The 72089-nt window shown below is 35.7% G+C and overlaps 4 protein-coding genes across 5 annotated transcripts in view; 3 read left to right on the plus strand and 1 right to left on the minus strand.

Annotated features, from left to right (window-relative positions):
- The first annotated feature begins 5510 nt into the window (after window positions 1–5510).
- On the plus strand, window positions 5511–8240 carry LOC120271973 (ferredoxin--NADP reductase, root isozyme, chloroplastic-like). 2 transcript variants are annotated; one of them, XM_039278667.1, is made up of 6 exons: window positions 5511–5577; window positions 5727–5802; window positions 5956–6291; window positions 6380–6533; window positions 7087–7426; window positions 7871–8240. In XM_039278667.1, the coding sequence occupies exons 1-6, from the start codon at window positions 5567–5569 to the stop codon at window positions 8097–8099; spliced, it is 1146 nt and encodes a 381-aa protein (XP_039134601.1). In that variant the 5' UTR covers window positions 5511–5566; the 3' UTR covers window positions 8100–8240. The 2 variants fall into 2 exon arrangements, with proteins under 2 accessions (XP_039134601.1, XP_039134602.1); XM_039278668.1 differs by having other exon boundaries at window positions 5520–5602.
- Window positions 8241–37424: 29184 nt separating this feature from the next.
- Window positions 37425–40167, plus strand: LOC120272594 (ferredoxin--NADP reductase, root isozyme, chloroplastic-like). Its single transcript, XM_039279461.1, has 6 exons — window positions 37425–37484; window positions 37603–37678; window positions 37830–38156; window positions 38235–38388; window positions 39430–39673; window positions 39741–40167. The coding sequence occupies exons 1-6, from the start codon at window positions 37474–37476 to the stop codon at window positions 39970–39972; spliced, it is 1044 nt and encodes a 347-aa protein (XP_039135395.1). The 5' UTR covers window positions 37425–37473; the 3' UTR covers window positions 39973–40167.
- A 1661-nt stretch (window positions 40168–41828) lies between these two features.
- Window positions 41829–48143, minus strand: LOC120271731 (secreted RxLR effector protein 161-like). The gene is made up of 2 exons (XM_039278409.1): window positions 47729–48143; window positions 41829–41953 (listed from the first exon to the last, which is right to left on the minus strand). Exons 1-2 carry the CDS (start codon window positions 48141–48143, stop codon window positions 41829–41831), a joined length of 540 nt encoding a protein of 179 aa, XP_039134343.1.
- Window positions 48144–70374: 22231 nt separating this feature from the next.
- Window positions 70375–72089, plus strand: part of LOC120271732 (ferredoxin--NADP reductase, embryo isozyme, chloroplastic-like) — an 8267-nt gene continuing 6552 nt past the window's right edge. Inside the window, exons 1-3 of the mRNA XM_039278410.1 lie at window positions 70375–70438; window positions 70549–70759; window positions 70846–71038. Of these exons, the coding sequence (XP_039134344.1) occupies window positions 70428–70438; window positions 70549–70759; window positions 70846–71038 (415 nt within the window). The 5' untranslated portion in view covers window positions 70375–70427. The remainder of the gene's footprint in view (window positions 70439–70548; window positions 70760–70845; window positions 71039–72089) is intronic.

A 72089-nucleotide genomic window follows, 5' to 3' on the forward strand; every position in this document is an offset into this window, starting at 1 on the left:
TTCATCTTCAGTGCCCACGCCGAGTAATTCCTCTTCGTGAGCAACAAATACTGGAGGGTCACCGTCCCGTCTCTTGTTGGAGCCTTCAATGCTGTCGTACCGACGGTTGTTTCACTTTTTGATGATGAACCTGACAGGATCTTTGGTATCTACTCCAAACCTTGCTTTGGTACCAAATGTTAGGAAAATCAGAGAAAAACACACACAGAACACTCAAAGAAGATGAGATAATTTTGACGCGGTCAACCAAAACTCCCCACCTTTCTATCTTTTATATTGATAATAATAAATGAATTCAAACTACATTTCTTCTCCACCAAGAAACTAAACAAATTCAAATTAAGAAGCTTATCTAAACATAATTCTAAATGCAAATGCAATTTTTGAAATACCAAGGGTTATAACTGCAAACATAAATGCATAAATACAATAATATCTAAATATAAAATATAAATAACATAGGGTCATATATGCACTAATAAGATTAATTCTATCAGAGACGTGGTTGAAATTTCAAGTTTGAAAATACGTACTTTGAAATTTTATATTTATTTACAAGACTTTGTTTTAAATTTGTAGGGTGCAAAAGGGTTTATTGCCCAGCCTCACTGTGAAAAGTGGGTGAAAGACATTTAATTTTCTCAAATTTGAATTTCACTAACCACAACAATGATAACAATGATAACAGTTCTTCAAATGTGGTTTTATGCTTGCAATTTGCACCATATATTTTTGGGTGAGGGCACATTGACTAGATGATTGATTTTTGGCCTTGTGAACGTTTCTTTTACTAACAACACTTGCCGCATTTTAAAAAAAAAAAAATTTAAGACAATCTAAATATTATTAACTTGAACAATAAACTCTATTCATTTTGAGCTTGAGTAGAATTCAATTTGTGTGGACTATATATTGTCAAAGTGGTGCATGGTGTGGGAACTTTGTTAAAATTGGGTGTGTTTTTTCAATTGTGTTTGTCTCAAATCTTTCTTAGTTTAAATTTTCACAATACTTTTAATTATCAATAATGAAATTGGTTTTTGTCATGCGCTTTTTATTACAGGTCCCTGCGGAGGTAAAATGGTATTCCCACCGAACTCATACTCGCTAAGCCCACCAAAACCAGAAATAGAACCCATATCAACATTGGAACCCATGCCGATATGGCCAACACGGGAAGTCAAACATATCATGGTTGCAACAACAATCGGTATTGCTCCTTTTCGCAGCGAACATCCAACGATTGTTCCTACATCATCAATATTTACTCGACACCCAAAAACAACAAAAAATTCTTAGATTCAATGAACATGTCTGGTTGATCTCTGGGGCTGACAACTATAACAGTCTTCTTTACGACAACGAATTTACTCAAATTCAAAATGACAACATTAATCACTTCAGGTACTTAAAAGACTATCTAATATTTCTTTACGAATTGATGGAGCCTTCAAACTTCTCTCTGGATCCATCGGTAAATGCTGAAGACCAAGATAAAATCATTTGTTCTCTTTTCACAATAATAACAATAGTAGGCGAGACATTAGCATAAAAAATGCGATCATTTCTAGCTTGCCAAATATTCCAGACAAGAGCTTTCAGAATCCAAACACCCATATTTCTAAAAGCAGGCCTAAGTCAGGAACTCCACATCCCCCAAATTTGACACATGGACTCGGCCGGAACATGCAGCTGAAATAAATCTACAAAGTACTCCCAAATCTCTTTGGTAAAACGACAATGGAGAAAAAGATGATCTACAGACTCAATCTCGGAATGACACAATACACAAGCAGCTGTCGGGAGCCTGTTACATCTGCGTTTCTCCAAATTTTCAAGAGACAGGATCTTGTTTTGCTAGGCCAACTAATTGAAAATGTTGACTTTCTTCGGACAATTCTTGCACAAGAACCATCTAGCAATCTGACAACGCATGTCCCCATCACTGAAGAAAGTATAAAATGATTTCACCATGAAATTTCCATTTGGCGTGAGAGTTCACCACTTCTTGTCCCTAGCCATCCTCGAGTTGCATAAAAAACTATCATGGTAACCAACTATATCAGGATTAGACACGAAAGGGGCCCCAACAAGCAAAAAATTATGTACATAAGATATCTTTTATTATTTTACATTTATTTATTTTTTAATAATTTTCTAAATAGTCTCTATACTTATTCAAACTTATCGTTTTAGTCCCTCACTTTAAATTGTAACTTTTTAGTCCCTCTAATATGTTTAAATGAGCAATGTTAGTCCCCATTTTTGATGGTTTAGAGTTAGAGTTTAGGGTTTAGGAGAACTGACGTGGCTAAATTAAAATTGTTGAGAGACCAAAATGTTACAGTTAAAAATAAAGGGACTAAAAGGTTAAATTTGAAAAAGTAGAGAAACTGTTTAGAGAATTATACCATTATTTTTTGTTACAGAAAAACCTACTTGATATTATATTTGTAGAAGTTCTAAACAAATCTATGAGTAAATTATACATTTTGTGAGGCCATACATGAAAAAACAATCAAACATGGGAGATTTATATATTTGTATATAAACCCCACATACTACTATGCTTTTTAGTCGGGTAAATTTTTTGGGTGGCTATCATACTATAGTTATTTTTTATTTTGAGATTCAAACTTTAATTTATATCATTTTAGTCACCCAGCTTTAATTTGAGTTCACTGGGAGGATACCCAAGAGATTCTTGGGAGAATTTGATCACATATATGTCTGATTTGTCATTTCAGCACCAGTTTGCATATTATTTGCATATGTGGATATGTCACATCATCAAAGAGAGCCATATGGCTATACTTATTAACTAATTCGCTTGGCTGATGTGGCATATGTCGTATAAATAAGAGTGATCATATGGCTCTCTTTAATGATGTGTCATTCCGTATATGCAGATGGAGGGGTGAACTCGTGTTAACGTGCCAAATCTGGCATACATGTCATCAAATTCTCTCCAAAATTCTCTAGGTAATCTTCAAATGAATACAAATTAAAGTTGAGTGATTAAAATGATACAAATTGAAGTTTGATACACATTTTTTAACCTTTTGTTTTAAAATTTAATTATAAATTAATGGTGATTCCGTTCGGATTGAGGGAGTGATCCCTAAGGCAAGGGATCACTCCCACTTTTGGTGCATACCCAAACATGGGTATGCACCAATGGGGTTGGGGATGAGATTAAGGGGGGCTTCATCCCCTAGGGATGGGCATGGGGCGGGACGGGACGGGGAGTATCTCCCCACTCACTTCCTCATCTTGGGCGGGGATTCCCCGTCCCCGCCCCAATTGGGGAATCGGGGAGGAGGAAGCCCACACTCCCCGCCCCACGGGGATCCCACCCCCGGCCTCCAAACACAATTTTTTTTTTAAAAAAAAACAATCCACTAATCTAATGTTTAAATTCATGAACTTAGAATCTTAGATACCAATTAAGACTCATCTTTATTAATAACAAACATGATATTATATTATATATTTTCTAATTTTTATTTTAACACACTTCTTACAAAAATCCAATAATCTAAGGAAACAACGTGGGGTGGAAAGATGACTCCCCACCCCCACCCAGCTACAATTATCGGGGAATTTTATTCCCCCACCCCCGCCCCCGCGGGGGAGGAAACCGGGGATTCCCCGCCCCATGCCCATCCCTATCATCCCCTCAAAACCCATATTGCTTATGCCCCCCAAATTGAGGGGGCATGAGCATTTCTTCCCCTTTTTGCCTCTTTAATTACCATTATATCCTTAATACATAAAAAAATTATTTCTATAATACACCCCATACATGTTATAATTAAATCATTCTTAATTAAATACATCCTATAATTAAATCACTCTTTAATTAATTTAATTTATGTCATTAAAATATTTAATTATCATAATTAAATAAAAATATTTCAACATTTATTAATCATAATTAAATCATGATTAAAATAGATTTCAAAATTTTTTTAGGAAAATAGAAATTTTGTCCATTTTAATTTTCATAAAACTGTAGTTAAAATGTATTATTTAATTAAATATTTAATTATAAAAATTAAATTGGATAATAGTTAAATATATTTGTTATTTTAATAATTATAATAAAACATATAATAATTAAATTAGATTTTATTTAAACTATTTAATTATAATAATTAAAACGAATAATTTTGTTTAAATTATTTTATAAATTAAAAAATTAATTATCTTTAAATATAATTAACTATGGTAATGTAATATCATTCATTTACATTAACGAATATAAAAGTAATTTTATATGATTTTTTTTTTCATATTTTTTTTATTCCCATATCTTATTTTTTCCAACCAAACACTATTTTTATTTATTACGTTTAATTCCATTACCAATTCCCATCCACTAATCCACCACTCCCATTCTTAAGTCCATACTTATTCCGTGAACCAAACGGTCACATGTGCCTTGGACCATGTTCCCATTTAAATCGGCTAAAGAAACCTAAACTATGTGATAGTAGGATGGTCAAGAGGATTACGTGACGTGGGAGTTCATGATGGGGACATACGTACGAGGTATTATGAATGCGTTGTCCATTGCATAGGTGAGTGTTGTTGCACTAAAGACCACCTTGTTAAATGCCCTTAATAGGCCAAACCTATTCCAATTTAATTTTCAACCACACCAGTACCTATCAATCAAGTCTCTGTCTTTACTTTAATGCTCATTCCATTTTTTTTTTTTTTATTTATCCATTTTGGGAGATATTTTAAATTTTTATACTTATCTATTTAAAAAATTTATAAAAAAATTTATAAAATATAAAATATTATTTTTAAAAATTTATTTTTTTATATTTAATATTTTTTATAATTTTTAATAAATTATATACAACTACACATTTTTTAAATATAATTTAAAAAAAAATAAGTTTAAAAAATTAATATAATTTTTATAAATTTTAATTTACTAATTAATTTTAACTAAATTTTTAAATTCATATTATTTATTTAAAATGAGCAACAATAAATGGCAGAAAAGAGTTTCTTTTGTATTTTTTTTTGTTTAAATATATTTTATTGATTTGTTTATTATTATTATTTTTAATAATGACAATAAATGGACAAGCTGCCACACACTCTAAACTCAACCATTGAGAGAGAGTCAAATTCTCAACCTCCCTCGTAAGAGCTAAATGACTTACCTCTTAGCTATTGGGTGGTTGGTTAATTCATTTTATTTTTTTTTTATTTTTTAAAATCGCTAATGTTTTATATGTTCATATAAGATACGTGTCATATGTGCTCACACTCAACTGTTTTATGCGGCATTGATGTTAAAGAGTTACAAGATAACTAACTGGGCAAGTATTTTGCAATTGCATTGATTAACACTCAAAAGTTCTAGGCATTCACATCAGTAAGAAGTGTGGTGGGGCACGTGAGCATTTTGCACCACGAAATTGAAGATTTTTACGACCAAGTTCCCCTCATTTCTCTTCTATATATGTTTAGGGTTTGGACTCATTCTTCTTCACTCTTCATACTGTTGTCTGAGGTTTTCACTTTGTGTTGTTGAAACTCCAAAATGGCTCTCAAGTATCTATTTTCACTAACATCCTTTGTATATATTATTCAGATAAATGTGTGGTTGGTTAAAAATATTAATATATATATATATATATATATATGTATATATATATATATCCGTGTCAAGCTAAGGTTTTGGTTGTGTTAATTGATTGCAGGGCTAATCTTTGCAGTGTCATGCATGCGCAGATGCTCCCTGGGAAGAGTTTAGGGTTTAATCACTCTGCCTCACTGGTGAACATCTTAATTAAGCCCTTGTATAAATAATTCTGTCTGTTTCTTATACTTTGTTGTAACTTTTTTCTGCCTGTGTAAGTGTATTATGAACTCGATCGGAAGGCAAGATTATTAATGCAGTTGTAGCTCATTCATATTCTTGTTATGCAGATAACCAGTAATCTGAGCTTCGGAAACAAGGTGCCGACATCCCTGCCCAGTTTATCTTTGAGAAATGAGAAACAGCATTCCATGTATAACCACAAGGTTCTCGGCATGTCTGCACGCCAAGCTACAAAACTGAATGCTGCAGTCGTCCCTTTAGAAGCTGGGGAGACTAGAGAAATACCTTCGAGTGCTGACAAGACTTACAAAACAACAGTTGTCTCAGTGGAGACTCTTGTTGGCCCCAAAGGCGGCCTCGGAGAGGTCTGCCATATTGTGCTTGATCACTGTGGTTGCTTTAGTTTCATGGAAGGCCAATATCTTGCAGTATGTTTTCAATCGGTGAGTTTGTTTAAGTACGTGCATTTTCACATTTGTGATTTAATTTTTAGTGTTTTCTCTACTAATTATACATCAATCATTCCTGCAGAACAAACGCTATTTCTCGATTGCATCATGGAGACGTGGAGATTCTTGTGATGGCAATACACTCAGTCTATGCGTTCGTCGTGCAGAACTGTCGTCAGACAGTGTTAGTAACTACCTCTGTAACGTTAAAGCTGGAGACGTGGTTGAAATTTCAGGTTTGAAAATACGTAATTTGAAATTTTATATTTATTTACAAGACTTTGTTTTAAATTTGTAGGGAGCAAAAGGGTTTATTGCCCAGCCTCACTGTGAAAAGTGGGTGCAAGACATTTAATTTTCTCAAATTTGAATTTCACTAACCACAACAATGATAACAATGATAACAGTTCCTCAAAATGTGGATTTATGCTTGCAATTTGCACCATATATTTTTGGGTGAGGGCACATTGACTAGATGATTGAATTTTGGCCGTGTGAACGTTTCTTTTACTAACAACACTTGTCGCATTTATAAAAAAAAAAATAAATTTAAGACAATCTAAATATTATTAATTAACTTGAACAATAAACTCTATTCATTTTGAGCTTGAGTAGAATTCAATTTGTGTGGACTATATATTGTCAAAGTGGTGCATGGTGTGGGAACTTTGTTAAAATTGGGTGTGTTTTTTCAATTGTGTTTGTCTCAAATCTTTCTTAGTTTAAATTTTCACAATACTTTTAATTATCAATAATAAAATTGGTTTTTGTCATGCGCTTTTATTACAGGTCCTGCGGGAGGTAAAATGGTATTCCCACCGGAACTCATACCGCTAAGCCCACCAAAACCAGAAATAGAACCCATATCAACATTGGAACCCATGCCGATATGGCCAACACGGGAAGTCAAACATATCATGGTTGCAACAACAACTGGTATTGCTCCTTTTCGCAGCAACATCCAACGATTGTTCCTACATCATCAATATTTACTCGACACCCAACAACAACAAAAAATTCTTAGATTCAATGAACATGTCTGGTTGATCTCTGGGGCTGACAACTATAACAGTCTTCTTTACGACAACGAATTTACTCAAATTCAAAATGACAACATTAATCACTTCAGGTACTTAAAAGACTATCTAATATTTCTTTACGCCCTATGTATATTTTTTATTCTTTTAGAAGTTTTTTTTTCTTTTTTTTCGTGTTTATAAATTTTTTTTATAAAATATTAAATGTTTTTTTTTTCAAATTAAATGTTCGTATCGAATGTACTTTAACATTTTGAAAGGAGAAAATATATTTTTCAGAAAACATAAAGTACTATTTTGAGAGAAATAATAAAAAATGATAATAATTAAATTAGAGAAAAATCAATAGAACATTGATGAATTTCTAATAAGAATATTTTTTAAAAAAGAATTTATACAATATTTTTTTTATAAATTTAATATTATCAAATAATTTTAATTAATTTTTTAATTCACATAAATTAGTTAAAGTATACCTATAAATAATATCAATTAATCATTTGCAAATATTAATGATGATTAAAATATTAATGCAGATATCAGAGGGCCTTGAATAACTCTGTGGAGGATAGCATCTATGAAAGTGGTAATGAAATTTTCACACTTTTGAAAGCTGGTGCATATATATATATCGCTGGATCAAGTACCATGCTGCCGGGAATTAAGGAGGCATTCGCCAAGATTGCTCAGGAAAGAGGTGTGGATTGGCCAAAGATGCTGGACCAACTGCAGAAAACTAATCACTGGCGTGTTGAAGTTTACTAGATAACTTCAATCCAAAGGGTTTATATATGTTAAAATTGGTGGCGCAGTGACATTGAGTATTAATGTCCTTTTTATCTATATATTAATGTTTAATTAATAAATGCCACCTGCATCTTCCTGATTTGCAAAGTCTTGTCAGAATATCATTAACTGTATTTGCTATGAGAGGCTGATATATATATATATATATATATATACATATATATATATATATATATATATATATATATATTTGATAAAGTATGTAATGTAAATAGGGTAAAAAAAATTCAGATCTATTTTTATGCCACGTTATCAATAACTAAGGGAGTTGAATGTTTTGGCACTTTTTTTCAAATAGTTTAAACAATAGGTTATAAAAGTGTTACAACTAAAACCGTAAATTAAATCTATTTGATTAATATTTAAAACCATTCATATTAAAAATAGACTTGAATGATTCTTAATTAGTACATGTTTAATTAAAGAATGTAAATAAGGATAAAAAGATTAATTCAAGTATAAATTAACGGAGTTAAGTATTTTGATATTTTTTGAAAACGGTTTAGATTATACAATACAAAAGTGTTATAATTTTAACCACAAATTTTGAACTAATAAAAAGGCAACTAGATGATAGTTCAGTAAAATTTCTTAAAAAAAAAAAATCCACGGACCGCGCATCTTGATGTTAGTATTGAATAAATATAATATAAGATCCAAAGTGCCTGCGAGTTTGATGACCACACTTTTCTGTGCTACAACTTTCAAAAGTAATTATTTTATTTTATTTATTTTGACGAAGTGAATAAATCACTTCGATTAAGAAAAAGGAGAAAACAACAGTATAATATACAAGAACATACCACTAGATGTGGTACAAAAGCCCAAAGTCACAAACCCAACAGAAAAGAAAAACTAGGTATGACCATCACTAAGCACCTAGCACCAGAAGAAGACAACAAGATTTAACCTGGGATCTGGATATGCGCCTCCTCGGTCATCACATCGTCTCTTCGCTTCTTCAAACGTTGTCCCAGAAACTCCAGTTTGCGTCTAATAGAATTGATAGAGCCTTCAAACTTCTCTCTGGATCCATCAGTAAATGCTGAAAACCAAAATAAAATCATTTGTTCGCTTTCCACAATAATAGCAATAGTGGGCGAAGCATTAGCATTAAAAATGCGATAATTTCTAGCTAGCCAAATATTCCAGACAAGAGCTTTCACAATCCAAACACCCATATTTCTAAAAGCAGGCCTAAGTCGGGAACTCCACATTTCCCAAATTTGACACATGGACTCAGCTGGAACATGCAGCTGAAATAAATCTACAAAGTACTCCCAAATCTCTTAGGTAAAATGACAATGGAGAAAAAGATGATCTACAAACTCAATCTCAGAATGACACATCACACAAGTAGCTGTCGGGAGATTGTTACATCTGCGCTTCTCCAAATTTTCAAGAGAAAGGATCTTGTTTTGCCAGACCAACCAATTGAAAATGTTGAGTTTCTTCGGACAATTGCTGCATCAGAACCATCTAGCAATCGGACAATGCATGCCCCCATCATTCAGGATAGTATAAAATGATTTCACCGTGAAATTTCCATTTGGCATGAGAGTCCACCACTTCTTGTCCCTAGCCATCCTCGAGTTGCATAAACAACTATCACGGTAACCAACTATATCAGGATTAGACACGAAAGTGGCCCCATCAAGCAAAAAATTATGTATATAAGATATTTTTTATTAATTTACATTTAAATTATTTTAAAAAATTTTATAAATAGTCTCTATATTTTTTCAAACTTATCCTTTAAGTCCCTCACTTTAAATTGCAACTTTTTAGTGCCTCTACTATGTTTAAATGAGCAATGTCAGTCACCCTTTTTTATGGTTTAGGGTTAGAGTTTAGGGTTTAGGGGAACTGACATGGCTAAATTAAAATTTTTGAGAGACCGAAATGTTACAGTTAAAAGTAAAAGGACTAAAAGGTTAAATTTGAAAAAGTAGAGGAAATGTTTAGAGAATTATACAATTTTTTGTTTCAGAAAAACCTACTTGATATTATATTTGGAGAAGTTCTAAACAAATCTATGAGTAAATTATACATTTTGTGAGGCCATACATGAAAAAACACTCAAACATGGGTGATTTATATATTTGTATGTAAACCCCACGTACTACTGTGCCTTTTAGTCGGGCAAATTTTTTGGATGGCTATCATACTATAGTTATTTTTTATTTGGAGAATCAAACTTTAATTTATATCATTTTAGTCACTCAACTTTAATTTGTGTTCACTGGGAGGGTACCCATGAGATTCTTGAGAGAATTTGATCACATTTATGTCGGATTTATCATTTCAACACCAGTTTGCATATCATTTGCATATGTGGATATGCCACATCATCAAAGAGAGCCACATGGCTATACTTATTAACAAGTTCGCTTGGCTGATGTGGCATATGTCGTGTCAATAAGAGTGGTCACATGGCTCTCTTTAATGATGTGTCATTCCGTATATACAGATGAAGGGTTGAACTGGTGTTAACATGTTGAATCCAGCATATATGTTATCAAATTCTCTCTGAAATTCTGTAGGTAATCTCCAAATGAATACAAATTAAAATTGAATAATCAAAATGATATAAATTGAAGTCCGATACTCAAAATGAAAAATGACATGATATCCACTCAAAATATTTATTTTTTTTAACTTTTTGGTTTTAAATTTAATTATAAATTAATGTCAGTCGGATTAAAAAGTATAATTAAAAAAAAACTTTTAGGGAATATGCAGTGAAGTGTGAGCACCAAATTAGTTGTGTTTAAGTAATAAGATTTATTATTACTTTTCTCTATTTAAAATACTAGCTATTTCCTCGATCCCATAATATTCATTTTTTAGAAAATTTTATGTTCCATGATATTTTTTCACATACTTAATATAAATATGCTAATTTTTTAATTTGACGTTATTAATCTATTGCATTGTTATCCACAACTATCATCTTTAATTCTTTATTATTACTTTTAATCTGCCAGCGAGTGTCATGAACTTGGGAAGGCACCACAATATTATCAATCCATTTAAATGTATTGTTATCCACCACTACCATCTTTAACCCTTGTTGTTTTTTAATGTGTGTGCGAGTGTCCTGAACTTGGAAGGCACCATAATATTATTAGTGCAGTAATTAATTTGTAGCTCATTCATATTTTTGTTATGCAGATTTTTAGTAATTAATCTAAGCTTAATTACTAAAAAATGATATTCGAAACAGCTAGCATTACAAGTAGTTCTTTGCACGTTTGCATGACGAGCTACAAAATGGAGTGCTGCAGTCAAGTCTGTGGAAGTTGAGAATGCTCCGACTTTGATGGTGAACAAGGTATGCGAGCCTTACACAACAAAAGTTGTCTCAGTGATGACTCTTGTTAGCAGTGGCGTACCAAAGGTGAGGTGAGAGAGATCTGTCATATTGTACTCAATCACGGAGGCAGTTTTAGTTTCATATAAGATCAAGATTTTGGAGTAATTTTGTTGAAAATGATGGAGCAGGATAATAGTTATATGTGGGATAAAAACTAAACGTATATAAGGGGTTTATATAGTTGAAGTGGGTTAATAGTAATAATCTTAAAATTTTTTATATATTTGTCTTTATTTAAACTATTTAAGCATCCGGTGCACTTATTTAAGTACATTAATTTTCATGATGAAACGCAAAATATATAATTAGCTCTTTCTTGATTGCATGCATCATGGAGGAATGGAGAATCTTAATTTTGATTGCAAGACACTTGGTTTATGTGTTTTTTTCTTTTGGGGAAGAGGAACGGGGCGAACCCACTAGAGACCCCTGCGGACGCATGACAAAGTCTCGGTAGAACAAGTGGGGACGAGACCGCTGCTTCATTTCGAGCCCACCACCAGCACACAACCACTATTCACAACTCCCGAATGCGCTCACCGAGATCGAACTCACCACTCGGTGAGAGCTCTATCGGCGACCTGTGTACCAATAGACCCACAGGTCGTTGGCCACTTGGTTTATGTGTTGGTCGTGCATCACGTACTGTCATCAGACAACGTCAGTAACTTCCTCTGGAACACGAGGTGAAGTGGATATTATTGGTTTGACAATAAATTCTTTGAAAATTTATATTTTCAATTAGAAGACTTTCTTCCAAATTTTTTAGAGATAATTCAAATATTTAAAAATTATGATGAGTTCAAAAATAACTAAATAAGATATATGAACTCTAGCGATATGCAAACTATTAGGAAAATGGTGGTGTGGTCACCCAAGCAGCTAGGGCTGAATTTTTTTTTAATTGGGTATTTATTATTTTGTCAATATATTTATATCTTTGTCTCAAATCTTTCTCACTATGAATTTTCACAAACTTTTACTTATAATAAAAATAATTTTCATCAATGTTTGTTAAATTAGACCCAATCGACCAATTAGAGTGGGTTAAACTTGAACTAGCGCTTGATCCTATCTTGTTCAAGTATAAAAATGGGAAAATTGGTTATAAACACTTCAAAAATTCTATAATTGCATATTTACCTTCAGAAAAAAATATAATTGCATATATAGCCCTGACAAATATAGATAATTATGGATATGCCCCTACTGTTAGATTCCATTAACGGAAGTTAATTAACTTTATCCCCTGCTATTTATTGTTGTTGATTTGTTGAGTGATTTATTGGAAATTCACAGGAAGTTAGGGTCGGCTTCGGCCATACTCAGAGATCACTGGAGTTTGCCCCCATTGCAAGGATCAGATCCATTGGAAGCACAAGTTCGTCTTTTCTTATTTTTCTTAATTTTTTAGATTTTTGTTAGGTTTCTGATGCTCTTTTTGATGTGTTTGGTGTGCCAAGTATGGTAAGTATAAGCCTTTATGGTATTTCCTTTTCTTTCCTTTTTTTCTTTTGCGTGTCTGTGTGTTGTGTGTGTTTTAAATTTTTAGTTTGCATGTTTTTGTGTGTGTTAATTATTTTTGGTAGTTTGGTTTCTAATGTGCAGGATGCTCTAAGAATGTTAATGTGTGTGCCAAGTGTTGTTGCCGTGTGGAACAGATTGTTGGCAAGTGTTATTTGAGTTTCTTTTGGGATTTATTTTTATATATTATTAGGTAAAGTATTTTCAAAGGTGCAATTTTGGATGGTTTGTGTAGGGATATTTTCGAGGTGGATGCAGAGCAGAAGGAGCTAGAGGAGGTTGCTATTCTTTCTTTTGTTCTTTCTTTGAATGTGTGATACCATGGGTGTCTATTTTAATTTTAATGGTGTTTGGTAGTTGAGTGACTTGTGGAAATGTTTGCAGGCCATTAAGAATGCTAGGGAGAGAGATAGAAGAACAATTCTGCGAGCGGTGAGTGTCTCATGTGAATCTTGTACCAAACATGTGTACTATGTATCTTGTTTATTGTCTACTATGTATGCTTTTAACATAAATCCTAATTTTGGGTGATATGTATATTTGTTGGTTATTATTCAGAGGGTTCTTTTATATTGCTTCAACTGTCAGCTTTTGGTGTTTGATCTATTTACTGTCTAAGTAATTTCTATGTTTTCTTTGTTCTTGGTATTTTATATGCATTCACTAAATCCAGAGCTGAATGGCTGAAAGAGAATAACATCTTTGTTTCTTAAATTATTGGTCCTTACTGGATGCAGTACCTTGGATGAGGTTTCTTTTACATGCTAAATGATACCTTTAAAGAATTAAAGGGCTGGTTCTTGGTACCTCTTCAGTTTACAACAATGTGGTATCAAAATAAGATTTTTGCTTTTTTTTTTTTTGCTGAAATGTTTTCCTACTTTGTTTTAGGTTGTAAGCTTTTTAAACAATTCCAACAATTTCCATTTAATGCAGTGATAGTGTCAACAATGTGTATAAGTTGACATTCAAGTATGGTGGATACTTCAAGGAATTTAAAGGCACTACAAGATTGAAGTATCATTTGGGAAAACAAAAATCAATTACTGTAGATGCTGATTTATACAACAAAATGAATATGGAAGAAGATCTATCTCAATTCTACAATTGAGGGTTGAATCAAATACCAATATTTTGGAGTGTGACATAACAAAATAGTCAGAAGTCATTTGTTGAAATCAGAAGAGAAGAAGATCTCACCAACATGTTTAATGAGTATAAGGGCTTAAAGAAGTGTGAGATTTATGTAACATTAGTTGATGCAACACCATGTTCTATACAGAAGGGTGGGCAAAGGGCCACTAATTTATAAGTAATGGATAAGAGAGAAACTCAAAGTTGTGCTTCTAATGACAGACCTATTACAGTTCAAGCAAGCATTGATGTAAATCATGAAAACATCAATATAGCTCATGAAGAAGATTGTGGTCAAGATGATGACTTGGTTGAGTAGATTGAAAGTGAAACTAGCTACCATTCATTGTATAGCAGTGAATCAAATGATGAATTAGGTGCTAAGGAAGACCAAATTCAGATTGATGGTGAAAACCCAAGTATAAAGATCAGCTCCTTGTTTGTTGATTGTTATTAATTCCGAAGGGCACTTGAACAGTACTCCATCCTTAGGGAGTTTTCCATTAAGTATATCAAAAGTGATCGATCAAGAGTGACGGCAAGTAGTGCAGATTATAAATGCTCTTGGAGCTGGGTCCATGCATCTATTGTTCGAGAGCAAGGTGTATTCCAAGTAAGAACGATTATTATTTACTTATTGTTACTTAATTTTGCAATACACATTAACTAGAAATTAATATGCATTAATACCTTGTAGGTAAAGACAATGCAAAATGAACACTCTTGTTGCTCAATAAACAAATGTGGGAATAAAATGGCTACCCAACATTGGATTGCAAGTAAGGTATGTGATTAGCTTGTATAGGAAGTGATTTATCTGGAAAGGAGTTAAGAATAAGGCTAAATGAAAAGTATAATATGGATCTACCATATCATCAGGTTTGGAGGGGGAAAGAAGAAGCAGTGTCTACCATGCATACATGGTAATTGGGAGGATTCATATATGAAGATCACAGATTTCAAGGATGAATTGACAAGAAGGAATCATAGCAGTATAGTAAAAATTGACAAAGAATCAAAGGAGGAGAAATCACATTTCAAGAAGATGTTCATATGTCTAGGACCGTGCAGTACAGGGTTTCTTTTGGGGTGTAGATCTTTCTTGGGAGTTGATGGATGCCATCTCAAAGGCAAATATAAAGGAGTAATGGTAGCAGTTAGTGCTATTGATGGATGTAATCGACTCTTTCTAGTTGCTTATAGCATATTAGAGTCAGAAAACATTGAGTCGTGGACATGGTTCTAATTGAATGGCTTATATGAGGCAATAGGTTTGTCTAATGGTTTGGTACTTGCATCTGATAGGCAGAAGGGTCTTGAGGAAGCAATTTGCAGGGTTTCCATCTGTGGAGCATAGAACATGTGTGAGGCACATGTACAAAAATTTCAAGAAGAATTTTCATGGGGCAAGTCTACAAAGAAGCGTTTGTGCTGTTGTAAGATCATACATAATTAGAGGTTACAATACAGCTATAGAAGACATCAAATCAATTAATATCAGAGCTTATAATTGGATAGAAGACTTAGGGAAGAAACTAAAGATATGGAGTAGATCACAATTTAGTACTGTTTGCAAATGTGATTACATCACAAATAACATATTTGAGTCATTCAATGCATGGGTTGCAGAAGCCAGGGAAAGGCCTGTTTTGGATCTTTCAGACACAATCAGACATAAGATAATGGTGACCATGGATAAAAGAAGAAGAATGGCAACAAAATAGACCCGGAACATTCAACAAATCCATTAACAAGTAGCTCCCAAGGAAGGTATTGAAAATTATATATATATTCTACTTGATTGATTTAAATTGTTTTTAATTTTGTTGGAAGTTTTGTAATTTATGTTAAAGTTGCCCTCTTATTAATCAATTAATTGTTTGTTGAGTTACTAATCAAGTTTAATTTAAAATTGTAGGGGAAGAGGCAAGCCTAGAAAAACTCCAAGAGATAAAGAGATCCATGTTTAAGTATTGCCCATTATATTAGTTAAGGCAAGCTTCTTTGCTTCTTCTTCAGTCTCTTATGCTCGCTAATTACATGGTTATAAATGATACTCATATAATATATTTTTTGTTAATGTTGCAGGTTTGACTATAAATATTGGAGCTTTATGATTGTAATAGACTCCATTTAAAATGATATTTGGTTGTAAACATGTTCATGTGAACATGTAAACTTTTAATGGTTAGCAAACATTTTGTGAACATATTGATGTGTTTGTATGGTTATAAATGATGCTCATATAATCTATTTTTGTTGATGTTGCAGGTTTGGCTACAAATATTGGAGCTTTATGATTGTAATAGACTATATTTTGATATTTGGTTGTAAACATGTTCATGTGAACATATAAACTTTTAATGGTTAGCAAACATTTTGTGAACATGTTGATGTGTTTGTATAGTTATAAATGATGCTCATATATATTTTTGTTAATGTTGCAGGTTTGGATACAAATATTAGAGCTTTATGATTGTAATAGACTCCATTTTGATATTTAATTGGTTGTAAATATGTTCATGTGAATATGTAAACTTGTAATGGTTAGAAAATATTTTGTGAACATGTTGATGTGTTTGTATGGTTAATTAGCTTTATGATTGTAATAGACTCCATTTTGATAATTTTTTAACTATTTTAAATTTAAGATTTTTAAAGGGGTCATTTTACAATAATTTTTTTTCAAGGGTATATACATGTAGATCAATATATTTAATGGTGTATTTCTCATTTAGGTTTTTATCAAAATTAAAATTTTGGGGTATATTTGGAAGTATAAATAGGATGATATAATTGCACATAAAAAATAATTTTTTAACTATTTTAAATTTTAGATTTTTAAAGGGGTATTCATAAATGATCATTTACAATAATTTTTTTCAAAAGTATATATGCGAAGTGTATAATGGTCATTTTATATATTTGCTGCTTGCTAACTAATGGTTTTTCAACTAATTTGAACCCCAGGGGTATATATGAAATTCAATTGGTTATTCAGGGGTAGAGGTGGGCATGGGCCATCCGGCAACCCGGCCCGGCCCGTGCCCGGCCCGAAACCGGCCCGCTGGGTCACTGACCCGGCGGACCGGGCCAACAACCCGTAGCCAGCACGTCATAGAGATGGGCCGGTGACGGGTTGGGCTTAGCCCAACCCGTGACCGGTACCGGGATTGGCTCACGGGTCAACCCGCTCGACCATACCCGGGTTAGCAAACCCCGGCCCGACTCATCGGGCCCCAACCTGCTTTTTTTGATTTTTTGAATTTTTTTCCTATTTTTCTTAATTTTTTTAATTTTTATTGGGTGGGCCAACCTGGCCCGGCCCGGCGGGCCCAACCCGCCGGGTCAACATGGAAACCGGGCTGGCTCCGGGCCCGGCTTCTTGTGACCCGGACCCGCTGGGTTTGACGGGCCAAATCGGCCTGGCGGGTTCTACACGCAGCCGGGTCGGGTCCGGCTCGATGAACCGGTGAACTGCAACCCGGCGAGTCGAGCCCGTCGGGCCGATTAACCGGCCCGTGCCCACCTCTATTCAGGGGTATGTATGCAATTATCTTTTATTCAAGGGTAAATATGTAATTTCAAAATTATTTAAGGGTACACCTGCAAAAAGCCCTATTAAAAAATCTGGATTTAGGGTTGAAACAGTGACCCAACTAGTCAAGCCAATAAACCAGTGACCTAGAAGAGTTCTTGGTTTGGGTTTACAGTTTTGTAAAAAAAAAAATTAAAAAAATAGCAAATTTACTTAATGTTTTAATGGGCTAGAAGTGATCAAATTGATTGACAGGCACAGCCTATTTTTGTTGAAGGTCTTGTTTATACGGTTGGGTTGTGATCATGAGTTCGATCTACTTTGAGCCCATCGTTTGGTTTTTAGCTTTTATATAATTATTTGTTTTTTTTTATTGCAAAAGAATTTAAAAGTTTAAACTTAAAACATTATCATCTTTGAACCCAACCATGGGTTTAGTTTCTCATGTTTATGTTTTAATTTAGAGCGATCGAACATTTTTATGTTTTTTTTTCAGTTTTATGTTTTTTTAGTTATAAATTTCTTATGTGTGCCTTTTATATTTATATTTTAATTTGTGAAAATTTGAATGTGTTTATGTTTATATATATATATAAATATATATCATTTGGTCTATTTGAATTTAGTGTGTTTGATAAATTATTAATTGTGTTACTCTTTTTCGTTGCAACACCTATTGATTGTTTGTAGATCCAAATGCAGGAGTTACATATAATTAATGGACTAATCTGGTTGATTGCCGGAGTGACGAAGATAAGAGCCTCCTTTATGATAACGAATTCACTTTGTCATGAATAATAACAACCTTAATTAACCACTTCAGTTAAGTACTTGGGATAAATATATTGAGAATTAATCCTTATTTTATATATGTTGTCAATGTTTATTAATTATCTTCAATTTATTAATGATCATTGAAATTCAGTTATCAAGACTAGTAACTATGTAGCCGATAGTATCTAAAAAAGGGTGATGAAATTTTCAAACTTTTGGATGGAAGTGCATATATATATCTATATATATATATATATATATATATATATATATAATCTACAAAAAAGGGTGATGAATTTTTCAAACTATTTGATGGAGGTGCATATATATATATATATATATTGCTGAATTGAAGTTGATGATGATGTGTATTAATTAGTTAATGAGTCATAATTATGAGAGTGCAAAAAAATAGGAAAAGTCTTGTTATAGCCTATATAAATATGTTTTAAAAATATGTATGAGTGGACCAACGACCAAATAGTCTATTAGTAGTTGGGTCCCTATTAGAACCCTCCACAAGAGGTGAGAGTTTGAATTAAGGGTAATGACATAATTCTAGAAGTATGAGTAATGGTTGTGTGTGTCGGTGAAGAAACAATTCTGATCGGATCACACTTAGAGGAGAATGAAAGCAATACACTCACATATATACAAGTAAACAAGCAAGAAGATAACACACTCAGTTTTACGTGGAAAACCCTATAAAACAAGGGAAAACCCACGGGGCACCGGCAAGCAAAATTCCACTAGAAACAAAGAGAACAATTACACAATCAATCTCAAGTTGATGCCCTAACTTGAGATCACAATTACAAAAAGATTAAGCAAAATAAACTGAGCAAACATGCTCAATGAACACTCTAGCAATTAAGGAGCTTACCAAATATTCTTGAAGATGGGATCAATGAATCATCATTACAGAGAGTCAATCTTCTTCTTCTTCTTCTTCTTCTTCTTCTTCTTCTTCTTCTTCTTTTTGTTCTCCCTTTTTCAGCTCACAACCTCTTTTTTTTTCACACACATAGTGAACAAGGGAAGTGGGTGTTAAAGATCCCTCTAGTGAAAACCCAAAATACCCCTACTGACTTGGACAAGTCAACAAATGCATCTGACCATGGGTTGGACCTAGTAGCATGCTTGCTACCTAACAATCTCTCTCCAGCCCAAGAGAATAAGATCTACCACAAAACCTTCTCACAGATTGCATATCATGTGTGCATTCTGGCTTACACTTCTCCAACTGGGCCATCACTCTCAATTAGCTTGGACATTATCTTGAACTTTCATTTTCTTAACAGTAATCTCTCCCTCTAAAACAAATGGGAGAGATCTACCAACATGAATCCTTACTTGGAGTACATCCCAATTACTTTTGAGCACATTTTCAACTTTGTTTTAGGGATCCCTTTGGTCAACATGTCTGAAGGATTGTCTTCAGTATGGATCTTCTCAATTTTGAACATATGCTCTTCAAGTGCATCTCGGATCCAATGGTAACGAACATCGATGTGCTTGGTTCTGTAGTGATATGTAGCATTCTTACTCAGATCAATGACTACATACGCCTCTTGCATTCTTCCCAATTCTTGGAGAAAACTCTTCATCCACACCATCTCTTTTCCTGCCTCTATTGCAGCAATATATTTGGCTTCTGTTGTGGATAAAGCTACACATTTAATTTTTGCAGGTTTGATTGCCACGACACAGCTTCCCTTCTGAAAGTGAAAACATAACTTGATAGGGATCTTCTACCATCCGCATCACCAGCCATGTTAGTATTAGTAAAACCCTCCAAATTGGTTTTGAGCTTCCGAAGCTCAAACACATCTTTGATGTACCTCTCAAATAACTCAGTATTCATTTAACAGCTTCTTAATGTTCTTTTCCTGGATTTGAGAGAAACCTCCTCACAACACCAACTGCGTGAGCGATATCAGGTCTTATGCATATCATTAGATACATTATGCCTACTACTGGAGAATAAGGAATGAAACTCATCTTCTCCTTATCTTCTTCTGTGGCTAGAAACATGCATTTACTCTACTTGAAATGAGAATCAAAAGGAGAACTTACAGCCTTGCAATTCTTTATGTTGAACCTTTCAAGCACTCATTCAACATATTTCTCATGTAACAACCATATCTTCTTAGCCTTCTTGTCACGCAAAATTCTCATTCCAAGGATTTGGTTTGCTTTACCAAGATCCTTCATGTCAAAGGATCTAGATAAGTCTACCTTTAGCTTACATATCAATGCACTGTCCTTCCCAACTATAAGCATATCATCAACATAAAGTAGTAGGATGATGAAGTTGTCTTCGCTAAACTTCTTCACATATACACAATGATATGTAGGTGTTCTTGTGTATGACTCTTCATAAATGAGTCAAACTTCAGATACCACTACCGAGGAGCTTGCTTTAGCCCATACAAACTCTTCTTCAATTTGCAAACTAAGTGTTCGTGTCCCTTTTTCACAAAACCTTCTGGTTGTGCCATGTACACTTCTTCTTTAAGGTTGCCATAAAGAAAAGCCGTTTTTAACATCCATTTGTTCTATGTGTAGTCCTAGGCTTGCTGCAAGTCCAAGAATAACTCTTATGGATGATAACTTCACAACTGGGGAGAACACTTCATCAAAATCTACCCCCTATACCAGACCCAAACCTTTCACCACTAGCCGAGCTTTGTACTTAACTTGATTTTGGTTGTCATTCTTCAACTTGAACACCCACTTATTTCTTAGAAATTTCTTTCCTTTTGGGAGCTCTATAAGCTCATATGTGTCATTTTATTGTAGGGAAACCATCTCCTCTTGCTTAGCTTCCATCCACTTACCTTTATCTTCAAGATTACTCACCTCTTGAAGTGTCTCAGGCTCCCCCATATCAGTAAGAAGGATATAATCTGAGGATGGATATTTTTGAGATGGTTTGTGTTCTCTAGCTATCCACCTGACTTGTATGTTTGAGCTCTCATTTTGCTCAAAGTTTCTTCCCAAAGGTGCTTCTTGCATTCCTCTGAAATTTTCAAATCTACAAGTTTGAGGTCGGCTTGAAACATCTTAACTCTGCATGATCGGTTCCACATGCATATCCGAGTCAAACTGTACATTATGCTCTGTGTTGATGGTTTGTTCTGACTGCCCAGTTGGTTCGGCCTGAATGGTTTGTTTTCCCTGAACAAATGGTTCTTCTTGAGTGATTGGCCTGACCTGCACATCACTTTTTCCATTTTGATCTTCATAAAAGACTACATCTCTGCTTCTCACAATTGTCTTTTTTTTAGGATTCTACAGTGATGCAAGAGCAAAGAAAACAAGACTTGATGCAGGAGCAGAACAAACAAGACCAAGTATTGAGCACTTGGACATTGAAGAATTTTCAGAAGAACACCCAGTCTTTGGTGAAACTCTTTGTGAAAATTGTAGCAACTGCATTGACCATAAGATGAATTTAACCTATGGTTGGAAAGCTACTGAAGTCTAGTTTCCAACCCTACAAATTTCATATCAATTGGAGTTTCCTAGAAGGAGTTATGGCTGCTAGACTGGAGGCCTATCAAGTTGACTGGTTTCAGTAACTCCTTTACTTTCTTATTCTGCAGCTTCCCTTTTAGTCTTAATTATCTCTTAAGTGTTTGTTAGTTTAATAACTTTGTTTATCTTTAAGTTTCCCTATTCTTGGAGGGTTGTTCCAAGAGTTATATACTTGGATTGGGTGCCTAAGGGAAGACAGCTAATGTGTGGTTGGAGAGTGGGAGGCTGTGCCTCATTTTCTGGGTTCTTTCCTTTGAGCTTGTGCAGGCCATTGAGGAGAACTCTCTCAACTCTGTATCTCTTTGGGCTGATCTAGAGAGTGATGAGTGGCTAGGTCCTGTATCTGATCTTGGACTTCGTTCGGTGGTGGATCTCATCCCTTTTGTTGCGTTATTTCCGCATCACACAACCTGTATCCCAGCTCTTCATCTCTATTGCCCAAAAACACACATAGGATTGCTTTGTCATCTAACTTGGACCTTTGCTCTTTGGGGACATGAATGAATGCTCTACACCCAAAAAACCTTTAAGTGTGCATAGGAGGGATTTCTCCTTGTCCACACCCTTTCTGGAATATCACTTTCAACACAGCTTCTCCCTAGAAAACCTTCAGCAGTCTAGCCATCTTCAATAAACTACTCACATTCTCTACAATGTTTTGATTCATTCTCTCAGCTACTCCATTGTGTTGAGGTGTTCCCGGTATTGTCTTGACATGACGAATTCCATGAGCTCTACAATACCATTCAAAATTCTTGGAAACATATTTACCACCATTATCGGTGTGAATGCACTTCAACAGCTTGCTTGTCTCTCTTTCGACTTTAGCATGAAACTCTTGGAACACTTGAAATACTTGAGCCTTGAATTTCAGCAAATATACCCAAAGCTTCCTTGATGCATTATCAATGAAGGTAACAAAGTACATGTTACTACCCAAAGTCTTCACTTCAAATGGACCACACACATCAGAATAGACAACCAATTACACAAAAATCACATAGGTCTTAAGACATACTAGTGTTGCAAGGGATTAGCTCCTTCTTGGTGAGAATTTGCAGACCGCTTTCACTCATATGAGCCAACCTCTTGTGCCATAGGTTTGGAGAAGATTTGTTCTGCATTACAAACAAGCCACCCTTGTTCATCTTTAGTTGAGTTTTATACAATGTGCAACAAACTCCTCTAACAACCAGCGAACCCTTGGAGAGCTTCCAACATCCCTTTCCGAAATAGCTTTCATAACCTTGTTTGTCTAAGGCCAAAGTAGACATCAAATTCAACCTGAGATCCGAGACATGCCTCACATCCTTCAAGGTAATGGAACAACCCATATCAGTGACAAGACATATGTCACCACTTCCTACAATCTTTGAGTGGCTATTGTTACCCATCTTGACTGTGCCAAAGTCACCTTCTTTGGCTAGCGTTGCAAACCCTAAAAACTTATAATAATTAATAATAATAATAATAATAATAATAAATTAAACTTTAAAAAATAAAATACATACATAAAATAAAAAGCTATAAAAATAAAAATTGTTGACAACCAAAAATACCTAGTAAATACGATAACGATGATCCATAAACTGGAGTGCTAGATTCATCTGTATCACATTACTTGGCCTCTTCTCTCCTTGCTTCACTTGAATGCACAGTAATTTTAGCAACAGAGGAGAACAACAATCAGAATGAAACCAAATAAAATAGCTATTTGACTAGGGTTTGGCTTGGGGAAGCAAAAATCCCCATCCTAATTTTATAATTTTAATTATTTTAAATAAATATATTTAATAATTATTTTTAAAATAATATTAATTAATGTTTATTGTTATTTAAAAAATAAAATTTTCAATATTAAAATATTTAATTTGTATTGATATTAATTAAGTTAAATATTGATTAATTCAAATAAAAATTCTTTTAATATTATATTTCAAAGCACTAGATCAGCCCTACTATCTTGTGGTTGGTAATTCGTTCACTTCAAGTTTTTGTATTTTTGTAGTTTTTAATATTTTTTTATTAGTTTATTTATTTATTTATTTATTTGGCAAAGTGAATAAGCTACCACACATGTATACACTAGGATTTAACCATATTTTATGAGTGAGTGAAATTAATCTTCAGCTTTATGTTTGGGAGCCTGACGACTTAATTCTCCGATGTGGGTGGTTAGTTTATCCACTTTATATATATATATATATATATATATTTAAAAAAACATTCTAAGTGTTCACACAAGATCCGCGCGTCATATGTGTTCACACGCAACTGTTTATATGTTGCTAGGGATATTGACTTCTGATGTTAGACAGAACAAGCTAGACACCTAACTGGACAACTATTTCTCCGTTGCATAGATTCGCATTCACATCAACAATAAGTAGTGGGGTACATGAGCATTTTGCACAACATAATTGAAAAGCTTTATGACCGAGTTCCCCTCATTTCTCCTCTATATATGTTTAGGGTTTGGAGATCACTCTCTTCTTCACTCTTCATACTGTTGTCTGAGGTTTTCACTTTGTGTTGTTGAAACTCCAAAATGGCTCTCAAGTATCCATTTTCACTAACATCCTTTGTATTATTCATATACATGCGTGGTTATGTATGTCAAGCAATAAGGTTTTGGTTGTGGTTGATTGCAGGGCTGATATTTGCAGTGTCATGCATGCCAAGACGAGCCCTGTGAACGGTTTAGGGTTTAACAATTCTGGCTAACATGTGAACATCTTTAGCCGTTTATAATTCTCTCTCTTTCTTGTATTTTGTTGAATTTTTCTTTTTGTGTGTGTCTTTTAATAACTTGGAAGGCATAATGAATTATTAGTTCAGTTGTAGCTCATTAATATTCTTGTACGTTATGCAGAGTTTCAGTCATCTGAGCTTCGGAAACTATGCGCCGACATCCTTGCCGTGTTTATCCTGGGGAAATCAGATACAACAACATTTCAAGTATAACCACAAGGTTCTTTGCATGTCTGCACAACAAGACACAAAACGCAGTGCTTCAGTCAAGCCTTCAGAAGCTGAGGTTGCTAAAGAAGTACCTTCCATCATCCCCAGACCAGGCTGTCCTTACAGAACAAAAGTTGTCTCAGTGAAGACTCTTGCTGGCACCAAAGGCGCCATTGGAGAGATCTGCCATGTTGTGCTTGAACACGGAAGCAGATTTCATTTCGTGGAAGGCCAATATCTTGGAGTAATCTTACATCCGGGTCCAATAATTTGTCCTACGGTGAGCTTGATTTTCTAAGTACATTATATATAAAAAGTGGATAAACCACAATCATTCCATTAAAAAACCAGAACAAACAAAGTACAACAGAAGTCCACTAGCTGTGGAACCCAACAAAAAGGAGGAACAACGGGCCTCCTCCTGACCCACAAATAAAACAAATAGAACTACCCCACTACATCATCCAGAGCCTCCTCAGTCGACTGTGGCACCACTGCCCCCTCAGACTGAGGTCCCGTGAAATCTAAATTGCGCCGAATGGAGGAAATAGAATCATCAAAAGTCGATCTCAACCCATCCGGAGCTGTAGAGAACCAAGATAATATGAAATGATCAGTTTTTACTAAAACAGCATGCGGGCTCACATTTATCTGAAAAAATAACATCATTTCTCGCAAGCCAAATAGCCCACACAAAAGCTTTAAAAACCCTGTCCCCCACCACGTGAACTGCGGGCCGCAGAGCAGCCCGCCAAACCCCCCACAGTAACGACATCAAACTCGGAAGAGCCGGTAACTGGACTACTCTACTAAGCTGTGCCCACACTTCCAAGGAGAAACGACATCGTAAAAACAGATGATCCACAAATTCCCCCGCTTCGTGACACAGCACACATGTGTCAGTCGGAAGCTTGTTACATCTCCGTTTAGCCAGATTTTTCGAGAGTCAGGATTTTATCCTTCCAAGCTAACCAGTTGAAGATATTGACCTTCCGCGGGCAAGGTCCTTTCCAAAAAAACTTAGCAATTGGGCACCGAAGACCCCCGTCATTCAGGCGGTCGTAGAAGGATTTGACAGAGAAGGAACCATTGGCGTTCAAACTCCAAAGCCTCACATCCTTATCAAACCCCGCAGGGGAGATCCGGTTGACAAGGAGCATCTCCGAGTCAGCGTGCTCATCCAAAAACGGTTGTTGAACAAGAAGATGCCTCAAATCGAACACAGAAGCATTCTGCATTGGAGAGGCCAAAAACTCATTTGGCCAAAGATGTATAGGTGCGCGGCCATTCTAAGTACATTTTCACCTTTGTGATTTAATTTTAAGTGTTAATTCTCTACTAATTATTATCATGCATTTGCAGGATGATATTAGTCCAATTAGTCCAGTGATACCTCCATTTCGAGTAATAATTCGTGATTTCTCGATTGCATCATGTAGAGATGGAGATCTTTTTGATGGCAGGACACTCAGTTAATGCGTTGGTCGTGCAGAACCGTCACTGGACAGTGTCAGTAACTTCCTATGTAACGCTAAAGAAGGAGATGAAGTTGATATTATAGGTTTTAAAATAAATTCTTTCAAATTTAATTATGTTTTATTACAAATCTTTGTTCGTGTTTGGACTCTGGTTCCATCAAAATTCTCTACGGATCTCGCATCCAAAACTGACCGAGCCTTGGGAGATGATGTGAAAGAAAACATTGGAATTTGGGGTGGTGATATTCAAGATGAAGGATTAATTCCTGAACCTGGGAAGGGACTGGAGGAGGTTGGTGTGGACCATGGTGATGACAGCATTGAAAGTCATTACTCGGATGACTCGGAGTCTGATTTTGAGGTGAAGATCAGGCGCTTGGTACAGACTGAGCAAAATGAAGATACCTCTCAGGTCGCCAGAAGAAGTGAGCGTAGAAAAAAACCCTCTTCTAGATGGACTGAGGAAGCTGGGTTTATTTCACAGCCACCTAGATCAGTTAAGAAGAAAGGGAACTCGACCTCACCTCCGGACGGTACATCCTCTTCCCCTCTTCTTATTTCCGATTGGACTGATATGCAGCTGAATAATTATTGTATGGCATGTGGCATTACCTTTGATTCCATGCATCATAGAGATAAATGTTTTGCACATTTACGATTGCTTGAATCTAAACGGTTAGCTCCAAATGGAGATGGTGCGGGGTCCTCCAATGCTGGCCCCGTTTCTCGGACTGATTAGTTGTTAATGAATATAATAACTTGGAATGTACGCGGTCTAGGAATGTCGTCTAAAAGATTCCTAGTTAAGGATTTCCTTCATCTCCATCATGCGGACATTTGTTGTCTTCAAGAGTCCAAGTTGAATTCAATTGACCCTTCCATCTGGAGGTCTATTGGTAGTCCTCGGTTGGACCATTTCTCCTTTGTTCCGGCTGCTGGTACGGCTGGTGGTATTATTGTGGGTTGGAATAGTAATCTTTTTGAAGGAACTGAGACACATAAAGGTGTCTTTAGTCTTACAGTTAAATTTTCCAACCGTACTAATAACGCGATTTGGGTCTGCACCTCGGTTTATGGGCCAGTCGATCGCCACCTTAAGCTAGAATTCTGGAATGAAATTTGAGGATGCCAACCGGGGAGTGGCATTCCTTGGGTTATCTGTGGGGATTTTAATTCAATCTTTGATCCTTCCGATAAGCCGAATGGCATTTTCAATCGTCAGGACATTAAATTGGCCCAGGATTTCATTAGGGACCTCCAACTTTTGGAACCACCTAGCGTTGGGAAGAAATTTACATGGACAAATGGGCAAGCTAATCCAATTTGGGTTAGGCTTGACCGTTTCTTGATTAACTCCGCCTGGGTGGGGTTGTTTCCCAAAGTCCTTCAGAACAGTCTTCCTCGACTGAGATCTGACCATGTACCAATTAGGTTGGAATCGGGTACCCATATTCCTGTTGCTCGCACTTTTCGTTTTGAACAAGCGTGGTGTCTTGCCGATAATTTTGGTGACTTAATTAGAGACTGGTGGAATCTCCCCCAGCCCCCGGGGTGTGGGGCCTTTACTCTGTCAAAGAAACTCTCACTTACCCGAGCGCGGATCAAGCATTGGGCCAAACACGACTTTGGATCAATCAAACTTAAGAAACTTGCGTTGTTGAATGAGTTAGAAGGACTCGAGGTTACTAATGAGGGTAGACCTTTGTCGTATGAGGATTTCAAACTTGAGATGTCATTAAGAAATGAACTTGACAAAATTTTCAAGCAGGAAGAAATCTACTGGAAGCAGCGTGCGAGAGTGACTTGGATTAAGGAAGGCGACGAAAATACAAAATTCTTCCACGCGGTTGCAAATGGTCGCCGGAATAGGAATTTCGTGCCGTGGGTGCTGCATGATAATATAAGGGTTGATGACGCTCAAGGAATTGGTGACGCATTTACTTCATTTTTCCAGGATCTCTATGGTTCGACCCAGGGTTACCGTCACAAGGTCGACTGGAATACCTTGCTTGGTCCTAAAACCCTTCACAACTTATCCTATTTAGATGCTCCTTTCACTCAGGAGGAAATCAAAAAGGCGGTTTTCAGCATGAGTGCTGATAAGGCGCCGGGCCCGGATGGCTTCCCACTTTTCTTCTTCCAGAAATTTTGGGACGTTATCAAGGATGACATTTTTAAGTTGTGTGATGACTTCTTCTGGGGGAGAGCCAACCTGGAAAGAATTAATTGGTCGAATATTGCGCTAATTCCTAAAACTCAAACTCCAGAAGATCCCTCGCATTATCGTCCAATTAGCCTAATCAACTCTTCCCTCAAAATTCTCTCTAAGCTTTTGGCGAACAGACTTTGCGATGGGATCAGTGATCTGATTGACATGAACCAATCGGCATTCATCAAGGGCAGATGTATTATTGACAATATTGCTACGGCTCAGGAGCTCATTTATTACATGCAACGGCATCATATCCCGGGCCACATTTTTAAGGTGGACTTCTCTAAAGCGTTTGATACTGTGGATTGGAATTTTCTCTTGGAGCTCATGTATGCTCGGGGGTTCAGCGATAGATGGGTGGGGTGGATTAAGTCCATTCTATACTCGTCTAAGGCTAAGTTTCTTATCAATGGAAAGGAGTGTGGTTATGTCAGATACAAAAGGGGATTGAGGCAGGGAGACCCTCTGTCCCCGTTGCTGTTTACTCTGGTGGCGGATGTGCTGAGTACCTTATTCAACAACGCACTAAACTCTGGGATCCTAATTGGGGTGCCTCTTGGAAATTCGGGGTCTAAGATGTGTCATTTGTAGTATGCGGATGATCTACTTATCATGACGGCTGGGGGAGGGGAAGATCTGCGTATCATCAAATTGATCCTCTTATTCTTTGAAGGCCTTTCTGGATTATGTCTTAATTCTGAGAAATCATGTCTGTACTCCTCCAATAGGACTTTGGCGCCTCAAACTCACCTTGCTAGGACTCTACATTGCAGTACTGGCGCCTTACCACTGGCCTACCTTGGGCTCCCTATTGCGGGGGGCCGACCTAGAAAGCAAGATTGGGATATCCTTATCCATAAGATTAGATCTAGGTTGGCGGTCTGGAAATCCAAATTTCTTTCACTTGGTAGGTGCCTGACGCTTCTAAACTCGGTCCTATCTGCTATTCCTACCTACTGGATGTCTATTTTCAAGCTTCCTGGTTGGGTTATCAAAAGCATTGATAGGATTAGAAGGGACTTCTTATGGTCTGGCCCTGATCTCCAGCATCCCAAAATCAGATTGGTTAAGTGGGAAAGGCTTTGTCGTCCTAGGGAGCAGGGGGGTTGGGGTATTCTTAATCTGGCTACTTTCAACTTGGCCCTTCTTGGTAAGTGGTGGTGGAAGCTGCTGTCTGGTAACAACTGGTGTGGGGGGTTGGTCTTCCATGCTAACTATTTCGATAGGATCCCCTGCTGGAAGCTGTTCCATAAGCAACCTTCTCGGCGATCCTTCTTTTGGAGTGGGATTCTCCACTCCTTGCCTGCGTTTAGGATGAATTTGATTACCACTGTGAATGATGGTTCCACTACACTTTTCTGGTTGGACAATTGGCTTGAGGGTCATGCTCCTGCCAACATTTGGCCACATCGTTTTAACTTGTCCTCGCACAAAGATGGCACGGTTAGGGATTTGGTGGGTAGTGCTGCTTGGCTGCCGCTGGAGGATTATCCCTCTTTGCGATCTTTACTTGATAACTTACAAACCCCACAGAGTTCTGGCAGTGATCGAAAGCGCTGGGGCCTGTCCCCTAATGGTCGTTTCTCTGTTAAATCCTTCTATTCCTTCCTCATTGATGGGGGGATTCGTTGTCCTCGGTCGCCCATTATCTTAAGGGGTAGCTGCCCTAGGAAAGTCAACCTCTTCAACTGGCTGGCTTGGGAGGATAAGATTCTCTCGTTGGAAAATTTGGCACTTAGAAGATGCAATTTTGTTTCTTCAACTACTTGTGTCATGTGCCATGCTGATGTTGAATCGACTGATCACCTCCTTACTCAGTGCCCTGTTGCTTCGCATGTTTGGAACTTCTTCGGACAGTTGTTCGAGGTTCGATCTGGTCCTTCATCCATGCGAGATCTGTGGGGAAACTGGCGAAATAACTTCCAGAGGCCGTTATCCTTCTTTTGGGACCTCTTAGCTAGAGCCATTACTTGGAATATCTGGATTGAACGAAATGCTCGCATTTTTTCATCTTCATGTGCTTCGTTTGCTTCTCTTATTGTGAAGATTATTCATATGTTTCTCATATGGCTGAATGCAGCTCCTGACTTTAAAAGAGCAAAGTTGGAAGAACCAATTAAGAAGATCAAGCGGAGCCTGGAGTTCATTTCTGCTAGGGAGGTGGAGCACCATGTTCCTCCGGAGGATAGTTCTTACCCGGGAGATGTGTAGTGTTGTTGTCTTTTTTTTGGGGTTTCCCCTTCTCTTGTCTGGGCTTCCTCTTTTTGTGGTTTTCTGCTGAGTCTGTTGTGTTGCTGGTCCTCCCACTTCTTGTGGGTCTGTTTTCCTCTTGTTGTATTTTGTCTTCGGTGTTTTCTTTATGAATGTGGTTTATCCACCTTTTATCAAAAAAAAAAATAAAATAAATTTCTTTCATATAATCCAAGTACTTCAAAATTATTACGAGTTTAAATTTTAAAAGAAAGATAAAGTTCGAATGTATTTAATTAATTGCCTCAATTAAGGTGAGTTTTTTTTAGAATTCAATTCATGTGGTCTGTATCAGAACTTTATATGCAAAATATTATGAAAATTAGTGGTGTGAGTACAAGAAACTGCTAACATTAGTATTGCTTGATGGTAAGGCATATTTCTTTGGATGCGGAGAGCGTACATTTAAATCTTATCCAAAGCATGTTGAATAGCTAGGGTCCTTTGTAGAGGGCACGCACAATAGCTCCCCGTGCATAGGGTGAAGTACATGGTGCATTCAATACACACTCACATACGCCCTTGGGTCACAGTGCCTTGCCCACATTGGTAAAAAAAAAAAAACTGAAATTGGGTGGTAAGTTATTGTTTTATCAATATACATGTGCGTGTCTGTCTTAAATTTTTCTTACTATAAATTTTCATAATGTTTTTTTTTTATACTGTTAACAAATTGGCTTTTGACATGCATTAGGTCCTTTTGAAGAAACAATGGTATTCCCAGAGGATCCGAAAGCCAAACATGAAACATATCATGGTTGCAACAGCAACTGGTATTGCTCCTTTCCGCAGCAACATCCAGGATTTTTCATGGATCCAAGATCAAATGATAGATTCAGTGGATTAGCCTGGTTGATCTCCGGCACTGAAAACTATAGCAGCAACCTTTACCACCGGGAATTCACTGAAAATCCTGGATAAAAATACCGACAACTTCAGGTACTTAAGATAAACAAAGTAATCCTTAATTAATGATCTGCAATTAATCATCTGCAAGTAATGGTAATTAAATATACTGAGACGGCCTATAATAACTCTGTAGGGGGACCGCATTGACGACAGTGGTGATGAAATTTTAGCACTTTTGGATGAAGGTGCATACATGTATATGGCTGGATCAAAGTCGATGATGCCTGGAATTCTGGAGGCATGTCAGCATATTGCTAAGGAAAGAAGAGTGAATTGGGCAGAGATGCTAGCACGGCTGAAGAAAAACAATCAATGGCGTGTTGAAGCTTATTTGATAACTTCAATGCAATGTTTTTATGTTACATTGGTGGCAATGGCATTTAGTGATTAATGCCTTTTATCTATTATTATTATAGTATAATAAGTGCCACCTGCATTTGCATGGTTTGTAAGTCTTGTTGGAATACAAATTAATGTATTCTGTATGAGATAATGTATGTTTTACCTTAGTCGTGGGTTGTGTTTTATTTTTATTTATTTATTTTTATTTTTTTTTTTTGATAAAGTGAACAAACCACTAAAAAAGATATGTGAGGGTCTATCTTACATATACCACATGCTCTCAGAGATCCACACCCGCATGAGGTGGGAATAATTGAACGTTTAATCTCTTACATGGATATAGAAATAAATGTCTTAACCACTGGAGGTAATGGAGGTAATGGTTGCTGATTAGAGAATGTTTTTTAAATTAAGCATATGTGATCATTTCTTAAGCATAAAGTACAACGACAATTTTTTTTAAATAATAAAACAAATTAAAATTATTAATATGTGCCATTTATGATTGATGGAATTAATTAGTTTCTAATATTAGATTAAAAAATAGTGCCCAGATTCAATGATTTTGAGCATTTTGTTTAAAAAAAATGAAATAGAAAAAAAAAAGATTCTGAGTTTTCTTTGAGCTTCCTTTCACCATGGCATTGCAACTTTCGAAAATAATTTTTTTTTTGGAATAAAGTGGATAAACCACTAATTAATTAAACGAGGAAAAGAACAAGCAAAACAAAATCACAAGGAAACAACAACTGGAGGTGAGAAATAATCACCAGGAGTGAATCACATCTCCACAAGAAGCCACACGAAAGATAGAAAAGCGGGAAAAGACTAAAAAGCCAAAGACAAAAGAGACTAAGAAGCTGCAGAAGCGAAGTCCACCATCTGGTATACGAGGTCTCCAATAGCTGAACGATGGAGTCAATCACTCTTGGGAAGTAGAAAAGGCCGTGGCGCTGGGCTAATTGTTTGGGCTTGCGCTGAGGAAGTTAATGGAGCGCCTTAGCTTTTGTACGATTCACCTGGGAAATGCTGACTCAGGTTTTTAGCTGCAAAAATCCAAGTAAAAGGCATATAAATAATCTTAGAAATAATTGAATGCGGGGTAAGAGCATGCAAGTTGAAGATATGATGATTTCTCTCAAGCCATAAGTTCCAGAAAATGGCTCTTGTTGTAAGGTAGGGATCCAAGAAGTCCAAACATCTGCGATAGACCGGGGATGAGAGCGAAGACCAAAGATTTGTTTGAAGAAATGCCAAATTTGGTCTGAAAAGTCGCACTCAAGAAAGAGATGATCCATTGACTTTGGATGTATGTGGCACAGAATACAAGTGTCCGTTGCACAATGGATATTACAGCCGTTTTTTGCTAGGTTGGCAAGGGTAAGAATTTTATCATCCCAAGCAAGCCAACAAAAAAAAAATATTTTGCTAAGGCACCCCACTTTCCAAAAGTTGGAATAGAGAGGGGTTCGAATACTACCATCCATTAGGAAACGATAAAGGATTTAACAGAGAAAGTCCTATTACTTTCCAAGTTCCAAACTTTCACATCTTCTTGCTCACTTAGGGAGTTTGGAGTTGAAGACAAAAGAGGTGTGAGATCATCAAGGAATGTTGAATGAAATAAGGTCTTTGAAGAATGAGAAGCAATAAAAAAAGTTTCTTAAAGAAATCCAAGGAACTCTACAATCAATGTAGAGGTCGGGCTAGAGATCTTTAAGGGCTTTACCATCCAACCATTTATCATGCCAAAGTAGGGCATCAGAACCATTTTTCACAGTAATAGAAGTGCATGTGCTTTAAAAGAATGAAGAAGAGGTGTAATGCCTGCCCAAAAAAAAAAGGATTTATTTCTAGGCAGTGTATATATGGTATAGAGGTCCCGAAATATCTCTTGACAGATAATTAAGATTGATAATTTTAAACCAACAACTTTTAATATTTGAGAGCATTTTCCACCACCACTTTTTTAGGAGAGCCTTATTAAATTCTTGGATGTTGAGGATACCCCCATCCTCCCATACTACGAGGTCTACAAATCCTTTTCTAGGCAATTAGGGGAATACCTTTGGGGCCCAACTCCAGTCCTCGCCATAGAAAGTCTCTACGAATATTGTCAATCTTGTTAGAGACCCAAACTGAGAGTTTAAACACTAACATCCAATAAGTGGGGATTGAGGATAGAACAAAGTTTATAAGAGTGAGACAACCTCCAAGAGAAAGATAGATAGCTTTCTAGGAAGTAAGCTTAAATCGGACTTTTGAGATTAGAATCAGCCAATTTTTTCACATAGGTCTTCTCCCTGAAAGCGGTACACCCAGGTAGGTAAGAGGGAGACAATCCCTAATACAGTTAAGAATCATGGCTGAGGAGGCATTAGGGTGAAAGCCAAAATTAGAAGAGAATATACAACTTTTGGAATAATTGATTCAAACAGGTAAAGAAAGAGCACTTGAAGATCTTCCTGTCCTACTGTAATGAAAATTATCATGTCATCTGCATATTGGAAATGACTAATATTTCCAAATTGCCCAAGTGGAACCCCTTATAAAACTCTACAGTGAAGTGCAAGTGTGAACATCGCACTTAAAGTATCAGCTGCCAGAGCAAAGGGCAGGGGTGACAAGGGATTACCTTGACCAAGTCCTTGTTTCCAACGGATAAAGCCATGTAAAGATTTGTTGATAAGAACACGGCCTTTTATGGAGCTAAGAATTGTTTGAATCCAAGTGATCCAATGGGGACAAATCCCCAAGAGGTTAAGATTTCCAAAAGGAAATTCTAGCCAATAGATCGAGTCAAAAGCTTTTGCAAAATCAACCTTGAAGGCTAAGCCTGGTAGTTTGCGCTTTTGAAGATTGAAAATAATCTCCTGAGCTGTAATGATGTTGTCTACTATACTCATTCTTTTAATGAAAGCTGACTGGGAATCATCTACCAAATCATTAACGACTTTGCTTAATCTGTTGGCCAACAATTTGGAAATAATTTTACAAGAAGAGTTTATGAGGCTGATGGGACGAAAAATTTGAAATGATTTCAGGGGAGTCCTTCTTGGCAATAAGACCTATATATGTTCACCCAGTTTAGACTTTCAAGATTTGCTCTTCCTTCAAAGAAAGCAGTGCAGAGGTTGACAAGTTCATCTTTTACCAAGGGCCAATGTTTTAAACAAATGTATATAAATATTTTCTAATTGTATATGTGAAAAAACCCTTCACCATGCCTACATATGTATGACAGTAAATGCTAAACAAGCAACAACAAAGGACCATATTTATATCTCCCTATCTATATATGTCAATATTGTTGTCATATAGTTGGTTAGAAATATAGTAAAAAGAAAAATGTGATGTCAGCAATGAATTAAAAACCGGACCGAACCGGCCTGTTCAACTGGTTCAACCGAGAACCTGCCGGTAAACCAGTCCGATTAGTCACATAAACCATTAAAGAACCGGACCGGCAGGTTCAAGGTTGGACTGGACCGACTAATTTATTAATTTAAATTATTTAATTAATTTATTTATTTTATAATTAAAAACTTAAATAAAGTTAATAAACTCATTAACTCAGTCAAAATTTCAAAAAGGCAAAAAAGTAAAAAAAAAATAAAAAATAAAAGCAAGATGCATAAATAAATTAATATATTATGATTTATTATCATTAATTTATTATGATTAACTTATAATTTTACACTAATCAATAATTAAATCATTAAAGTTAGAGTGTTAAACTAAACATTTGAACTGTTTGGTTTTTATTTTTTAATCATTATTGTTGTTGTTGTATATTTGTATACTTATATTTTATTTTATTTTTTTATTTTTCAATATTTGTTGTATAGTTGTATCCTTGTCTATTTGTATTTCAAAAATTTTAATTTTATGTAAAGTTGAGATTTTGTGACCTTATAAAGGTAATTTAAAGTTGCAATATGTAATTTTGTATCTTTTGTATTATTTTTTTTTATTTTTGAAATTATTTTTTACTTATTTTTAATGTTTTTAAATTTTTAAATATTTATTTATTTGAAAAAATTAAATCCGGTTGAACCAGCCGGTTCAACCGGTTGCCTAACCGAGTCACAACCAGTCCGGTTATTAAAACATTGGGTGTCAGAGTGGATGGTGAGTAACAGAGGACAATATCCTGATACGTCTTGTCAATTTAAAAAAGGAAAAAATTGTCTTTTTTACTTTCAATCAGTTTAATTAGTTGTGAAATGTTTTCCTTTAAAATATATTTAAAATTTGTCGTTTCTCACTGGTTACTAGTTTTCATTTAACTCACCATACTAGACAAGTCATGATGTTTTTTTTTTCTCGACAATGTGAACAAGACATCTTAAACATGCACATTTTATTATTATAACTCAATCGTACATTAAGAGGAAGTCAGACTCTCGATCTCTCATATGGGAATTAAACGCTTTAACCAATGTTATGCTTTGTTAGATCCCTAGGAAGAAATCCTCTTTACACCTAAGGACCTTTGTCTTCTGTTTTTCTTTTATCGTTGTATCTACTCACAATGGATCTTATCTATTTTTTTCTTTTGCATTTGTTTTGGTTCTAGATTTCTGTACTTCTTGTTTTGCTTTTTAATACTACTATATATATATATATTAAAAAATATTTTTTTTTATTATTAACATGTTTGATTTTTATTGATATTAATTTGGGCATTCATCGATTCAAATAATAAGTAAAACCCGCCCAAAGTTTTAGGTGTTCACACCGAAGATCCATTTGTTAGTGTCATGTGTGTTAACACTGATATATATGTTGGCACTTATATCTATGCCCGATCTCATATACATAGGACTAGACTACGGAGTTGTATAGGTTGACCATCATGAGTTCTAGGCATTCATCGATTCAAATAATAAAAACCAGCCCAAAGTTTTTAGGTGTTCACACTGAAGATCTATTTGTTCAGTGTCATGTGTGTTAAAACTGAAATTATATATATATATATATATATATGTTGGCACTTTTATCTATGACCGATCTCATATACATAGGACAAGACTTCAGAGTTGTATAGGTTGACCATCGTGAGTTCTAGGCATTCACACACATAATTGATGAGCATCACCATAATTGATGATTTGTTTAATGATGAGCATTAATTATGCACCATAATTGATGATTTTTTTAATTTATGGACGAGTTCCGCGGCCCTCATTTCTCTTCTATATATAGGTTTAGGGTTAGGACTTTGGAGTCACTCTTTCTTTCACTCTTCATACAATTGTCTGTAGTTTTCACTGTGTTGTTGAAACTCCGAAATGGCTCTCAAGTATATATCTATATATATATATATATTTCACTAATTAACATCCTATGTATTATTCATGATATACATGTGTCGTTGGTTATTCATGTAAAGCTAAGGTTTTGGTTGTGTTTGATTGCAGGGCTGATCTTTGCAGTGTCATGCATGCTAAGATGCTCCCTGGGAAGTGTTTAAGGTTCAATCATTCTGGCTCACGGGTAAACATCTTGAGCCTTTTATATTAATTCTCTCTGTTTGTTGTACCTTGTTGTAACCTTTTACTTTTTGGGGTGTGTATGTATATGTGTCTATGACCTTGGAAGCCATAATTATATGTGCAGTTGTAGCTCATTCATTCTTGTTATTCAGATCTTCAGTAATCTGAGCTTCAGAAACAAGGCGCCGACGTCCCTGCCGTGTTTTTCTTTGAGAAATGAGAAACAGCATTCCAAGTATAACCACAAGGTTCTCGGCATGTCTGCACGCGGAGCTACAAAACTTAATGCTGCAGTCATCCCTTTAGAAGCTGGGGAGACTAGAGAAATACCTTCGAGTACTTACAAAACAACAGTTGTCTCAGTAGAGACTCTTGTTGGCCCCAAAGGCGGCCTCGGAGAGATCTGCCATATTGTGCTTGATCACGGTGGCAGTTTTAGTTTCGTGGAAGGCCAATATCTTGAAGTACATTTTCAATTGGTGAGCTTCTTTAAGTACATGCAATTTCATGTTTGTTAATTAATTTTTAGAGCTTCTCTACTAATTATTATCATGCAGATCAAACGCTATTTCTCAATTGCATCATGTAGAGATGGAGATGTCTTTGATGGCAAGACACTTAGTTTATGTGTCCGTCGTGGGGAACTTTTCGCAGACAATGTCAGTAACTATCTCTGTAACGTTAAAGCTGGAGATGTAGTTGAAATTTCAGGTTTGAAAATAATTTCTTTAAAATTTTGCATTTAATTACTCCATTTTTTTTAAAGTAATAAGAGACAAGTGCTTTTTTTAATGAATATAAACAATATCAAATAATACTAGAGTTCGGATATACAGTATATGTACAGTACAAAAATAATATAAAAATTCTGAATAAACAGTGTATAAACAGTATGGGGAATAGTACATGGAGGGATTTGAATCCATGACCTCCCATTTACACCACTTTCTTTCAAAATTTGTTAGAGATAACATAAAAATTTAAAAATAAAATATATTTAGAGAAAATCTAAACATTAAATATTAAATTTGTTGATGTATTTATGTCCAGTGCTTCTTGTAGCGCTAATGTATTATTGGCCTTTTCTTTTTCATATTATTGGGATTTATCATCAAAAAGTGGAGAAAATTTAGCGTGTGGTTTCGGTTTTGCACAGACAGAGATCTGTTTTTGTTTTTAAACTACAACTAGCAAAAAAAGGAAAAGCTGTTAACAATCCCTTAACAATATTAACTTTTAGAGGCAAAATGATCAATTTGTTATAAAAAAAAAAGGCCGCATGGCATAATAAAACATGATTTTCAGCATAATTTTGTTTGGGTTTGGAATTTAAGTTTTTTTGTTTATTAGAATTTTGGGAGAGCTTAATGGATTTTAAAAAAATTATGACGTATGATATGTTTTAAATAATTTAATCATTTTGCCCCTGTGAATTAACAACATGGTATTTCTTTTACAAAAATAATAAACCTCTATCTTTTTTAACAAAACTGAAAAACCACAATGTGTATTTTTCTCAAAAATATTATTAACTTGAACACAAAAAACTAGATCGATGCATTTTGAGTTTTAGTAGAATTCACTTCATGTGCCGTGATCACCCAAACAATGGGTGTAGGAACCTTGTGAAAATTGGTTGTTTTTTTTCTTTTCAATATGTTTGTGTCTTTCTTTCAAATCCTACTGGCTACAAATTTTTACAATTCTTTTACTTGTAATAAAATTGGCTTTTATCATACATTTTTGCTATAGGTCCTTTAGGAAAACGAATGGTATTCCCAGAACCTCAGGAAGGCAAACATATCATGGTTGCAACGGCAACTGGCATTGCTCCTTTCCGCAGCAACACCCAGCGATTATTCTTAGATCCACACGTACCACCAAAACATAAATTCCAAGGATTGGCCTGGTTGATTGATGGAGCTGACAACTATAACAGCCTTCTTTACAACAAGGAATTCACTAATATCCTGGAGAACAATCCTGACCACTTCATGTACGTATTTGGGATAAACAAGCTATTAATCATTTGCAATTAATGATCATTAGTTAAAATTATGCAGGTACCAGAGGGCCTTGAATAATAACTCTGTAGCCGACCTCATCTACGAGAACGGTGATGAAATATTCACACTTTTGGATGGAGGCGCATATATATATTTTGCTGGATCACACACAATGATGCCTGGAATTCGGGAGACATTTCAAAAGATTGCTGACGAAAGAGGTGTGGATTGGCCAAAGAAGCTAACCGAGCTGATTAAAAATCAACATTGGCGTGTTGAAGTTTACTAGCTCATAACTTCAATACAATGGTTTTATGTTAAATCAGTTGTGGCAATGGCATTGAGTAGTGCTTTTTATTTATCATAGTTTAATAAGTGCCACTTCCGTTTGTGTTTGTGTCTTGTGTCAGTGTCTGCGTCTGCGTCTGCATGGTTTCTAAGTCCGGTTGTAATATTAATAAATGTATTTGGTATGAGATAATGTTTTACGCTGTTGGTTTCTAATGTTTGTTGGTATGTTTTGTTTTATTGGAGCTAGATGCATTTTGTTCTTAAGCCTAAGAGACCATACCGTCCATACCTTAGTCATTATGTACAAAGGCAATTTTTTTATTATTTTGTAAGAAAACAGTCGTTTTTTAAAACAATAAAGCACATTTGTTAATGAATATCATTTATATTTTATAAAATTAATTAGTTTTAATAATATATTAAAAAAAAAACATAGAGTGAGTTATGAGATGAAACAAAGCTCTCTTCCTTGTCGCACCACGACTTTTGAAAAAAAATTCATACAAACTTTAAATTTTAAATTAATGTACATAAATAATTACAAATTTTGTAATGATATATATATATGGAAATAGACACACGTGGGTGCACAAAGAGTTGTATAAATAGTACTAAAAGAATATGCGTGAACCGAGAATAAATAGTTGGGTCTCTATTGAGGCCACTATTTATGATAATGTGCATCCTACTCCACACTATTTATTGAACTATTGAGTCTATTATCTGAGCATTGTGCATCATCACTGCTCATAAAAAAAATATGCTTTATGTTGTATGTATATATATTTATATACACCTCTCTAAGACTGTGTATATAATTAGTTCCTATATCATTTTAATGAGGTAAAACCAACAAAATTTGTTTAATTAGTTTAAGAGATCAAATGTATTATATTTTCACAAATAGATCGAACAACACATATCTCAATTCAGTGGTGTCGAATTAGGTTTAAATTATGTAAGAATGATTTTTTTTCATTATATATATATAAATTAATTATAAATTTGTACAAGGAGAGTCATGAGACTCTTTCTCATGACTAGAGAAATGAATCTGATTGGAAGTTAAGGTTTTTGGTTCATATATATATTGCTCATATATTAGCTATAATGTTACGATGCTAGCATCATATGAGGTTTGCTTAACAAAAAGCTCTTGGGCCATTGAATTGTCATTTATTTGGTGGTGATATGATACCAAGAAGGAAAAGCTTTTTAAATAAAAAAGATATAATTCCTTCAACAGTATACCTATTCTTTCAAACTTATTTTTTTAGCCCCTTTATTTTATATTGTAAAATTTTAATCTTCCTATTATTTTAATTGAGTCATGTCAGTTCTCCTAAACCCTAAACTTTCAAGAAACTTAAAAGAAAAACTAAAAAAATATATTTTGAGAAAATAAAGGACTATTCAAAAAATTATACTAATAAAAGCAAAGCATATATAGTTTACACCTATGCTTACATAGTCTTGTGAAGTAAGAAATGTGTTTATTCAAAAGTAAGAAATGTGTGTGAAAAGTGTTTGAAATCCTTTCTAAATTTTGAAACGGACCACTAGTTCCATGCTTAAGTGAATTGGCAAAGAGGTTTTAAGAATGTTTTTTTTAATAAAGTGGATATACCACGAATTTATTAAGAAAAAAAGAGAACAGAGAGTACTAAGTACAAACAGAAAAGAGTCGAACAGGGAAACAACAAAATAAAACCGATATCCTCACCAGGAATGAGGATAGTAGTATACAGTACTGGAAAATAAGACAGTAATGAAAAAGAGGGGAGAGATAATGAGTTGAACTGGCGAAGTCAACCATCTGGAGACACAGGCCTGTCCAGCAACAAAAGTAGCAGATTACTCCCGGTTTGTGGTATGCGTCATATCACCTATAGGATCGGTGGATCTGGAACTCAGGAAGTTGAGGGAACGCTTGATCTTCTGAGCGGCATCAGATGATTCCTGTTGAAAAGACTCCGAGCCTGCAGATATCCAAGAAGAAGCATATTAGCTATCTTATAGAGTGTAGAAGTAATGGATGAGTAGTTTTGGTTAAAAATATGATTGTTGCGTTCCAGCCAGATATTCCAAAAAATGGCTTTAGTGCAGAAATCCCAAAGATTCCTGGAAGTAGGATTCAAAGAGGGGATCCAAAAAGTCCAGATATTGTAGATAGAGGATGGAAGAGTAACAATATCAAATAAACATCTAAAAGAAGACCAAATTCTCTCAGAGAATGAACAATCGATGAATAGGTGGTCCACTGATTCTAAATTATTATGACATAGAAAACAAGTGTCAGTGGCATTAGGGTTGCAGCCTTTTTTGAATAGGTTCTCGAGAGTAAGAATTTTGTTTTCCTAGGCAAGCCAACAGAATAAAGTTATTTTGCTAGGGGATTCTGTCTTCCAGAATTTGGAGTAAAGTTGACTGTGAATTCCTCCATCAATTAAGAAATTGTAGAAGGATTTGACAGAAAAGGTTCCTTTTTTATTTGGAGACCAGGTATAAGAGTCCTCTTGATCATTTGCCCAGTCCAGAATAATATTCATTAGTATGGTAAAGTCATCAGCGGAGGCTGTTCTGAATGGATTACATTGGGAATTAAGTATGTGAATTAATTGTCTTAGAGTAATCCAAGAACAAGTGTAGTCCAAGAAAAGTGATGTCCAAAGATCTTTTGGAGATTGACCCTCAATTATTTATCATACCAAAATAGGTGTTTTCTCCATTTCCAATTGATTTAGTTATGCAGAATCGAAAGGAGGATAGAATGGCATTAATTCCTGCCCAAAAGAAAGATTTATTTCTTGGTGGGTGATGAAATAAAATATCAAGTGATTCTCTTATCGCGTAGTTGGCATTGACAATTTTGGTCCAACAAGAGGCCGGTTTGGTGGTGAGCTTCTACCACCACTTTCCAAGCAAGGCTTTGTTGAAAACCTGGAGATCAAAGATTCCCCAACCACCCATGCTACCGGGTCTACAAATTCTTTTCTAGGTAATCAACCTTATCTCCTTAGACCCCAGATCAGGACCCTTCCAAAGAAAATCTCTCCTGATTTTATCAATCTCATGGATGATCCAGGCTGGAAGTTTGAAAACTGACATCCAGTAAACTGGGAGAGACGATAAAACAGAGTTGATAAGGGTAAGATGACCCCCCAGAGAAAGGTAAATTGCTTTCCAGGGTGTGAGTCTAATACGAATGGATTCAATTAACTTTGTCCAGCCTTGTCATCTAAGACGTCGACCAGAAAGTGGAATACCCAGATATGTAATTGGTAGGCAATCTCTATTGCAATTAAGCATTCTTGCTGGGGATAAGTGCGGTTGGTAACCAAAATTAGTAGAATACAGACAACTTTTTGAATAGTTAATTGAAAGACCATAACAACCTTCGAATAGATAAAGAATTAATTTAATGATCGTAAGGTCATCATGCCCTCCAACCGAAAATATCAGTAGATCATCTGCATGTTAATTTAAGAATGTCTTTAACTTGAATTAATAGATTAGGGAAAAAATATTATTAAACTGAAATTTTTCTCATAGTATTCTATCCCAAGGATAGAAATCAAATACAATGTGAAAATCTAACTGAAGAAATAAATGATGCATCTTAGTACAAAATTGCTTAAACTACAGGGAAAAAGTCTTTGTTTTCCACATCTTTCATGTCCAATGGTATTTGATAGCAAGGCAATATAAGAAGAATGGGCCACTTACTTCATGTTTTCACATACTAGAAAAATAAGTTTTGGAGGGTTGTATCTATCAGGGATATCTTTAAGAGAATGCTATATTTGCTCAACAGAAAAATCTACTTAGGTCGCTAAATTATTATTTATTTAACAGCTACATGATATTAAGAAGGAAAAACATATTAGTTTCATTAAGGGTTGTGGACTAGTAATTTTTTGATGATCAAGGGCGCACGCACCACAACAATCAAAATAAGAGGCACAAACATTTGGCAACACAGCTCGGCACCATGTTCTTGGTTTGCGGAGCCAAGTCCGTAGAATCAAATCCACTTGAAGTGGTAACACACAGGTACAAACTATCTCGTAAAAATATCCTCATCACGAGGTAAATGGTGATCTAAAATTTCCAATTCAAAAACTCGTTTGATCAACCTCTCATTGATAATGACTTCTCGTCAACGTGACATGGCTTCATCATGATCTCCACCACAATCACCATGGACGTCGACGATAAGCTCTTTCTCACGAGTCTGATGTACTGATGCTTCAATACCTACTCCTTAGGCATCTCTCTTTCTCTCTCATCATAAATCCATAAGCAAGGCCTTATATATATATATAGTCCTTCACACAAATCGTCTCTTAACAACTTTTCACTTCTGTTTTGATTTTTTGCAACATCCACATTTAGCACCTTCCAAATCTAGCATTACAACTTTGTTGCAACTGTGTTGCAACTTGGCTCATCTACTAACACTAACTCAGTTCCAACCTAGTTACAATTCGACCTCAAGAACAATCCAACTCTCCTAATTAAGTCCGAGGCGGCCGAATGCTTCCATATTCTACTGACAACAATAACCAGTTTAACTCCATTGTCATGCTAGCAAGAACCCTTTCGGTTCTTCACATACTCCTATAGATGGCAATCATACTATAATAGGTCTTCACATGTGATCTTCATGCTAGCAAAATTACCATTCACTGTTCACATGCGGGCTTTGCACGGCCTAGAATTGCCCGCACATCTCACTGCCGACCCTGTGCGGCCTGTATGAGGCCCGCATACCTTACTTCTATTGTCTTCCCAAGCCTTCTACAACCCTTCAAAGCTTCAAAATAAGCTTAAAACACTACCAAACCCCTCAATTCTTGTTAGAATGAGATGATCAAACATACAACAACACATGGCAAAAATTTTAGCTTGGAAAACCTTTCGAATTGAGGAAAAAACCACGGGACTCCTTAGAGCCTCTTACAAAGCTTCCACTATGTCAATTAACGGAGATACAAGGGGTTATCTCTAGCTAACTAGAGGTTTACAAGAGGAATAAGAGCATAACAAGTTAAGAGCTTACTCTCAACAACACATACATCATCACTAGGATGGATCTACACAATAAAGAAATCAAGAAAAGATTAAGGGAAGATCAAATCCGGTAAGTTAGGAGAGCCACCCGCAAGGATTCTCTACCAGAGATTTGGGCAAGATCTGGTACCGATTTATCGTCCGATCGTCTTGCTTGCTCAAGCCTTAACCCTTTTTTTCTTCCTCTTATTCGTGGCTTCTTACCTCTCTCTTTCTTTCACCCTTTCCCCTTTCTCTCTCTCTCTCTCTCCACTGAATGAAAGAATTCATCAAATAGGGTTTTATGTGAAAACCCAATTTTGCCCTTGCCTTTTCCACCAATTGACATAGTTTCATTTTTTTTATTTTATATTGGGTCAAAACCCAACTTATTTCTTCTAGCCCAAATGGGATGAAACGCAATACATATATATATTTCACTAGATCAAAGGCGATGATGCCTGGATTTATGGATGCATTTAAGAAAATTGCTGCCAAAAAAGGTGAGGAATGGCCAAAGATGCTAGCCAAGCTAAAAAACAATGATTGTTGGCGTGTTGAAGTTTATTAGATATATAGTTTCAATTATGCAATATGCATGTAGTAATGGTCTTATATATGTTAAATTGGTGGCAATGACATTGAGTAATGTCTTTTTATATATCTGTTATATATAGTTAAATAAGTGCCACCTGCATGGTTTGTGATGTAAGTCTTGTGAAATTATTATAAATGTACCTATTGGTGTGATATGTTGATATTTTACTTCGTTAAGTTTCTAATGGTTGTTACTTGTTAGCATGTTTTATTTTATTATAAGAGATATATATGTGCTTATACCAATTCTTAGTCATGAAGTACAACTAGAGAATTTGTTAAACAGTATCATTTATGTCTTTGGTATTAATTTATTTTAATAATAGATTAAAAAAATAGAAAGTAGTAGCTTTCCTTCACTCTCATCTAGGTGAAATAGAATAGAAAGAAGGAAAAGGACATATATATATATAAGATCAAAGCCTTGAGATGCAGCCACGACCACGTAATTAAGTGTATTTTTTAAAATAAATATAATATAAGATAAAATCCAAGGATTTAGAGCTGTTAGTTCCGACGATGTGGTTTGTGGTTTAAAGAACACTCAAAAACACTTAAAGAACAATCACACAAACCAAGGAAGGAGACACACAAGATTGGTAACCCAGTTCAGCGTCCACTTGCCTACGTTTGGGGGGCCAAGCCCGGAGATTAACAATTCACTAATAGAGATGAAAATACATGAGTACAAACACTTGTCACTCACTCTCTCAACAATAAAGATCACTACCCTCTCTAGATTGTTTAGTGCTTATATAGATGCATCAACGTCCCAAATATAGCACATACCTCTTTTAAAATCTTTGTGGCTACTAATTTAAAAACCTTCCGAAATTAGCTGTTGCAACTCTTGTTGTAACATAAGTTGCAACATGGCCCTGACTGCTGACTTGACTGAGTTCTGGTTACATTACGGATGACCTCAAGACCCATCAATCTCCCAATCATGCTTAGTCTGAGTCGATGCTGCCAAATCTCCTGATCCCGACTACCGGTAACTAGCCTACCTCCTCAGTTCCACTTCACGCGGTCTCCTCGCAAAGGACGTACGTCCTTGTGCGTCTTTACAAAACTTGCCAAACTTAGTCTTCAAGCTTCCAAGTTTGGTCTTTAAAGATTCTCCAAACTTGATCTTCAATTCACCCAAGTTTGGTCCTCAAATCTTGCCCTCAATAGACTTCAATCAATCTTCATCAAGGATTCTTCAAATCATATCTTTAATTAGCCTTCATTCCATATTTAGTCTTTAATCACATCTCCTAAATATGGTTATGAATAACTCCACTAAGATCTTCAAGATGTTTTGCCTTGCAAGCCAAGACTCTTTGCCAAGTCACATAGATTGCCACGTCACCTTGACTATGTGTCAAATCATGCCAATAATAGTGCGGTTGCACTAACAATCTCCCCCTTTGTTATAATTTGACACAACTGCTTTTGCACCCAGACTGACTCCTGTTACAACTTGGCTGAAACACAGATTTTACAAACTAAAGAAAATCATCTAGTTGCTTACAAAATATATGATAACATTACAACTAGTGATATACAAATTAAGCACAAACAAATACACCCAATTGGTTTGGAACTCTTGCACTGGACAACTTCTCCCCCTTTGTGTCTGAATTGATGCCAAAATCTTCACTGGTTGTTGTAAGACTTGTTACAACTTGTTCTACAACTCCCCCTATCTTCAGAATTCATGGTCATCGGCTCCCCCTATCTTCAAAAATCCTTCTTCCTGCTGCAAACGACATTAACAAACTATAGCAGATGCAGGTCGTTTGCAGTCCCCAATAGGGATTAAAGTTGGCAAAGGCTAATTTCACCCCTCAACTTTTAGAATCTTGTAGCATCAAGGGGTTTGGTAAAGATGTCCGCCATTTGCTTTTCTGTTACAACATTATCAATAACAATTGTTTTGTTTTCTACCAAATCTCGTATAAAGTGGTGTCGGAGATCAATATGTTTGGTATGGGAATGTTGGACTGGATTCTTGGAGATATCAATTGCACTTTTGTTGTCACAAAATATAGTTAATAACCCTTGTTATAAGCCATAGTCCTCAAGCATTTGCTTCATCCACAACAATTGTGTACAACAACTTCCTGCTGCTATGTATTTAGCCTCGGCAATGGAGAGGGAAATAGAACTTTGCTTCTTGCTATACCATGTGACCAATTTGTTACCAAGGTAGAAACATCCTCCTGAGGTTCTTTCTCTATCATCAATGTTTCCTGTCCAATCTGCATCACTATAACCAGTAAGATGTGAGTTGGAGTCTTTTGAATAGCAAATTTCATATTCTGCAGTACCATGAACATATTTGATGATACGTTTAACAACTTTCAAATGAGACTCCTTCGGTGTTGCTTGATATCTTGCACAAACTCCAACACTGAAAGAGATGTCTGGCCTGCTAGCTATGAGATAGAGTAAGTTTCCAATTATACTTCTATAGAGACTTGGGTCTACATCTTTTCCATACTCATCTTTTGTCAACTTCTGATTCACACTCATGGGTGTTCTCATGTGTCTAGCCTTTTCCAAACCAAATCTTTTCACCAAGTTCTGTGCATACTTGGTTTGAAAAATGAAAATTTCTTCTTTGCATTGTTTGATTTGGAAACCCAAAAAGTAGTTTAGTTCACCTACCATGCTCATCTCAAACTCTTCTTGCATTAGATAAATAAACTCATTCACTTGCTTTTGTGATGTTGAACCAAATATGATATCATCAACATATATTTGTGCCACCATAAGATCTGATTTGGACTTCTTTATAAATAAAGTGTTGTCTACTCCCCCTCTTTGGTAGCCCTTTTCAAGTAAGAATTTTGTAAGCCTTTCATACGAAACCCGAGAAGCTTGCTTCAAGCCATAGAGAGCCTTTTTCAATTTGAACACATAATCTGAATGTTGAGGATCTTCAAAACCTTTTGGTTTCTCCACAAAAAACTTCTTCACTTAGAACTCCATTTACAAAAGCACATTTGACATCCATTTGATGTAGCTTGAACACCATACAACATACTACTGCTAACAATAATTTGATGGATTCCAAGCTTGCAACTGGTGTAAATATTTCATCAAAGTCAACTCCTTCAACTTGAGTATATCCTTGAGCCACTAGTCTTGCTTTATTTCTGGTGATGTTGCCTTTGTCATCAGTCTTATTTTTGAAAATCCACTTTGTTCCAATAACATTCACATCCTTTGGCCTTGGGACCAATGTCCACACATCATTTCGAACAAACTAATTCAATTCTTCTTGCATTGTAGACATCCAGTATTCATCAACTAAAGCTTCTTTAACATTCTTTGGTTCAATAAGAGAGATGTAACATGTGTAGCCGGCCAATTCTCGATAATCAATTCTTTGAGTGCTTCTGCTTCTCCTTCCTTTAGTTACATTACCAATCACATTCTGAATAGGATAATTCTTCTTTATTCTTGAGGATGATTCAAGACTGATGTCTTCATTATCTTCTTCGTTGTCAATTTCTTCTTTATCTGATTCTGAGATGATTTTGCCTGTTGTAACTTCAGTTGCAACATCAGTTATAACCTGCTGTCTATCTGAATCCTGACCAGAATCCTGAGCAGTTTTTGTTGTTGTAGTTGGTGTTGTAACCTGTGTTGCAACATCTTGTTCTGCCTGTAACTCTTTATCTGCTGATTCATAATTCTGAGTGATAGGCTTGTTTGGCTCACTTGATGCACCTTGAGTCTCCATATCAGAGAAATCATCAACAACAACATTAATAGGCTCTACTAGTAGTTGAATATCCCATGAATAATCCTTCATCACTTTTCTTGACAAACTTTCCCAGCTGATCTCTATCATTCAGAATGTAACATGTGCTTCCAAAGATGTGAAAGTATTTGAGATTTGGCCTTTTACCTCTCCAAATTTTATACGGTGTCATGTTGGTTGAAGGCCGAATGTACACTATATTAATGATGTAGCATGTTGTATTTATTGCTTCCACCCAAAACCTTGTCAAGAGTTTCTTGGAATTCAACATAACGCGAGCCATCTCTTGGAGAGTGTGATTCTTCCTTTCTACCACACGGTTTTGTTAAGGAGTTTTTTTAGTTGAAAATTCATGACGAATCCCATGTTCTCCGCTAAATTCTACAAACTGAGCATTTTTAAATTCTCTTCCATGATCACTTCTGATTTTGACAATCTTCCCAATTTGACACTCTTTCTTATTTTGAAGTTGCATGCATAACTTCTTGAAGGCTCCCAAAGTATCTGATTTTTCCTTGAGGAAGTCCACCCAGGTGTACCTAGAATAGTCATCAACACACACGAATACATATCTTTTACCTAACAAGCTTTCTGTCTGTGTGGGTCCAATGAGATCCATATGTAAGAGTTCTAGCACTCTTGGTGTACCAATGTCTTGCACCACTTTTTGAGAAGCACGACTTTGCTTTCCCAGTTGACAAAGTCCGCATACACCATCTTCCTTTTTCGTGAGCTTGGGCACTCCTTAACAGCATTCATTTTTGTAATCTTCATCAGGTTCCGGAAGTTCAGATGTCCAAGCTTCTGATGCCAAATTTCAGTGATGTTGCAAGATGTGTTATAATAGACTTCCAATTTCTCTAGCAAATAACAATTGTCTGAAGATCTTGAACCAGTTAAAACACACTGACCAGCTTTATCATAGACCACACATCTGTCATTAGTAAATTTTACCACCAGATTTTGATCACATAATTGACTTATACTCAAAAGATCTGCCTTCAGTCCTCCTACATGCAGAATATTTTTCAGTCTTGGATACCCAGGAACCATCAATGTTCCTTTTCCAGCTACTTGATCTTTCTGACCATCACCAAAAGTTACATGCCCAATTGGACATTCTTTGTAATTCATCAAAAAACCTTTGTCACCTGTCATGTGTCTTGAACAACCACTGTCAAAATACCAGTTGTCTTTTGAGGATTTTTTCATTGAAGACTATCCCACTAGATCTTCTTTTCTGACCCATATCTTCTTGCTTTCTTTCTTCTTTTCTCTGGTATATGGTGTCTGCTTCTTATGTTTTCCTTCTTTTATATCTTCCTTCATCTTCCAACATCTTGGATGAATGTACCCTTTGGCACCACAGTAATGACATATAGGAATCCATTTCTTTGATTTTCCAAATACTCTACCATTCTTCATATCTTCCTTCAGTTGGTAGCACTCGGGTCTTATATGGCTTCTTTTTCCACAATGAAAGCATATTGGGACTTGTCTTCTATGTCGTCTCTTCTTCTTATTATACTTCTCTTGTTTATTTTCTTGAGCATTTGATAGAACGCAACCTGCTTCAACTTTCCTTTTCTTGCCTCCTGATGTCTCTTTTATATGATGTTGTGTCACACCTGTTTGAAAAGGTACCTCCTCAATCTTGGCTTTTTCTTTGTTCAAGTTGTTTATGGGCTTTTCAGCATTGTTCAACTTTTCTTGACATTCTTTCAATTCTTTTGCAAGTTTTTTGTTTTGTACAAACATTTTGTCAAGTTTATTTATCATGAGTTCATACCCATGTAGAAGATCGGTTTTAGTAATCTCTTCACAAACAGTTTCTCCAAATATTGCAATTGATGTTGTAACTGGACTTGCAAAAGCAATGAAATTTCTGAAACCTTTGATATTTTTTAGCACAGCAGGTAAAGAAGTATGATTGTTGATTGCATCATCAGCTTTGTCTTCTTTCTAGATTTTTTTTTGAAATATCTGCACAATTACCTGGTTAAAAAGGCAATTTCTTCTTCTTCTCCTTTATCTTCAGTCTATTGTAATTCTTTTGGGCTTGTTGCTTTAGCTTTCAGAGATATATCTTCCTCTCTTCTACCTGGATTCAGATTCATCTCATAGGCTTGTAGAGATCCCATTAACTCATCAAGGCTCATAGTTGTGATATCTTTTGCTTCCTCTATTACAGCAGCTTTAGCATCGAATCTCCTAGGAAGCGATCTAAGAGTCTTCCAGACTAGCTTCTAATCCGAGTACTCCTTGCCGAGCTAGTAGGCTTGATTTGCTATGTCCATCAATTTGGCATTGAACACGGCTATCGTCTCATCTTCTCCCATTCTGAGATTCTCGAACATGGTTGTTAACATTTGGAGATTAGATTCTCTTACCAAGTTGGTGCCTTCATGAATGGTTTGAAGAATCCCCCAAACTTTTTTGGCATAATCATAGGTTGTAACATACTTGAACTAGTTCTCATCTACACCTCCGAAAATAGCATTGAGTGTTTTCCCATTGGCATTTGCTTTGAGCATATCTCCGGAATTCCAGTTACTCTTCATCTTCACGATCTCATTCATGTTTTCATCAACTTATATTGGGGGAGATCATCCTTCTTCCATGGCTGTCCATGCACTCTCATCAAGAGATTTGATGAAAGCCTTCATGCGTGCCTTCTAGTTTGGATAATTTGATCCATTGAGTAACGGTGGTCATGTGACGGAAGCTCCTTCTTTTCTGGCTATCAATGGAACTTGTTAGGACCTCGCCAACTTTGAAACCAAATTGAATACAGTGACCAATGCTCTGATACCACTTGTTAGTTCCGACGATGTGGTTTACGGTTTAAAGAACACTCAAAAACACTCAAAGAACAATCACAAAAACCAAGTAAGAAGAAGACACACAAGATTGGTAACCCAGTTTGGCATCCACTTGCCTATGTCTGGGGGGCCAAGCCCGGAGATAAACAATCCACTAATAGAGATGAAAATACATGAGTACAAACACTTGTCACTCACTCTCTCAAAAATAAAGATCACTACCCTCTCTAGATTGTCTAATAATCACACACTCTCCTCCACGAGTCACACTTACAATCTACGAGCAAGGTAGCTTATATAGACACCTCAATGTACCAAATATAGCGCATACCTCTTTTAGAATCTCCGCGGCTACTAATTTAAAAACCTTCCAAAATTAGCTATTGCAACTCTTATTGTAACATAAGTTGCAACAAGGCCCTGACTGCTGACTTGACTGAGTTCTGGTTACATTGCGGACGACCTCAAGACCCATCAATCTCCTAGTCATTCTTAGTCTGAGTCGATGCAGCCAAATCTCCTGATCCCGACTACCGGTAACTAGCCTATCTCCTCAATTCCTCTTCACGCAGTCCCCTCGCAAGGGGTGCACGTTCTTGTGCGTCTTTATAAAACTTACCAAACTTAGTCTTCAACCTTCCAAGTTTGGTCTTCAAAGATTCTCCAAACTTGATCTTCAATTCACCCAAGTTTGGTCCTCAAATCTTGCTCTCAACAGACTTCAATCAATCTTCATCAAGGATTCTTCAAATCATATCTTCAATTAGCCTTCATTCCATATTTAGTCTTCAATAACATCTCCTAAATATGATCTTGAATAACTCCACCAAGATCTTCAAGATGTTTTGCCTTGCAAGCCAAGACTCTTTGCATGTCACATAGATTACTACGTCACCTTGACTATGTGTCAAATCATGCCAAAAATAGTGCGGTTGCACTAACAAGAGCATCTTCTTAGCTAACGCAAACTTAGGAAATAATTATATATAAGAAATATTTTTTTATTATTATGCATGATGTTAGAGTAATAATATTACTTATACATATATTGTATACTTATACGTATGTACCCTTGAGTATATATTCTCGTGTATACATTCTTTTTGTATATATATGGGTTGGTTGCACCCTAATGAACCTGATACATTCTTTTCACTCATAATTTGTCTATCATGGTATCAGATGACGGCCGATCTCGCCGGAATTTTGCTCCGTCAAGCCTTTGATGACAACATCATCATTTGTTTAGTCCCCTTTGTTTTGCTAGAATTCTGGGATTCATTTGCTTGGTTTTCCTTGTTTTTCCCGACCTCAGTACACCCACCGATGAACTGTTAGCTCACCACAGAGCTTTGCCTATCCGCTGACGAGTCTTGAGAGCTCGGCCTCCTTACAACAACCCATCTACTCGGATCTTATCTTCGCTGCAACAACCCATATTTACAACAAACCATCCATCTCACTGCCGGATCTCATCATCATTGTCTCCGAATCTCCTCCTCTCTATCGGATCACACCCTGAATCTCATCATCATTGTCTCTGGATCTCATCATCGCTACTGGGTTTCACCTTACCATCGCTATCTTGCACCATCATGAATAACACACCACCACTGCATCTTCGCCCGTGATTGCCTCACCACCTTCTTCTCTAATCCTGACGCCGCCAACGAGCTTCTCTCCATTCCCCAGCAAGCCCTCAACCGACAGCCTTCACTGATTGCCCGACCAGCGGAAAGACACTCATGGATTTCTCTCGTTACAAGTTCCAAAAAATTTGGTTTGTTCTATTTGTTTGATTCTTCATTTACAGTATAAATATGTATATATAATATTAAAAAAAACCAAAAACAAAAAAAACAAAAACAAAAAAAATCCAAAACAAAAAAAACCCCACATCCGATTCTTCCTTTTATCCATTTAAATATATATTTAACAATATCTACTAATATATATATATATATATATATCTTAAAAAAAATCCCGATATCTGATTCTTCCTTTTATCCATATATATATATATTTACCAATATCTACTTAAATATCTATGTATATATATCTTAAAAAAAAATCCAAGTCCCAAGATTTTGCCTTTTCAATTTAACCATTTTCTAACCACCATTCCCATAATTAAAAAAACATGGCATCATCTTCCGCTCCACATTTCCTAGCAACAGTTGATATCAAATTAAATGGTTCTAATTACAAAGAATGGTTTACTATTGTTCGCATCGTTTTACTTGGTATGGATTTACTCGGCCATGTCGATGGTACCTCTCCCCAGTCTTCCACCCCCGATGCAGCCTAAACACTTGCTGATCGCCGTACGATGACCATTATCTGTCAGTCTTGTGAGATTGATGTTCATATGAAAATTGGGCATCTTCCCACTGCTCATGCAATGTGGGAACATTTAAGTCATCTGTTTGAGCATTCCAGCTCTGCTCGTCAGTATGCCATTTTGCAAAATCTTACTCACATCCAGCAAGGTGAGCGTTCAATCAGAGAGTATGTCAATGACCTGCAGTCCCTGTTGTGTCAGATTGATTCTTTAGAGGAGTTCACTTGCCTAACATACACCTGTTGCAAAACTCGGACTTAGTCTCGCCAGATATAGCGCACCTTCGAATTTCTGATGAGACTTCATCCTGATTTTGAGGCTGTTCGTAGCCAAATGCTCAATCAGGACCCTCTTCCATCATTTGACGATGTCATTCATAGTGTTATTGCTGAAGAAACTCATCTCAGCACATTATCTCCACGGCTAATTCCCACAGACATAGTTCTTGCTGTGGCCTCTCCACATTCCACTAGAGTACACTCTGGTCCTTCTGTGCTACCAGCTTCCTGCTTCATCGACCACTTCGCGGTCTTCTGTTATCTACTATTACTGTAAGCGTCCTGGTCATATAAAGAATAAGTGTCTGAAGCTTCAGCAACGATAGCAGCAGCAGTCCTCACAGCCTTGTCCTTTGCCTTGATCTTCCATTTCTGCCTCTTATGCTGCTTCTGTCTCAGCCTCAAATTCTCCTTCCTCTGCTGATCTTCTTTCTCAGGTTACTCAGCTTACTGAACAAATTCATGCTATGCAGCGCACTCTGTCCTCCAGTGTTTCCTCTACTACATCTGTTGCCTCTGGTATGTCTTTCTCTTCTTGGATTTTAGATTCTGGTGCCACTCATCATATGATTGCCGATACCTCTAGCTTAGTCTCTATTACCATGCCTCATACTTTTCCCAGTATTCACACTGCTGATAGGAGCCTTCATCCTGTCACGTTGTATGGCCATTTTAGTCCACTTCATTTAACATTCCTGACGTTCATCATGTCCCTGACCTAGCTCTCAACCTTCTTTCTGTTAGTCAGCTCACTAATCATGGTCTCACAGTTACCTTTATTCCTCTACTTGTACCATGCAGGACCATCTTACAGGCCAGAGGATTGGGATTGGGCGTAGAGTTGGCGGCCTCTATCACTTAGACTCTCACCATCTTCCCGCTCTTCCATCCTCTGACATTGTTGCCCCTGTATGTTCTCTTGATCATTGGCACAGTCACCTCGGTCACTTATCTAGTTCTCGCCTGAAACTCTCAACAAGTTCAAGTAATCTTGGTTCTGTTTCTTCCCTTCCTTTACACCCTTGTATGGGTTGTAAACTTGCTAAACCCACTGTTCTTCCTTTCTCCTCACGAGAAACTCTTTTTGAATCTACTTTTGATTTAGTTCATTCTGATGTTTGGGGTCCTGCACCCTTCTCCTCTCTTGGTGGTTTTTTCTATTACATATCTTTTATTGATGATTTCTCGCGTTATACTTGGCTTTATTTAATGCATTCCTGGTCTGAGGTTTTTGCCATTTACTCTCAATTTGTGCAAATGGTATATATTCAGTTTGGGAAACGCATTAAGATTTTTCACTCTAATGGGGCACGTGAGTATCTCTCTACATCCTTTTGCACATTACTTTCTACTCACGTCACTCTTCCTCAACAATCATGTCCCTATACACCTGCTCAAAATGGTGTCGCTGAGCGCAAACATTGCCATATCTTAGACACTGCACGTGCACTTCTTTTTGCCTCTTTTGTCCCTCAATCCTTCTGGGCTGAAGCCATTCCTACGTCCGTCTATCTTATCAATAGCACTCGGACCTCCACTCTCTCTGGAATCACACCTTATGAGCGTCTTTACTCTCTTACTCCCTCCTATGGTCATCTTCGCACGTTTGGTTGCACCTGTTTTGTTCTTTTGCCTACTATCGAGAGAAACAAACTCACTCCCCATTCTGCCATGTGTATTTTCTTGGATATAGCTCTGAACACAAGGGTTATCGCTGTTATAATCCCCATTTTCACTGTCTTCGCATTTCCCGTCTCGTCACTTTTCTTGAAGATACTCCTTACTTCTCTTCATCCTTCTCAAACCTTTCCTTTCTTAAGTCTATCGCTAATGCATCCTCTTCTCTCCCCTCCATAGTTTTTCCGAGTTCCACCACCACTGCCAATTCTGTACCATCTCCAGACGTCTTTATAGACACTTCCTCTGTTCCTCCCTCCCCCTCCTCTGGGTGTATTAATAATACTAGCGATTCGTCTCCTCTCTCATCCAACCCATCTTCTCCTGAAGATGCTCCTGATGTCCCCCGTTGTTACCCAGATCATCCTCGCCGTCCTCCTACTCGGTATACCCTTTCTCTTTCCTCTACCTACTATCCCAATTTCCAAGCCTTTCTTGCCATTATTCACTCACATTCCGAGCAGTAGTCTTATCGTGAGGCGGTGAAACATCCCCAGTGGCAACAGGCTATGATTGAAGAACTTGATGCTCTTTAGCGCATGTATACATGGGATCTTGTTCCTCTTCTATCTGGTGTTACTCCTATCAGTTGTCAGTGGGTCTATCGATTCAAGACTCATGCCGATGGTAGTATTGAGCGACACAAAGCACGTCTTGTTGCTCATGGATTTACTTAGGAGTATGGGATTGATTATGAGGAAATATTTGCTCTTGTGGCCAAGTTAACTACTGTTCATCTTCTTTTCGCTATTGCTACTGCTCGTCATTGGCCACTTCATCAGTTAGATGTCCCCAATCCCTTCTTACATGGAGATCCCTCTGAGGATGTTTATATAACACCTCCTCCTGGTTTCTCTCATCCTTCTCAGCATGTCTGTCATCTTCATAGAGCTATCTATGGGCTCAAGTAGGCTCCTCGTGCCTGGTTTGAGCGATTTCGTAGTGTGGTTCTTACTCTTGATTTCACTGAGAGCTCTCATGATTATTCCCTCTTTACTCGACAGACTTCTTAAGGCATCACTATTCTTCTTCTTTATGTTGATGATATGGTGATTACTAGTGATGATGTTGATAATGTTCTTTCCTTAAAACAGCAGTTACACACCGAGTTTCAGATGTAAGATCTTGACCCTCTTCGTTACTTTCTTGGCCTTGAGATTGCTTATTCTCGTCGAGGTTATCTAGTGTCTCAACAAAAGTACATATCTAATATTTTTTGACAAGATGATATCACTGATCTCCGCACTGCCTCTGCTCCTATTGAGCTGCATCATCGACTCTCCTCTTCTAATGGTGAGCCTTTGCCTGATCCTAATTGATATCGTGCAGTTGTTGGTGCTCTTGTCTATCTGACCATTACTCAGCCTGATATTACATATGTTGTTCGTGTTCTTAATTAGTCAGTTTGTGAGTGCTCCTCGCTCTACTCATTACACTGTCCTCTTACGAGTTCTTCGTTATCTTTGTGGCACTATATCTCGCTCTTTACTTTTCTCTGCCACATCTGAGTTGTGCGATTATTATGATGCTGATTGAGCAGGTGATGCATCTGATTGACGTTCTACTACTGGTTTCTACATTTTTCTTGGAGATTCTCTTATCTCTTGGAAAACTAAAAAATAATCTACTGTTGCTCTTTTATACTGCTGAGGCTGAGTATGGTGCTATGTCCTCTACTGCTAAGGAGGTTCTTTGGTTGCGACAGATTTTGATGGACTTTGGTGTTCCTATCTCTGCCCCTACTCCTATATACTGTGACAACCAAAGTGCCATTAAAATCGCTGCCAACCCAGTATTCCATGAACGTACGAAGCATCTTGAGATTGCTCTTCACTTTGTTCATAATCATTATCTTGCTGGCAGTATTCTTCTTCCTTATATTGCCTCTACACATCAGCTTGCTTATCTTTTTACTATGACCCACCGTGAGTTTGAGGGGGTGTGTTAGAGTAATAATATTGCTTATACATATATTGTATACTTATACATATTTACCCTTGAGTATACATTCTCCTGTATACATTCTTTTTGTATATATATATATGTTGGTTTCACCCTAATGAACGTGGTACATTCTATTCTTTCATAATTTGTCTATCACATGATATTTGATTTGGAGAAATTCCAAACAAATCTATATAAGTAATTACAATTTTTTTAACAAAAACGGTAAATATCATAAAAAATGACAGACAAATATGGAGATGCATCAATTGTGATAGTTTAACTACCTCTTAGAAATAAATCTCTTTTATTATACAATCCTGGGGTGAAAACACTGTTTTTGTCGCAATGGATCCACACCAAGGCCAAAACAACAATAATGAACAATATTAGATCCTAATATATAGTGTGTGAATAATATTTATGAACAATTATATAGGAGTAATATTTTAAACGCTAATCTCTTTGTACACTTTGTGATTAGTTACCATTGAATTACCCATGGTTTCCAGTAATTAATTACAAATTTTGTGATGGCATACATAACAAAATAATTAAATATGAGAGATTTATATGTGTGTATACTCTTAAAAAATTGATATAATTTTAGAAAGCTTGAAAAATACAGAAGATTCACATATTATCTTGTGCATATATATGTATAATCATATAAAATAAATATTTATATAAATTACTATGTAATACAAAATCAACTAAATTTTAAAAATTTAATGGCAGCTCATGAGCTATATATGGTTTATGAACAAAGATCATGTTTATCCATGCCTTTAAATTGTTAATGATTTTTTTTTTTACTAAGACCATGAGTGTCGTCCCATTAAAAGATTATTAAAGAATAAGCAGGTATGATGGTGCATTAGTTATGGTGGTTTATCATCTATGTAGAAATTTACTAACTCTGTCAGACATTACATGTGCTGATAAAAATCCTATTACGTGCCTGCACAGAAGACTTTCAAAAACTAAACCAAGCTAATAAATTTCCACTGCCATAAAACTCTGGGAGAGAGGTATATAACACCACTCACAAGAGATCTAGTTAGTTAATTTATTTGAAATAATACCATAAATAATACCTGGGCTTAGTACGCTATATGAATAATACAGCTACAAAATTTGTACGGTGTCACTAAAGTACTGCAATAGTACTCTGGTCCATGGTCAAAACTCTGCACTTTTACTCACCCATTGCATGTGATTATCATTGGGCTAACCAATGGCCATCATTGTTAATAATCCTAATGTGATCAATGTTTGGCATATTGACCGCAATATTAATTTACTAAATTAAAATTAAAAAAATGTATAATACCCGAATTTGTCCCTCTATTTTTCTCCCTCTTTTCTTTTGGTCCCTCTACTCAGAAATGCTCCTAAATAGTCCCTCTACTCTTGGAAATGGTTCTACTTAGTCCCTTCTACTTCAAAATAAGCTAATTATTAGCTGTATTTTTCAAGAGTAGAGGGACTAGATGGGAAGAGATTAAGAGTAGAGGGACTAAATTAGGTCATTTTCAAGAGTAGAGGGATTAGTGGGGCGCAATTCTGAGTAGAGGAACCAAAAGGGAAGAGAGAGAAAAGTACCTTAAAAAATTATCTTACTTAAGGAGCCAAAATTAATATATTTTTATACGTGGCCTGACCGAAAGAATCAAACAAAACTTTCATTAAAAAAAACAAACAAACAAGGCCGCTTGCAAACGCCACCGAGGCCGTTTTAAACTAAAAGTGAAAAAGAATTTTATAAGTGTACGTAAATTATAAATTTTCATAGGGCCATCTATGCAAAGTTTCCAAATAAAATAAACATAAAAATAAGTTGGAAAACAAGGAATTTTATTAGTTGGGTGAAAAAGAAGGTGACTCGTGGGGACACTTCCAAAGTCTATGATGGTAACAGATCAAAGTTTGAAGATTCCAGCAGTACCATTCTACGCAACATGGAGTTCATTGGACATTGCTCTTATGATGCTTTTAGAACATCAATGAGTGAGGAGGTTTTGGATCGCTTCACGGGCTAGTTTCTATTGCTTTTAAGGGGCTTGAAGGAGATCTGTTGTTCCTCTCGTTGTGGTTTTTTTTTGTTCGATGGCTAGGGGACTTTATTTTGTCGGGCTTTTTAGCTCATTGGTCATTTTGTTGGTTTCTAATCGCAATGGTTAATCCATTTTTTTTTTAAATTATCATTATATATAAATTATAAAATTTTACAGGGTCATATATGCAAAGTTTCCAAATTTTTTTAAAAAAGTTGGAAAATAAGGACGACAAGACTTCAATTTCACTCATTCTCAGGAACAACAACAGAAAACCTTCGCAACTTCTCCCTCTCCAGCGATGGCAACCATAGGAAACAACCACCTCAACGCCAAACTCGTAAGTCCTCCATCTCTTCCGACCTTCATCTCTCATTCACCATCTCCATGCCTCTCGATTCGCAGGTGCTTCTTGGTGACATGGGCACCGGCAAGTCTAGTCTCGGCCTTCGCTTCGTCAAGGGCCAATTTCTTGAATTCCAGGTCTTGTTTTGATTCATTACGGATTTAGTTTTTGGGGCTTGGTTTTTAGCTTGATTTGGATTGCAGGAGTCGACAATTGGGGCAACTTTCTTCTCGCAGACGCTCGCCGTGAGCGATGCCACTGTAAAGTTTGAGATCTGGGACACCGCCGGGCAGGAACGATACCATAGTCTCGCTCCCATGTATTATCGTGGTGCCGCCGCCGCCATCATTGTCTACGATATCACTAGCACTGTAAATGACTGATTAAATGCTTGAATGTATAAACCTCGGTTTCCTTTTCTGGTTTTCTTGATGAAAATTTGTTGTTTTTGGTTGTAGGAATCGTTTGAGCGAGCGAAAAAATGGGTGCTGGAGCTCCAGAAGCAAAAATTGTTGTTTAATGTTGTAATTTTTTGTGCATTTAATGTGGCTCTGGAATTGAGAGTGTGGATGTGTTCAATCCCAGGCAATCCAAACATGGTGACGGCTTTAGCTGGAAATAAGGTGGATTTGCAAGATAAAAGAAAGGTCACAACTGCGGCGAGTTTGCAAAATCTAATCTTTTTGTCAAAATAATGTATCCCTGTCACGCCCCGAACCCAGCTTTATGGACCCGGGACGCTAACAAACGGCCGTACACCTACAAGGCCAAAACCAAGTAGGCATACAAGGCCTCAAATCCTAATCCAAAACAGAACAAAGAATCAAACTCAGTGGATTGCAAAAACAATATAAACTTATTCAAATAAAACCTAGGCCCACAACAATCGGGACTTATTACAAGCTAAATAAAACGGCGATGGCACAACGATTCTTGCTAAGCTATCTGCCACTGACCTCTACTCCTGATCTGAAAAAAAAATATCAACAAAATTTATGAGCTTGACACCCAGTAAGCACCCACTAAAAATATAGGGATCACTTATACAAAATCATAATTTATCAAATTGTAAAATCACCAAAACAAATTTGTTTCACATAAACATAGATGTCAAAAATTTAAGCATATAGGTCCCCCAAACAACTATTGTCAAAACAAAAATCGCAAAATTCATATATTTACCCTCGGTGACCCAAGACAAAATTATCAAAAGCCATATTTTTATCCTCGGTGACACGAGCCAAAATTATCAAAGGCCGATATTCTTCACTGACGGCAAGCGGTGTGAAACTATAGTTTCTATAACAAAATACGTGTCGACACGGTTAGTGTTTAACCCCTAGTGACAGGGTTATTGCATAGTTAATTGGGGACTAGTTTCTATGTCAAAATACGGCATATTCACAAAACAATAAACTAACAAAATTCGGATTGGGCAAGATACAAATAATTTGCCAAACAAAATTTTTAGCAGTCGCATGATCCCATTTTATCATAATAAAATAAACCAGTTACTTGAATTCAAACATGAACATATAATTTTAAAAAAAATTAATAATAATTAATCAGAAATTAACTAAAACATATCTGAAATTCATAATTGGAATAATATATATTCAGATAAACTATTTAAAATTTTACAAATTAAATAATCCGAATTTAAAATAAATACTTAAACCTTTCAGATAATTCTAATCCAAAATAAAATATCATTAACTCAAAATTTCAAATAATTTAAAGTAATTCCAAAAATAATAATAAATAAATAATTCAAAATATATATGTCAAAATAATCAGTAATTTTCTTTAAAAATTTCAAAAGTTCACAAAACTTGAATTTTTAATTATATACATATAATAGGATTTATATGTGGGATACTTACCTGATTAATGCCAAAAAATGCTCCCAAACCTTACACCTTTGGCATGTCCTATATTTGGGAAGAGATCCTATTAGCTTTCAAATAACAAATCGAGGCTAACAAACAATAATATTAAACAAAAAGATTTTTAGAAGGGTACAAATGCAAAAAGTTCAAACTATGATTCTACACTCCCAAATATTGATTATTGTGAGGGTACAATAGCAATTACCCACTATAAAAGCCAAATCAATAATTCCAACATTATCAATGAGTACTAAAACCCTCATAACTTCACTCACACTTTTCCAAATCACAAATTTCAAAATTCTAGGAATAATAGACACCTAACACTATGATATATCCTAAATTCACATAATTTAGAGTACTACTCAATTTATAACATTCAATTGAATCTCTAACTATTTCTGCAAAATTATAATTCAGACATATACTTTTAAAATATGCATATATCTTAACCTACAACTCCAAACTTAATGAAATTTTACTGATAATCAGACAACTCAAAAATGAATGACTTTCTTATTTTTCACCTTATCTAATTCAATCTCCCTGATCATCAAAATTGGCCATGCTTCTTCAAGTTCTGCACAGAAATATCATCCGAGACAATTATACTAATGAGGCTATATCTCACAAACTACAGATGCATAAAATCTGAAATTTTGCAATTATTTAGATAACATAAAAATCCACAACTTTAATATTTTACTCTCCTTCAAATTCTTCCTCTAAGATCTCTAAAATCAGAGAGGGATTTATGCTATTGTCAAAAACGAAAATCTGAAACCTATCAAATTAAATCAACTAACAATTCCTTTCTCATGGCGAAAGATTATACCTCAATCAACTATATTTCACATTACATCAAATATATCATGCAAAATCTCATCCTTGAGACATGATTAAATCCATACAAGCATCACGGTCAAAGATCCTAAGAATATGCTTAGGTGCATACATCAAAAGAGAAACAAAACTCCTTCAAACTACAAATTGGGAACAAATCCTAGAAACTCAAGGGCTAAATCTAAGGATTAAAGGTGAATCACAAATAAGAACAAACTTTAGGGTTTCAGAAAGAAAGAAATCTAGAGCCAACCGGCATTAATAATCATTAATATTATGCACAAAGCTCTAGGATCCTACCTTGAAAGAAGCGAACAAACTCTCGAAAAGAAGATCCACTAGTCCTTGCCGACGGCACCACCATGAAGGAAACGGAAATGAGGGCTAGGGTTTTTTTTCCTACGACAATAGAAGATCATGGGTGGGGGAGATATAGTTAGGTCGTGATATTTGGTAACCGTAAGGATAAGAACAAGGGTTTTAAAATCTTATAAATCAATGGCTCTGATTGAAAAAGTTTGCATTGATGGCTAGGATCTAATTTAAGGGGTGGGGCTCACAATCCCTATGTTCTTATGCTCATGCTTTCAAATTGTCCTCTGTGCAATAGAATTATTCAGCACTTTGAGAAATTTGTGCTTTATGACTTTGTTTTTTTATGTAATTCAATAGTATTGTATTTGTTAAGCGATCTGGTGATCTTAATTTAGTTTTAGTTCACTTCAGTTTTGGTGGAAATCTAGGATCAATTAACAGATGGTTTGACATGGAATTGTTCCGTGTTAGAGTGTGTAAATTAGCTTCAAGCGCTGACCTATTTCTTGTCAAAGGATGTGTAGATATGGATTCCTGAGTGGAAAACTTATGCTTCACTTGTTAATGAGTCGCTGATGCAACTAAGTTTATTATTGAATATTGGCTTTAGATTTTATTTGAGTTCGTTTATGTTTGTTATTTTTGAGTCATGACTAATGATGCAAGAAGCATCCTCATATGCTGATGAGAATGGTCTTTTTTTCAAGGAAACATCTGCCAAGACTGCTGTCAATGTGAATGACATTTTTGTTGAAATAGGTGAAGTCTTTTATGTTTCCTTTATCTGGTAGAAAAATGACCATCAGTTCTTGATTTTCTAATTTTAGAATTCACTTGTAGTAGTTCTGTTAGGTATCATGACGGGATGTTCATATTTGATTATACATAAAGGATATCTCATTTGGTTATTGTCCTAATAATGGTTTTATTGTAACAATGTGAATGAAGATAGTTGCATTTGGAATTTTGCACCTCCTAGAAAATCCCCTTTTTGTTAACATATCTAAGTAAATGGTGCCACATAATTGTTCGTGTGAATAAGTTTCGAAGATTATTTTCACTTTTCATTATCTTTTTCGCATAAACTGCCTTACAATGCATTGCTGATATCAATGGTTGAGATATATGATTTGATCTTCTATAGGTTATCCTGCAAAATGATTCCAAAACTAGTTTCTATTTTTTTCCTGGTTTTTCAACAAAATGAGTTTTGTGTTTCATGATGCAAGTATTTTTCTCACATGCAAACGAAGAAGGTTACGCAGGCTCAACCAAATTTCGTAACCCCTCGGGATGGTTCTTCTTGATAGACTCGTGAGCAAGTGCGGACTTTCACAGATGTCGTTCTTAGGTATTACTAGATGAAACTATGGCCTACTCATATCATGAGGAATGCATTATTTGTGCTTTTAATTGAAAATGTGATTAAGTGGTAGGATAAGATATGACTGCATTAATCGAAGTTAGTAGCCGCATATAACACAGGGTGACTTCGTTTCTAGGTTTTAAAACAAACAAATAAGAGAAGTAGAAAATCAATTTAAATAAAGTTTTTGAGGCTATTGCTATTCCACTGCTATTAGGAAACCATACAAAGTTGCACGAGTACAGGGCTAGCCATGAAAGCAAATCCCCAGCATGCATTATTTAGTTTGATTCAGTCTAGCTATTGGACTACTATCACTCTTTCTTCAATACTAGTCTACACTATTTTCTCCACATTTATTTGGAAGTTCTTCCAAATAAATGTGGAGAAAACAGTAAATGCAATCCAACTTTTAACTACTTATAGCAATGATTAATCAGTAAATGCAATTACTAGTCTTCAATTTGATCTTGTTTGCTTTATACCTCACCGATTAAAACTGATCAGGTTGTTGGCCTTCAAATGCTTGCTTGCTCACCAACTTTTATGTAATGCAAGTGACAGAATATGAAACCATTGAATGGGAGCTTGCTTTCAGGTTGGCAAATTGGTTTGCATTTGGAAATATCTCTAGCGTTCAAGTTGTCCATGTTTGTTGATCCTGTAAATGTTCAAATGTTATGCTGTGAAATATAAATATAATTACTGTCCATGAAAGTTGTCAGAATTTCTCGTGTTTATTTGATTAAATTTATGTATTAATCAGAGAGATTTATGTAATTTCAGTGTTTGAAGGAGTATATTGTGTTATATTCTTCTTATTATTTTTTTAAAACAAGGAAATAAATAACAGTATATAGTGAATGCACACATACGAATCCGTGTTGGAAATAATCAAAACTGCAGCTGATGTGGAGGATAAGAAAAGCTACCAAGCGCATGTGAAGAATAATAAGACTGGGTCATATGTAGTCTTTTGGATTTTTTGATTTTTAAATATTGGTTGTGATATGCTTATCTATTAGATAAGTCTCTATTATCATCTATACATAATAAGAAGAGTTATATTAAATTTGAGCCATTTGAATAAATAATCATAGTCCAATTTTTTTGCAAAATGATCCTTATGTCTTTTCATTATTATTTTTACTTAAAACCCAACATTTAATATCCGAGCTATTAGATCTAAAGGACCTATCAATGATCAGCATGGCTACGACCAATATGTCCGGTCTTTCACCTCCAGTTTTCAATGGCGAAAATTATCAAGTTTGGGCCATCAAAATGAAAGCTTATTTGAACGGGCTTGGTTTGTGGTAATCAGTTGAATATGAGAGGAGTATACAGCCTTCGGGAGATAATCCGACACTCAAATCAAATGAGGGCTCATGTAGAGGAAGAAGCAAAAGCTCCAAGGGCCTTGTCCTTTATTCATGTAGCTGTTTCAGAATCAATTTTCACAAGAATTATGACCTGTGAAACAGCCAAGGAAGCTTGGAATGTGCTACAAGAATTATATCAAGGTAATGATAGAACAAGACGAATGCAAGTGCTAAATCTCAAAAGAGATTTTGAGATTCTACGTATGAAAGAAAAAGCGACCATACAAGCCTACTTTGACAGGTTGACGACAGTGGTGAATAAAATCAAGTTGATGGGAGAAGAGCTACCTGATAGTAGAGTTGTGGAAAAGGTGTTTGTAAGTTTGCCCGAACGATTTGAGGCAAAAATTTTATCTCTAGAAGATTCAAGAGATATTAGTCAAATTACTTTGCCAAAACTAATCAATGCTTTACAAGCACAGGAACAAAGACGAAATATGAGAGAGGAAGGAGTAGAACAGAAAGTTGAGGAAGCATATTTAGCCAAAAGTTCATCTTCAAAAGGAAAAAGAAGAACACTCCAATGTGACCATTGCAAGAAGTCAGGCCATGAAGAGAAAGACTGTTGGCACAAAGGAAAATCTCAATGTTTCAAGTGCAAAAGATTTGTACATTTGCAGATTTAAGGATTAAGAACGTGCAAATTTGGAAGAAGAGACCATTTTTAGGAATGTGGAGAAAAGTGCTCCATGGTGTTTGAAGTTTGAAGAGTAGTGCTCCAAAACAAATCGTTAAGAATAGTGCAGCTTTGAATTAAGGAAAGTGTTGGAAATAATCAAGCTGCTGATGTGGAAAGGCGGCTGATGTGGAGGATAAGAAAAACTACCAAGCACGTGAAGAATAATAAGACTGGGTCATATTTAGTCTATTGGATTTTTTGATTTTTAAATATTGTTTGTGATATGCTTATCGATTAAATAAGTCTCTATTATCAAGAGTTGTAATAAATTTAAGTCATTTGAATAAATAATCGTAATCCAATTCTTTTACAAAATGGTCCTTATGTTTTTTCACTAATATCCTATTTTTCGTAGGAATGTATGGTTGTTACATTTGTCAAGCTAAAGGTTTGGCTGTGATAATTGATTGCAGGGCTAATTCTAATTTGCAGTGTCATTCTAGAGGCGCCTGGTTAACATCTTTAGTAGTTTGTAATAATTGCTAATTTCCTTTGATTATGTGTATAGAGATGTATGCGATATATTAAAATGCAAGTTAATTTGTCATGAGGATTGGAAATGTTGTTACTATGTATTTGTCTATTATCTAGCTGATCAATAACGAAGGTGATAAACTAATGAAAGATTAAAATTAATGAGAGGTAGGTTATAGATCAAGAACTAGGGAGCAATGGACAATAACGGGAGGCAATTAATCAATAAGAGAGGCATCCAGACATGAATTCCCTTATGACAACAACACTTGCAATCAAACTTTAAATTCCGGTTAAATATGAGATCATCTAATCATGGAGATCCCTAAATTAAACTAATTATTTTTTCTTAAGACTACTAGTAATTAATTCTATATGAAACTAGGTTGGAATCTCTTCCTAACCAAAGTCTCTCTACGATTGCATTAAGCTCTTTTTGAATCCACTATTAGGTTTTATCCTAATCCGAAAAGTTTGGGAAATTATATTTCTAGGTGCACCCTAAACCTCTTTCACATATTCTAGATCTAGACATACACATAAAACATAGATTAAAGGTCTTGCTATTTATAATATATATATATATATACATGAAATTAATTTAAGCGTTGCATAGACAAATCTTCAATAAAATCTCATCTTTAAACAAAAAAAAGTAGAAGTTCAAAAACTAATTAGAGATTGCTACCAAAATACCTGTATGAAAATAGACATCTCCAGTCTATTATAAAACAATCATTAAAGTAGCTTTAGGAGATCAAGTTCATTCTGAAGTCTAGATTTTATATAGATTGGGTGGCCCCAGCTCCACCACCTATTTAACCATTTTTGAAGAAGAAACAAAAGACATATTATGGTACATTTTAATTTTAAGTTCATAAATTGTAATTTCAAAATACAATAAATCCTTCGATAACTTCCTAATTGACAGTGATATCAGTTGTAAGATCAGTGTGGTAATCTAAAAAGGTTATTGTCCTAGAAAGGTAAACATTCATTTGGCTTACATGGGACAATAAGATTCTGACTAGTGAAAACTTAGCAAAATTTAAAAGAGGATGCAATAAACTCCCAACAGCTATTTGTACACTCTGTCATGGGGTAATAGAATCAAGAGATCACTTATTCCTACAATGCCCATTCACATTGAGCATTTGCATGGGAACACTTTGGTTAGAGTCTGGGGATGACTCATCTCCCATATTCCTTTACTAACATGTGGGGTGTATGGAGAGCACATCTTAGAGGGCGGATGAAAGATACTCTAGCTAGAGTTATTCTCTAAAATGTTTGACTAGAAAGGAATATGCACATTTTTTATTCTTGCATTCTGTCTTTTCATACCTTGATCATTATAATGACTAATTATATATTTATTTTTTTTAAGTATTTGTAGCTTCAAAGCACAAAAGGCAAAGGCTAGAGGAACCTGTATTCAAACTGTGAAGAGAAGCTTGGAGTTCATCAAGCCCGAAAGGGGTGAGCCAAATAGCCCCGAGAGACGCACTTCAGTATGGAACGCTCTGATCGTCTTTTGTTGGGTCATTTATTGGTGCACAACTCCTTAAATGGAGTCTTGGTCTATTTCTTTTGTGTTTTTTTTTCTCCTGAGAGTGCTTCATGACCAATGGATTTTTTTCTGTACTATTGCTTTGAGCTCTATCTGCTCTTAAACTATTGTCTTTGCTTTCTATTTTTTAATATATTATGATTTTTTCACTTCATAAAATATATATAGTACTCAAACTCAATTTGCTTATCATTAAAGTTCAGCTTGACATGATAAAGTCAAGATCGAGTTTTTCACAATCAAAATTGAGTAACTTTGTGTGTAGTGGTATGTACTTACTTGGAGGTAACTACTATTTCTCCGTCCTATTTTTAAAATGTTAATTATTTAAATAAATATACTTAATCATAAATTCAAAATAGTTAATATTAATAAATATGTATTATTATTTCAAAATATAAAAATTTTGTTATTAAAATACTCAATTTTTTATTGACATTAATTAAGTTAAATATTCCTCAATTCAAATAAAAATTAAAACCCGCCCAAAGTTTTATCCGTTCACACTGAAGATCCATTAACTTGTTCAGTGTCATATGCATTGGCACTAAAATTTTATATGTTGGCACGCATATTTATATCCGATCTTCAGCCTCTTACTGAAGATCTCAGCGTCATATGCGTTGACACTCAAATTCTATATATATATATATATATATATATATATATATATATATATATATATGTTGGCACGTTTATCTAAGTCCGATCTTAATTAGTTATATATATAGAGAGGACAAGACTTCGGCGTTAACACATATATAATTAATGACCATTTTGCAACGTTGTATAGGTTACACCAAGAGTTCTAGGCATTCACACATATACAACGTTGTATAGGTTACATCAAGAGTTCTAGGCATTCACACATATATAATTAATGACCATTTTGCACCACATAATTAATAATTGGTGATTTTTAATTAGTTTGTGACTGAGTTGATCCCCGGCCCTCATTTCCAGTCTATAAATAGTAGATTTAGAGCTCGGGGTCACTCACTCACCTTCAATCTTCAGAATACCAGTTGTCTCAGGCTTTTACTTTGTGTAGTTGAAACTCCGGAATGGCTCTCAAGTATATATCCATTTCACTGGCATATCCTTAATTTGTATTGCTCATGGTATACTACATGCTTGGTTATTTATGTCAAGCTAAGGCTATGGTTGTGATATGATTGATTGCAGGGCTGAAATCAAGTCTTTAAAAAATGAGGTTGCTAAAGAAGCACCATCGATCATCCACAAAGCTGGCAAGCCTTACACTACAAAAGTTGTCTCCGTGGACACTCTTGTTGGCCCCAAAGGCGGGCTTGGAGAGATTTGTCATATTATACTTGATCATGGAGGCCAATTTCATTTCGTGGAAGGCCAATATCTTGGAGTAATTTTACATCCGGTGAGCTTGCTATAGTGCATTAATTATCATGTTTGTGATTTAATTTTAAGCTTTTCTCTACTAATTAATTATATATTATCCTGTAGGATGATGATGATGATTCATTGCATACCCCGTTTCGCGTTATAATTCACGCTTTCTCCATTGCATCATGCAGAGATGGAGATTCTTTTGATGGTAAGAAGCTCAGTTTGTGTGTTCGTCGTGCAGAACTATCACCACACGATGCCAGTAACTTCCTCTGTAACCGTAAAGAAGGAGATGAAGTTGATATTATAGGTTTGAAAATATATAAACTCTCTTAAAATTTTGTGTTTGATTACGTACGTGCAAGCTAAGCTTAATTTGCTCCAAATTTGTTAGAGATGATATAAATATTTAAAAATTATACATTATGAGTGTAAAAGTAAGATATAGTTTGAATGTGTTTAATTGTTTGAATTAAGTTGAAAAACAAGCTAGATTAATTAATTTGTTAAGAATATATATGTTATAAATGTAAAGATAGTAATAAGAATAGAGAGCCAGAGTATTTACCAAACACCCAAAAACCCTGAAGAATTAGCTTCTTCTTCTTTCTTCTTTTATTTCTCTCTTTTCTTTCTCTTCTCTTTTCTATATCTCAAAGTATACAAAATGAGGGGGTATTTATAGGGTTACAAGAGTTGAATGAACGGCCAGGATCGATTCGATCCGACGGTCCAAAATACCCTGGTTGGTGGAATAGTAACAAGATCGTGGCATCGCTACTGATCACATGCGTAGTGCACATAGAATATCTAGAAGTTGCTATAGTAATGCCGGCTGCTACAGTGAAATTGCTACAGTAGGCATCCATTAAAATATTTGTTTATAACATAATTTGAGTTTTCAGTAGAATTCAATCATTTCATGTGACTTCTACAAGGACTCTATACATAGCAAACTATTATGAAGGTGACGGTGTGACCAAGAGACTAACATTGGCTACAGGAAGTTTGTTGAGATTGGGTGCTAATTTATTGTTTTATCAATAAATATATATATATATATTTGCATGTGTCTACAAGGACACTATAATTATTTATTGTTTTATCAATAAATATATATATATATATATATATATTTATTGTTCTACATGGACACTATAATTAAATTTTCACCATTCTTTCACTTGTAACAAAATTAGTTTTTGTCATATTTTTTTGCGTGCCCTTTTACGAAAACAATGGTATTTCCGTAAAAATCCCAAGCTAATGCATATCATGGTTGCAATCGCAGAATCGGTATTGCTCCTTTTCGTAGCAACATCCAACGATTGTTCAGTAGATCCACAAGTACCAAAAAGGTA

This window comes from Dioscorea cayenensis, chromosome 11, assembly GCF_009730915.1.
Source record: "Dioscorea cayenensis subsp. rotundata cultivar TDr96_F1 chromosome 11, TDr96_F1_v2_PseudoChromosome.rev07_lg8_w22 25.fasta, whole genome shotgun sequence".
In the NCBI taxonomy this organism is placed as follows: Eukaryota; Viridiplantae; Streptophyta; class Magnoliopsida; order Dioscoreales; family Dioscoreaceae; genus Dioscorea; species Dioscorea cayenensis.

Coding starts and splice junctions, on each gene's coding strand:
- LOC120271973 (XM_039278667.1), top strand. Junction 6,292..6,379: donor TTGCAGTATGTTTTCAATCG/GTGAGTTTGTTT, acceptor TCATTCCTGCAG/AACAAACGCTATTTCTCGAT. Junction 7,427..7,870: donor GACAACATTAATCACTTCAG/GTACTTAAAAGA, acceptor ATATTAATGCAG/ATATCAGAGGGCCTTGAATA.
- LOC120272594 (XM_039279461.1), top strand. Junction 38,157..38,234: donor TTGAAGTACATTTTCAATTG/GTGAGCTTCTTT, acceptor ATTATCATGCAG/ATCAAACGCTATTTCTCAAT. Junction 38,389..39,429: donor AGATGTAGTTGAAATTTCAG/GTTTGAAAATAA, acceptor TTTTTGCTATAG/GTCCTTTAGGAAAACGAATG.
- LOC120271731 (XM_039278409.1), bottom strand. CDS start 48,143: ATGAGTGTGAATCAGAAGTTGACAAAAGATGAGTATGGAAAAGATGTA. Junction 41,954..47,728: donor TAAATACATAGCAGCAGGAA/GTTGTTGTACAC, acceptor GGATATCTGCAG/GCTCGGAGTCTTTTCAACAG.